Genomic DNA, 70269 nt, shown 5'->3' with positions numbered 1-70269 from the left:
GGCGTGCCATGTTTGGCATGTGTGCCAGGGGTTGCCCACCCCTGCCCTAGTTCATCAGACAAGCAGCAGAAGATGGAACCTCGACTTTATGTGTTGGCAATGGATCTTCCCACCGATTCTGCCCCTTCCCTGTCCAGCTGTGCTATGTATGAGAGCGTTTCCATCCCATGTCTGTGCTTGACGATCTCTGAGACTATTTCCCTGGAACTTAAGCTGTTACTCCAAGGAAGGGGGGAACTCTGAATATCGGAGTGTTTTTACCCCAAAGCATCAGAAATAGCTGAAGATCTAACTCATTGTTCGCCTGAGTTTACCGGATGAAACAGAATTCATGGCTCGTCCCTCCCTCCTCTTGGCCCCATCGATTATTCAGCCAAACAGAGGCTCATGGGGAAGACTTGGTCACAGGTAAAGAAGGTCTGTACACACGTGCACACGTGGGTGTGTGAATTGGCAGCTGGGCTCTGTCTGCTTTCACACGGTCTTAACCTACAGTGGCTGTGCGCCGAGGTGTGCTAGCAACGGGCCATGGGGCGGGGGGGGGGGGGGATGCCCTGTGTACAGTACGGCCGATGGCTGGTTTCAGGCCGCCTGTGTGAGGTTGCCAGCTGCTGGCTGGGAAGAGAGGCACCCGCTGGTGGGACGTCCTCCTGTCGGGCCTCCCCGGCCCTGCCCAGCTGTCCCACGGCAGTTAACCCTCCCGGCCTCGCTGAGCACCTGAGGGGTTCTGTGGCGGCAGGGCCGCGAGAGGCAAAAAGGAGAGACTGGATGAGTACATGCGCCTAGAAACCTCGCAGCGGCTGCAAGGAAAGGCCCGCCCTCCATCCCCTCTCCTCCTGGGCCTGCGCTCCAGGGGCCGTCAGGGTGGCTCCGGTCCTCTTGGAATAACCTGTCTGGTGCTGTAGGCACCGGGGGCAGCAATGAAACACTTGAGCGGCCCTGATGGTGTCTCCCGTCTCCCTCCGGGGGCCATGCTGGCTTCCGGATGGAGGCCCCAGGCACGTCGCCGGCTTCCCTCCAGGGACCGGGCTTGCTGAGCTGGTGTCGCCTGAGGCTTGTCTGTTTCCCAGCCGCTACTCCTTTCAGGGTCCCCGCGAAGGTCCTGGTGTCCTCCAAGGCCCCCCTACTTGAGGGTGCCGCATCCATTTAAATCATCGCTGGGCTTGCGGGAAGCTCTGCTCAGGCCCCCCTGCAGGGAAAATGCCCCCAAACGCCGGACTCACTTCTCTGCATTGGCCTCGGCCCCTAAAGTCCCGGACACCTCACACCCCCGGGCCCTCCCCCTCAGTCTCCTGGTCTCCGGCCTGGGAGGCTCTGACAGCTCTGCCGGCCTCCCACCTCCTGGTCCCACCTCCACGGCCCCGTCAGCCCAGCGTTTCCTCCTTCCTGCACCGGAGCTGCGTCCCCTGCTTCTCAGCATCGTTGTTTTAACCCCCGCGTTCCAGTCACTCGCAGCAGGAGGGTAGGGCCCGGACTCCCTAGCCCACTGGTTCTCAACCTTCTGGCCCTTTAAACACAGTTCCTCATGTTGTGACCCAACCATAAAATTATTTTCGTTGCTACTTCATAACTGTAATGTTGCTCCTGTTCTGAATCGTCATGTAAATATCTGATATGCAGGATGGTCTTAGGCGACCCCTGTGAAAGGGTCATTCGACCCCCAAAGGGGTCGCGACCCACAGGTTGAGAACCGCTGCCCTAACCCATCAGATGAGCAGCAGCAGATGGAACCCCAATTTTATGTGTTGGCAACGGATGTCAGTTTTTAAATCTATTATGTGATCCAACTCTTAAGAGCCAAACAAAATATACCTTTCAGCCAGTTTGGGCCCAGGCTGCCAGTCCGTGAGCCCTGGCGCACGGGGGCGCACCTAGCATACCGGGGTGCACCTGAGCCTGCCTGGACTCTGCACAAGTGGGGGCCCGCTCGGTCCTGACGTGGGTTTACAGAGCCCAGGAAGGGAAGGACAGGGACAGCCTGGGTCAGCAGCCGGGGACAGACATCTGAATCCACCTTTCCTTCTCCTTTCTTCTCCCCCAAATCGGTTTCCCATTCTCGGCTTCCCCGAAAGGCTTCCCCGAAAGGGTGACGTGGGCGTGTGAGGGCCATAGAGAGAGCGCGGGGCCTGGTCAGAGGGACTTGGGTTTGAGTCCCGACTCCGCCCCTTGTCTGCCGTGTGACTCTGTGTAAGTCGCTCCACCTGCTTCGAGCCTGTCTTTTTGGAAGTTATTAATGTCAATATTAATGTTAATATTAATGTGCCCCTCACAGGATTCAGATTGTGGGGTGAAATGTGAGAACGGCGTGACTGCGCCCGGATGTGGGACGCTTTCAATAGGGACCATTTCAGAGCCGGACCCCCTCCCCCCACCCCTGGGAACCTCTCCTCTTGGCCTCCCTCCTCTTCCCTGTTCAGACCTGCAGAGCCTTTGATCTGTGGCGTTTCCACCCTGGCCCTTTGGTCTTTCCCCAGGAGACAGAGAGGCAGCCGTCCCCTCCCCACACCTTCTCCCTGTAATCTACCTGCCACCGGAGCCAGCGAGCCCCGCCCTGCCCCATGAGGTTCGTCCTGGGAAGACTAGGCTTGGGGCGAGGGGAGGTTAGAGGATGAACCCCCCATAGAACTTTACGACAAAACGATTCAAGTCATCCAGCATCCTCCTAGGACTAGGTCAGTGATGGCGAACCTATGACACTCATTTTTTTTGTTGATTTTTCTTTGTTAAATGGCATTTAAATATATACAATAAATATCAAAAATATAAATCTTTGTTTTACTATGGTTGCAAATGTCAAAAAACTTCTATATGTGACACGGCACCAGAGGTAAGTTAGGGTTTTTCAAAATGCTGACACGCCGAGCTCAAAAGGTTCGCCATCGCTGGACTAGGTCGTCCGCCAGCCCGTTTCCGACTTCCCCCAACGTTGGGGGAGAGAGCGCACCCTGGTGGCTCATGAAGGAAGGGTTCGATGCCGTACCCGCGGGGGGCACAGGTCCGCTGCCCCTGGGGACTTGGCGCGGCCATGGATGCTGCTGTGGTAGTGACCTGTCCCGTGTGGCGCTAGCCCAGAGTTCTAGATGTTTCTTCCCGCTGGTGCCTAAAGGCAGGGGGACCACAGAATACAACAGAAAACACCATCAACAACAGATTCTGTTGGAAGATGGCCACTTGCCTTAACCCTGGAGGAGAGATCGTCCCTTTGGTGAACAGGGAACCCCCCCTCGGCCAGGTCCTGTCGAGGACTCAGTGAATGCTCCCCAAAGCCCCCGAAGTCGAGGCTGCTCCTCTCCCCTGGTGGCAGCGGGGCCAGAGTTCAAACCCAGCCCTTCCCCTCGCCCGCACCCGGCCCTGGCCCCGCTGGAGGCCAACGCTCCTTCCAGCAGCCGCCTCGCGCGTGTGCCTGCATCCCGGGCCCACACGGAGCCGTAGCCGTGTGTGCAGCTCCCCGGAGCTCTCGCCGGGAGAATTACATAATAATATCGTGCGATTGTGCAAGGAGTTCACCAGGGCTGTTGCAGGGGCCGCCAGCCAAGGCGCTGTTCAGACAGGGAGGCGTCAGGGCTGCCACTACAAAGTGGATGTTAATTACCTAAAACAATGTGTGTAATAGGCAGAGAAAAACACAGGACCTGCTCGCTCAGCCCAGCCACTCGGCGGTTACAGTGCCAACTGCACAGTTATTTCGCCCCGAGGAGTTGCAATTAGCCGGCTTGCAAATTAATAAAGTCTTTAAAAAAAAGAAAGGAAGAGGCCAAAAGGGGAAAAGAATGGTGGGAAACTTTGTATCTCAGATTCTCGAGGAATAGCTTTCGCCTGCAATGAATGACCTTCTTAAGTGTCCAAAATTCACTCGCTGTGTGCGGCCTGCTTTCTCTCGATGGGGGGAGTTGGGCACAGCCCAGAACCTGGGGGGCAGGCAGCCTGGGGGGCGGGGAGGAATCTGGGGGAGCAGGATATCAGCCTGTTTCTATCTACAACCCGAATGGGTTGTCTGGTTGGAGTTGGCCAATGCTAGTCACTATGGGTAATTACGCCCGAGAAATTAAAACATTCCCAGGTGAGCCGAGTGCTCTCCCAGGCCGGCTCTCGGAGAGCCGGGGAGCGGGCGTGACTCGTCCGGGCAACAGTGGTGCAGCCGAGCCCAGGACGCCGTAATTAGCTCCGTAATCCGATTGGTCTCTAATAACAAAATGGCCTTAATGAAGGGTTACTTTTGTTTGGTGGAGGATGCTTTTCCTCCCAATAATGAAAAACGAATTTCTTTCTGTTTTTGCTGTTGGCCAAGGACGTTTTGAGATGAAAGCAGGCCCAGCGGGGGGCCTTGTGTGGAGCCTGCCCGTGGGTCGGTTACTGAGCCGCTCCGCGCCTCCCAATTCCAGTGCCCGACTCCCGTGCGGCTGTGCTGTGACTGCTCCTGTGATAACCACTGCAGCGCCCAGGGATTCCGCACCCGTGTCAGCGCCTACACATGGTTCCCATTGTTTTTAAAATTTCAATCCTCACCCGGGATATCTTCATTGATTTTTAGAGAGAGTGGAAGAGCGAGGGGAAGACAGAGAGAAATACAGATGTGAGAGAAACACATGGATTGGTTGCCTCCTGCACACGCCTCGACCAGGACCGTACCCGGGGCCCTTCGATCCGCAGGCTGATGCTCTATCCACTGAGCCAAACCGGCCAGGGCTCCTTTCGATCTTTATGTCAGCTTTGCAGAGGGGGTGTTCGCAGTCAGAGATTACAGACGGTGACTTGGATGCTTACATGGGTTTAGGAGTTTGCTCAGGCTCACAGGCCAGAGAGGACTCGGATCTGGGTGACCTGTCCTCAGAGTCCTCTGCCCCCTGCTCCCTGGCCATGGGTTAGACGTAAGGTTAAGTCTACAAAAAGGCCAAAGAGTCAGGGTCAGACCCTAGCTGCTCTGGCTCAGTGGATAGAGTGTTGGCCTGCGGACTGAAGGGTCGCAGGCTTGAGTCTGGTCAAGGGCACATGCCTGGGTTGCAGGCTCGATCCCCGGTAGGGGGTGTGTAGGAGGCAGCCAATTAATGATTCTTTCTTATCATTAATGTTTCTCTCTCTCTCCCTCTCTCTTCCTCTCTGAAATCAATAAAAAAAATATATATATTTTAAAAAGTCAGGGTCAGGTTCTCTGAGCTTACTTTGCTGTGACCCGTTTGCCCGATGAGGGAGGGTGGATCTTGTCGATGGCAGCTATAGGTTATGACGTTGAACTTGGGTTCAAATCCCAATGAATGGACCGAGTGGAACATTGAGCCCCTGGTAAGAGCGGAGGACGGGTGGAAGAGGCAAAGTGGGCCGTGGGAACGGGGCACGAGTCAGGGAAGGAAGGGCGGGACCAGGATGGCGGGGGCTTCAGACCAACACTGCCCACTGGTAATTTTACGGGGGGTCAGCAAGGGAGGACCCACCGGCACCGAGGCCCCGGGGAGCATGCTGGGTGGGTGGGAATGGGGGCGACACGGCCATGCTCTTCAAACTCCATGCGGTGGGCACCTGTGGGCTCAGTGCTCTGACTCCCGCGCCTGGCACAGTGCCTGGTGACGCTCTAGGAGCCTCCTGTAAGCAGGCTGCCCAGTGCTTGTCCTTCTCGGCTGGCTTATTTCACGTGGCACGATGTCTCTGGGGTTCGTCCACGCTGTGGCATGCGTCAGCGCTTCCTTCCTTTCTGTGGCTGGATACTGTTGCCTGCGTGGCTGTGGCAGGTGTTCATCACTCACCTGGCGATGGACGTTTGGGGTGTGCCCACCTTTTGGTTCCTGTGAAAGCTGCTGCTGTGAGCATGGCTATGCAACATCTGTCTGAGGCCCTGCTCCCAAACCTCTGGCGTGGGCCCGGCCGTGGGCTTGCTGGCTCTCCGTCTCTCTCTTTCTAACCGTCCCTGCGCCCACCACTCGGCCTAGTTTGTTTACCCCAGTCATGCCTGCCTAACTGGAGCCGTCCCGAATCTACGGAGACTGGCTGAGGAGAGCGTGCCCAGAAGGAAGGGAGGCTGTTCAAGGTCATGGCCACGCGCAGAGCAAGCCTCAGCCACGGACCCGCAGGGCGCTGAGCCGTCCCCGCCTGTCATGAAGGCTTTTGCTGATGGAGCACAGGTGTGGCATCGCCGCCGCCGGCCGAGCTCACTCCAGACCAGACCTGACAGGAGGCGCTGGCTTCCGTGTGAGCTCATGGCTGGGACGGCCCCAGCCGCTGTCCCTGGAGCCCGCCCTCCCGCAGCGGGGAGGGTCTGACGGGACCGGCAGGAAATGCTCTGCCTGCGCTTCTCCGTGACGTAAGCAGCGGACGGAGGACTTTGCAGGGACCTCCCGGGACCCGCTCCCCCGCCTGACGACGCTTGGCTCTGCGACTCAGGGGGGCCTGTCTGCTCTGTTATGGGGGCCAAGGCCAGGGAGTGGCGGGCTCTGCATTCTGGGGGGTCATGCTGGGTGCTCCCCAGGCAGGCGATTCCCGGGGCACAGGAGGGAGCTGATTACCGCGCTGGGCAAGGATGCTCTGCAGATGCGGTAAAGGCGAGCCCGTGATACTGGGAGCCGGGGCTAGACTGACTCCGAACTTGCTGAGCCACAACTGGCCGGCCTTGAGATGCATGGGGCGGGGGTGAGGGTGAGCGGGGAAGGGGAACCAGCAGGGAGCTGCCTCTGCACCGTGGTTCCCGGGACTCTGGGCTTGTCTGCAAGAAACAGTCATGCCTGTCTCATGGGGCGGTGTCCTGAGCGCCAGCCACGGGCAGGCTCGGTCCCGGAGAAGGAGAGCGCTGAGCGTGACGTCCGGAGCACAGGCCAGACTTGGTAGCAGACACCTCCTTCCACAGAGTCCCGGTGGGTGACGGGGGACGGGGGGAGCATGGGCCAGTGCTGTCCCAGGCTGTGGGGCCCAGTGCTCGCTGCAGTGCTGTCTGTGCTCTGAGCCTGCCGACAACCACTGTGGCGGAGCAGCAGACTCCGGGGGGGAGGGGGGGTGACCTGCTCTGTCATCGCCCTGCTGCCCTGACACGCGACCGCACGTCAGTGGCAGAAATCAGTGCCCATTCCTCTCTCACGGTCCCACAGGCCAGGGGCCCAGGAGGGTTTCCCTCGGCCAAGGTCAAGGTCCCAGCCAGGCCTTGACTCTCAGATGGGTCTCGGGAAGTCGTCCCGTGCTTCCCGGCTCCCGGATGCTGTCCTCACTCCTGGCTCCTGCCCGCCTGGCCCCTCACCTTGACCTTCCTGCCCGTGTCCCTCGTCACATCAAGTTCCTCTGAGTCCAGCCCCCTCGGGCGCTGAGAGGCCCTGTGATTGCATGTAGGACCCACGCGGGTGACCCAGGAGAATCTCCCATCTCCAGACCCTGAATTTAGCTGCGTCTCTGAAGCCCCTTTCACCCGTTCACGGTCCCCAGAGGACATGGGCATTTGGGGCCGGGGGGCTGGTATTCAGCTGCCACAGCAGCCAGAGCTACACAGCGAGTGACAGAGCTGGGACTCCCACACCAGTGTGTCTCATCACAAGACCTCTGATTTTTCTCTTAAAAACATGTTCAATTGCATTAGAAGTGAAAATATTTCTCTTTCGAACTGTAAGCCCTGCAGGTAAAGCTCGCTCCTCCTCGGGCAGCCCCTGCCCCAGTGCAACCGTGGCCCCTTCCCACCGCCGGGGACGCAGCTGCTCCACTGGCGGGACGTTTGAGAGGCAGGCGCTCGAGCCTCCCCTTTCTTCGCATGCAGAGCTGCCGACTCGATGAGCCCGCGGCGTCTTCATGTGCACATCGTACGGAGCCGCCGTTCTGCTCTTTCCGCAGCTTGGCTCTCCGTCTGACGCATGTCCTGGGCAGTTTTCCACGTGGCTGCAGGGGCCGGCTGGCTGCCCTGTGCCCTTTTTAACAGCTGCACAGTATTCCAGTACAGTCACACCTTCATTTTCACACCCCTCCTCCCATGGTCCCGGTTCTCCCCTGTAGAGCGTTCTTTTATGCAAGGCCTCCGGGGCTGTGTCAGCAGGTTTGGCTGCTGTGGACAGTGACCCAGACACCACGCTCGATTAGGGCTTTCTCAGAAATGGGGCAGGAGCTACCCCTGAGGAGGCGGTCATTGGGGTCCTGCCCGCTCTCCAGGGGGTCAGGAGACACGGATCCCGGTGAGGCCGCGGTGCCACACAGAGCGCCATGCAGTGTCAGCCCCGTGGGCGGGCGGCGTGTGGGTAAACTGCCCTGCACGCTGTGCTGTTACGAGCTCACTGATGGATCCCTGTCTCCTCGTCGCCCCAACCCACGGCTCCCGTTTCTGGGGGCCTCATCGAACGCTCCGTGAGAATTTTAAAGCATCTTCCACTTTGAACCCAGGGCTGTGGGGTTGCCGGTGAGCGCAGAGCCAGCATCCCCGGCCGCACCCGGGAACGCGGTGTGTGACCACTGGTCTCCGGGCCAGGGGGGCCCTCAGAACCAGCCTGGCCTGCCCATGTCGGGGAGACCAGCTGGAATGGGAGCCTCTCAGGCTGCACTTGACAATGGAACCTGTCCGTGTCGGCTCAAACACCGCAGGGAAAAGCAGAGAAAAACCCCAGATGCCCGGCTGGAGAGAGAGAGAGAGAGAGAGAGAGAGAGAGAGAGAGAGAGAGAAAATGAAACACACACACACCCCCGACTCTACCCTCCTCTTTATTTGCATTTTATACATTTTATATATTTCATTTCATAAAAACAGTCCAGCCCCAACCACAAGATTTCACAGATAGGAGGGAAAGCCGCTGTGCTTAACTCAGTCTGTTTGAGAAACGCTCTCGGGGGCGCTGAGCGAGCACAGCGGCCAGACCCGCCTGCTGACGACCGTGGCCGCGACTCACACGGGGCCGCCCATCTCACAGCCGTGCAGCCGCTGGGGCTGCGAAATGTTTGCATTGAGGGACGTGGGTTCCGGAACACAGATGTTCCTCCCTGACGGTAATTGGACGTGACGCGGCTTTGGCCTGCTTTCTGACGGGGGGCTCCAGCCGCGGCGGGGCCTCTGCGGGCCCGGCTTCCCCTCGCCCCTACTGGGGGCTGGGCGGGGGGATTGCACATGAGCACTGCGGGGGCCGAGCTTGGCGAGAAATGCGGGGCACCCTTCGCAGGGGCTGACCCTGCCCTTTCACTCAGCTCCTTCTCCTTTTATTTAAAAGGACAGGTCCCTCCCTAGCCCCCTCTTCTCCCCCAGAAAGACCACGTGGAGGTGTGGTTGTTTCCACGTCTCTTCTGCCCGTGTCCAGGGTGCCGTCTCCAGGAAAACGGCACAGAGAACAAGCCGTCTCTGAGCTCGGGGCTCTCCCCACCAAGGTCGTCCCCCGGTGCAGAGGTCATCTCTCTAGAACAGCGGTTCTCAACCTGTGGGTCGCGACCCCTTTGGCGGTCGAACGACCCTTTCACAGGGGTCGCCTAAGACCATCCTGCATATCAGATATTTACATGACGATCATAACAGTAGTAACACGACAGTGATGAAGTAGCGACGAAAATAATTTTATGGTTGGGTCACATCCTGAGGAACTGTATTTAAAGGGCCAGAAGGTTGAGAACCACTTCCCTAGATCAGTGGTCGGCAAACTGCGGCTTGGCAAACCGTGGCTCTCGAGCCACATGCGGCTCTTTGGGCCCTTGAGTGTGGCTCTTCCACAAAATTCCGCCTTCTGCGCAGGGGCCACAAAGTTTCAATTGCATTGTACGTGCGGGCCCGCATGTGGTATTTTGTGGAAGAGCCACACTCAAGGGGCCAAAGAGCAGCGTGTGGCTCGAGAGCCACGGTTTGCCGACCACGGCTCTAGATGGTGGCAGTTTCCCGAGGATAGTTACGAAGGAGAGGGGTACCCACCCTCGCCTGCTGTATTCCCTCCTGGGGCACAGCTGGGGGAGGCCACGGGAGTGGGGGGTGTGTATGAGCGGAGGCCCGAGCCGTACAGCTCCCTTCGTGTCACTCTGTCCCCTGCCTTTCACGGTCTGCTGGCCTGTGCCGCACCCAGGAGGACCCTGGGAGCCGTCGGCCACAGGAGGCAGGGCTTTCGTAAGCCAGTTCCTGAATGGCCGAGCGTGTGAGCATGTCCGTCACCCAGCCGTGCTGTCCGTTAGATTTCACGGGATCGAGAAGTAAGTTTCCAGGGTTAAGCCATGGAGGTTTGGGGTACAACTGTTGAAGCGGCCAGCACTGCCTTAGTGCACACTCTGGACGGTGGCCCCGCAGTTAGGACAGCGTGGCGAGGTGGGCGTGTGCAGGGTTTTGTAGGATGTAGAGGAGTGGCCTCACCTCCTTAGGAGACCAGGAGATGGTCCGTTTCCCATCGAATTGGAGGGATCACGGGGGCTTGAGAGTGAAGGCGGGTGGAGAAGACGCCCCTGCCCCGAAGGAAAGATGATATTTGAAAGGTGCCTGGGGGAGGGAGTGGGGCCTTCCAGTGACGGCCAGGGAAGGGCACTGTGAGCGTCGGCAACAGCCTGTGCGCAGACTCTGGGTCTGGGAGGAAAGGTCAGGAAAACAGGCTGACACTCTGGCGTGCAGGGCGGCCAGGGCCTGGTGGGATCCGCCTGAAGATAAGAAGGAGGCGGTGAAAAGTTAAAGACAGCAAAGGGGGGATAGACGAGGTCGGCTCAGTGGCTCCAGGAGGTAAGCCAGCATCGGGGCAGCACGGTTCGAAGCAGGAAGCAACTGGAGACCAAGGGCCGTGGTCGCTGTGAGGTATTTGAGGAAATGGAATTGTCTGAATTCAGCACTTTCCTCTTCCCGTGTCTCCACGTCTACCCGACAGAAAATGATCTTGCAATTCAGTGAAATGGAGGAGTGGGGGGAATGGTCAGGCCAGTGTTCCAAACCAACGTCAAAAAAAGCCTTTGGCATGAAGCTAGCCGGCCGTTTGGATTGCAGGTGGTTACACTCAAGCCCCATGGAGCCGGTATGTTATTGACTCTTTGGCGCGAGTTCATTTTTTGAGGAAAAATAGGCCTCGCGATGCTCATGTGAAATCGGAGGGTTTGTGGGCCCTTCAACTGTCCTCGCTAACTCGGGTTTCAATACTTTTATGCAAAGGAATCGAAAACATTTAAATCAAATTTCCTTTCCAGGAGACATGGACTTGAAAATGACGGGGAAAGTAGATTGACAAAAAATGTGTTAAGGGGCTTGGAGGACTGAAATTATTTTGGAGGAAAAGAGATACTTTAAAAGGTGCACCGTAGGAGGAAAACATAACCATCACCTAAGTCCCAATCCAATTGCCGAGAAATCCAACCCCAAGACCAACACCTCTCCTTGAATTTCAACATCATTTGCATCCCAGAGGGAAGTATCATGCTTTTGTCCAGTTAGAACCGATTTTCTTACCCACTCCCCACTGTGGTGAGGTTAGCAGCTATGTGAATATATATATATATATATATATATCTCCTATATAATAAAAGGCTGATATGCAAATCGACCAAACGGCAGAACGACTGGTCACTATGACACGAACTGACTACCAGGGGGCAGATGCTCAATGCAGGAGCTGCCCCCTGGTGGTCAGTGTGCTCCCACAGGGGGACCGTCGCTCAGCCAGAAGCTGGGCTCACAGCTGGCAAAGGCAGTGGCGGTGGCAGGAGCCTCTCCCTCCTCCATGGCAGTGCTAAGGGTATCCAACTGCCAGCTTAGGCCCGCTCCCCACAGGCCTAAGCCATCAGTCGGACATCCCCCGAGGGCTCTCGGACTGCGAGAGGGCGCAGGCCGGGCTGAGGGACACCCCCTGCAAGTGCATGAATTTCGTGAACTTATATATACACACACAGAGAGAAGGGAGAGGGAGAGGGAGATAGAGAAACATCAATGATGAGAGAGAATCATTGATGGGCTGCCTCCTCCACAGCCCCCACTGGAGATTGAGCCTGCAACCCAGGCCTGTGCCCTGACTGGGAATCTAACTGTGACCTCCTGATTCATACGTCCACACTCAACCACTGAGCCACACCGGCCGGGTGAATATCCCATTTTAAAAACTCTCTCTGATAGGCAGCCTCCAAGATGATCCAGAACGGTCCATCTCGCCTGGTTCACACCTGGGGAGCCCCTCCTATTATTCCAAGGTTTGTCTGTGTGACCAAGGGCAGGGGGTAAGGGCGTGTCACTCAGAGGTCAGGTCTCGAGGGTGATGGCTTCCGCCTTGAGGACTCTGTTGTCACTCAGACTTCCTCTTGGGGAAGCAAAAGGGCTGTGCTGTAGGCATGGCCACGGAGAGACCCAATGGCAAGGAATGCACAGCTCGGGTGGCTCAGTGGATAGAGCACTGGCCGGCGCACCAAAGGGCCTCGGGTTCGATTACCAGTCAAGGGCACGTACCGGGGTTGTGGGTTCCATACCCTGTCCCTAGTCGGGCATGTTTTCCGGAAGCAACCAATGGATGGGATGTATTGCTCTCACATCGATGTTTTCCCCTCCCTCCCTCCCTCCCTCCTTCCCTCTCTCACTCTCTCCCTTCCACTCTCTCTAAAAATGAATGGAAAAATATCCTCAGGTGAGGACTTGAGGATTTACAACAACAACAACGAAAGAACTGCTAGGTTCTAGATACCAGTCACTTAAGTGTAGCAAGATTCTACATAATAATGATCACCTTTGAAGGTTTTGTTTTCCGGACACACGTTTGTTGATTGCGAAGGTTCTGTTTATTTCTGGGGGTCAGCGCCTTGCACCCTTGAGGCAGGGTGTTGCTGTCTATGGCTGTGTCCTGCGCCTGGAGCTCTGTGTGCTAAAGAGGCGGAACCGGGTCTACTAAAGATTTGAATGGCCCGGCCGTTGTGGCTCCGTGGTTGGGCATCGACCTATGAACCAGGTGATCATGGTTCAGTTCCCAGGCAGGGCACATGCCCGGGTTGCAGGCTCGACCCTTGGTGGGAGGTGTGCAGGAGGTGGCCTATTGATGATTCTCTCTCATCGTTGATTTTCTATCTCTCTCTCCCTCTCCCTTCCTCTCTGAACCAATAAAAATATATTTTAAAAAAGAAAGATTTGAACGAACGAAGGTTTCACCACTGTCTCACCTAGATGGCTTGCGTCAGACTCTAAAGCTGCTCCCCTGGCGGTCGCCTGGCAGCTCCGGGTAAGGACGGTGACCCTACGTGCATTTCCCAGCGTCACATGCCTCGGTGCGGCGTCCCCGAGTCAGCCCGGGGCTGGCAGGGCGGGGACAAGAGAAAACAGAAGAGGTTGTTTCAAGGAAAGAAAGTGAAGCTCTAATTATCTTGAAATAAGTCATCAAACAGAACCAATGGTGATTATCCCCAAATAAGCGGCCTCCTCTCCGGGCCTCTAATTTTCGGGACCCATAACATAATCTGCTTTCTTCGGGGCCTTGAAAAGAGGCTTTGTTCCCCTGGTGACATAACCCGGGGGAAGGGCTCAAGGAGTGAGCTCAGCCATTAGGAATCAAAGTGCCAGCAGAGGAGACAAACCCGACAGGAATCACCCACAGGAGCCGTTCTCCCGGGAGCACTGGGTCCTCAGAATCTGCCTGTCAGCCTTGGAGGATGGCCTCCTCTTCCCTGCAGCCCTCCGGGTGTGCAGGTTGGTGACCCAAGTTACCTGCCACGTGCCTGGCCTGGTGCTGGTTGCCCTATCTTTCTCTCCCTCTCCCTTCCTCTCTGAACCAATAAAAATATATTTAAAAAAAGAAAGATTTGAATGAACGAAGGTTTCACCACTGTCCCACCTAGATCGCTTGCGTCAGACTTTAAAGCTGCCTCGGGTGGTGTTTGGGGCCTGTCAGCAACTGCCGCCCCCTGGTCCCTTCCCCGGTGCCCGTGAGGGTTCACTGCTGTCTCTGCTCCCTGCTGAGCTTCCGCAGAGGCCTGTGAGGGGCCCCATCCCACCCCCGTCCTCGTCCCCCTGAAGTGGTGGTTTTACGGCCGGACGGGCTCTCCCTGCCTGGGCTCTGCTGGGTGCCGCTGGGTTCGGAGGGTGAACCTTCTGGTAACGAACCACCAGGAAGACACTCGGCGGAGGGCAGTGTGGGGTACTCACCCTCCTCTGCACCCCAGCCCCACACACCCCTCCCCACAGACCCGCAACAGCCAACCCCATGACCCGGCGCCCGAAGTCAGAACACACACGTGTCCGCTCCGGCCGCAGCACGCCCACTGACCACCACGCCCCACCGCACCCTGTGTGCGCTTCATCAGCAGTGCCAGCACGCTCGCTCTTCCTGCTGGTTTGGGTTTGAGAAAACCCGATGTGAACTTTGCCAAACTGTTGGTATTATTTGGTTCGTGTGTAATTGAAGGGAAATTCAACCCGCATGTGTCTGGTTTGGTCCCAATAGGTCCTCGCAGGGGCTGCGGGAAGCACTTCCCGCCTCCAGGCTGGTCCCACACGGACGCTGTCCGGGCACGTGGACCTGACGTGTTGGAGGTGACGGGAGGGCTGGGACCATCCTTGTGGGAACGGCACACGCGTGCCAAACTCTGGATCGAACTCCGGAAGGTCCGCGTGCGACCCCGAAGCCAGGGGAAGATCCCCAACTCTGGAAGCCAGACTTCGGGGAGCACCTCATCCTGCAGGCCTGGGGAACGTCCGGCCCTGAAATCATTCCGTCCGGCCCTGCGTTGGGGGCGAGTTAAAGAAATGTTTGAACAAAAACAGCAGGCTGAGTGTTAAGGTGATGACTGTGCATGGCCTGTAAGTGACGGTATAAATACCCGAATGGTCTGCAGCAGAAGAAAGGCTCCCGCCCCTGAATTCACACGCAGAGGCGGGTCTGGGCCCCAGGGTCGGGCTCGGCTGGACATGGACGATCTTTATGAAACTGGGACCCTATTCGGTCCCCGCCTGGTACCAAAGATTCTTCTACAACGTGACGTTTTCATTTACCACTTAGTAATATTACATCTAGTTCTCTCACCACAAGTTATGCAAGCAGTGCCATGTTGGGGAGCTGTTAGGGCTTTATTTCTGATGTTTATGAAACCCACTTCAAGATGTGCTCCTGTCTGCGTGTCACGCAGCCTCGCCTGCCCACTGCCCGCCAGCCCACTCCACGGCGGCCAGGCGGACCTGCCCCCAGGGCCGGCCTTCTCGACTTTCTCCTCGGCTCCTGCCAAGTCGTAAACTGAAAACCAGATATTTTCAAACTCTTGAAACAGAAAGTCTAACCTAAGGCGGAAAGCCGTGCCCTTCAAAGAATGATCAAGGTCAAGTCTGATAACAAGGCTTGGAACGCCCCTGGCTGGGCTCGCTGATGGCTCTGCTTGGCCAGGACCAGCCTCGAAACGGGACTTGAATCCTTCAGCCACACGCCCTCCAGTCCCCCATCGCCGCCCCGGGGTGTGCGGCCAGCCTTCCTTTATACTCCACCACCGGCCCCAGAGCCCCCCACCCACAGCTCCCAGTGGTGCTCGTCCTGCCCAGTTTGACTGCAGTTAATGAGGCGTCCATCAGGCGGCCAGGTGTTTATGGAGCGGCCTACGGCTGGCTTCCGTGTGGGGCCGGGAACCCCGCGTGCACTGCGGCTCGGGAGTTTACAGACACGCAGGAAAGACGGATGCTTAGCACAGACAGACAGGGGGCTCCGCAAGCAAGTCCCTGCAGAGGCTGCTACGAGAAGCCAGCAGGTGACACGCGGGGCGCGTGGAGGGGGTGTCCTCGGGATGGGGAGTGGGGGGCTCTCCGAGGGTGGGGCCTGGAAGCTGGGACCTAAGTGGCCAGAGGGACTCCCGTGCTGCTGTCTGAGTGTGGGCTGGTGGGCGTTTTCTCAGTCCCTTCACCTGTTTCGCCAGCACCTCCCTCTACAGCTGTCCGTCTCCTCCGTGTCCGTGAGTCTGTTTCTATTTTGTTAATTTATTTTGTTCATTAGGTTCCACATGTCAATGGAATCATATGCTGTGTGTCTTCCTCTGACTTGTACGTTTGAAACCTACGTAATTTTATGAGCCAATGTCACCCAGTACATTCAGTAAAAATGAATAAAGAAACAAACAAATGTTCCGCTCTGGTGGGGGCGCGTGTGGGGGGGTGTCCATGCCTGTGTGGGGTCTGGGGGAAATCTCGGTGCCTTCTGCTCTGTTTTGCTATGGACCTAAAACTCTCTACAAAATAAAGCCTATTAAAAAGCAACTAGCCGACCAGTGTGGCTCAGTGGTTGAGCGTCAACCCATGAACCAACAGGTCGCTGGTTCTGTTCCCAATCATGGCACACACCCCGGTTGCAGGCTCGATCCCCAGTAGGGGGCGTGCAGGAGGCAGCTGATTGATGATTCTCTCTCATCATTGATGTTTCTATCTCTCCCTCTCCCTTCCTCTCTGAAATCAACAAAAACATATTAAAAAAAGAAAAGAAAAAGAAAAAGAACTAAATGAACAGGAAGAGCCACTAGAGAAACCCTGCAGGGCGACGCTCCAACCTGGTGCGCGTCCCCTCCCCCGACTTGTGAACACAGGGTCCTCTGGGCCCCACCTTCCGCGTGTCCATCCGCAGGTCCCTCCCAGGCCCCCACGGGAGGCTGCGCCCATTCTGAGCCGGAATTTGATGTGACTGTCAAAAGTAAGCAAAAGGGATGGAAGCAAAGGTTTGTTCTGTGCCGTCCCCAGAACCCCACGTTCGCCGGGACCCCTGGTGCCTGCGATCAAACAGCCCTGGCGGGGCATCGAGGGGCCGCTCCGGTCTGACAAGCTCGCGTGGCCTTGCACAGGGCCCGCACTTTCTCTGGGTTTCCGTTTCTCCGCCGCCACCCTCATCAGTATGTCTTGGCTCCAAACTAGCAATTAAAACAAAGTTCTGGAAGGTTGACCAGGGCCCGTGGACTCGAGAACAGCTGAGAAGCAGGCGTGGCCCATGGCCAGCACCCGGGCTCTTCGCTCCAGAGACGCGGACCCTGAGCGAGGTCTGTGCCGAGAAGGTCTGCTCGGTCCCTTGTTCCTGTTTCAGATCCCACTTCCTGGGAGGGAGGGCCCCTGTGGCTGACTTGGGAGGTGTCCCGGCCCCTTAGCTGGGGCAGGAGGGGAACCGCAGGAGCCCCGAGCTGTATACAGTCGGGAAGACGCAATTTCTCAGAAGGAGAGCCAGGTGAAGGGACTAGACACCCGCCTTGGAGAAAACAGTGACTCCCCGCGGCTGCAAGGTGAGCAGATGGCACCAGCCCCTCCCGAGGCCCTGCCATACCTGCAACTTGTGATTCTGCAACTCCAGGCCGGGGGGTGGGGTGGGGGAGCAGGGGGAGCCCCTTTCTCACCCAGGAAAAGCCGGCCTGGAGCGGACAGCCTGCCACTTGCAGACCTGGCTGTCCTCAATGTCCTCTCTCTCGAAGGAGCAGGAGGCGCCATCCCCTCCGGGCACTGAAGGTGAGAGGTGCCATCATGCTTATGCTTCTCAGGACAACGCATTTCCAGCATCTGTGAGGTGTCAGGTGCTGGACTAGCAATGGCTAACCCTGTTTTTTTGTCAGATCGGCAAAATATATTTTTTTGGAATGCCGCAGAATTTTAGTCTTCAGTTGATGTGTGCTGTGAGATGAAACAGGGTGAAAATCGCTGCTCTGGCGCAACTAAAGCACCCTTTCCCCTTAAAGTTGGCTGGCACCCCACCCGACTGAGGGGGGGGGGAGGGGGAGAGAGAGAGAGAGAGAGAGAGAGAGAGAGAGAGAGAGAGAGAGGGAGAGAGGGAGAGATGTCCTATGGGCCCGGCTTTGCTAGTTAAAAATCAGGCGCATGATGGTTATTCATTCCCTTTGTTCTGCCCTCTCTTCCTCTTCCCACTCCCATAAACATGTTCAGAAACCATAAACTGTTAATGAAGAACCAATAAAGTCAGTAACTGCAGAATCAGCCTCCGAGGCCCCCCGGCCCCGCCCCGGGCCCCCAGCTAATCGGGTGCAGGTGGCTGCCCGGTGCTGGTGACAGCGCGGGAACCGGCCTTCTTCGCGCTCTGCGTTTCCTCACACCGCCCGTCCCGGAACGTGATTCGAAGAGGGACCGGAACACGGCCAGGCCCGGCCTGCACACGCAGGGCCCACGGAACGCGGCGGCCTCTGTCCCGCACGCCTGCCTCTGTTTAGCGACCACCAAGGCGCACAATGGGATCAGAGCGTTCCTCCAGCAAATTGCATTTTCACGACGCGAGATGCGCCCCCGATCAGACCAATCGGCGAGGTGTTGACAGACACAAGCTTCTGGAAACAACTACTTCAAAGCCAGCCCGTCCTCGTAAAATTGAAACCCCATTAAAGCACGGCTTTGGCCACTGCTTCCCTCCTGCGTCGGCCGCTCGGTGGACAGTGGAGTCTGCTCCGGCAAATGCACTGTCAGCTGCGTTTTAACTGCAAGGACTAATTTTCTCAGTAACAAATGTTATGGGGAAAACACTCACACAATTTATTTGCTCTGGTCACATTCTCATAGACTGAACCCCAGGCGGAGGCACCGACACCGAAGGCAGGCTCCTTAGAGATGGGCCCAGCAGTCTCCCGGGTGGCGGGGGCGGGGAGGAGGGGGGCGGTGGGGGGGGGCGGGGGGAGGGGGCGTTGCAGTCACACAGGGTCCATGGTATGTTTTTCTCTGATGGCGACATAATCCTTATCAATTCCTTCTTTCCCTAAAGACCCTTCATAGGCCTCATTTCTTAGAATGACCTTTTATTTATTGCTTTAAAGATGTTTGAAATTGATTTTTAGGGAGATAGGAAGGGCGAGGGAGAGAGAAACATCAATGAGAGAGAGAAACATCGATCGGCTGCCTCCTGCACATCCCCTACCAGGAATGGAGCCCAATCCTGGCCGACGGGGAATCGAACCTGCAACCTTTCGGTGCACAGGATGACGCCCAACCACCGGGCAACACAGGCCGGGGCCATAGAACGACCTTTTACACGAGAAGGAAGCTCTGAGAGCGTTCTTTCCCAAATGCTCCCCACCCCGCTCCTTCTTGCCGACTCCCTCTCACGTTTATAGTGTCCGCGTGTGCAAGGACCGGGCCACGGGCCCGTCTGAGGCTCCCTGCTGAATCGGGCATGTCCCCCTGGGAACGCTCCCCACCTCGCGGGGGAGACGAGAGCAGATAATTACCAGGTGGTGTGATGAGAGCTCTGAGGGAGCAGCACAGGGTGCCGGGGGCACAGGGAGGGGCACGGTGGCTCATGTCTGCTGGGCGTGCAGAGCGCGCCGGTCGGGGAAGGGGTGATGCTTAACCTGCAAGGCCAAGGAGGGGAGGGTGCAGCTGGAGCAAGTGCATGGAGGCACAGCATACGTGTTGGGGTTGTAGACATGTGAGTCTGGAGAGGAGGAGGAGGAGCAGAGGAGGGGGAGGGGGAGAGGTGGAAGAGGAGGAGGAGGGGGAGATGGAGGGGGAGGGAAGGGGGAAGTCGAGGAGGAAAGAAGGGCAAGGAGAAGGGAGAGTGAAGGCCTTGGGTGGGTGGGCTGATGGGCTTTGACTTCATCCTGAGCAGGGGTGATGGGTCGGAGGAGCACGCAGCAGGGGGGGGTGAGGGATTGGAGGGTGGGGGCGAGGGGGGGGTCAGGAGGGGGTGCTGATACAGAGCCAGCGGTGTCCCCCCATCCCAGCTCCCCGCCCCCGGGTCCAGGCAGGGTGGACCACCTGCAGCAGGGGGAGGTGAGGGATTGGAAGGTGGGGGGGGGGGCGGTCGGAGGGGGGTGCTGACACAGAGCCAGCGGTGTCCCCGCCATCCCAGCTCCCCGCCCCGGGTCCAGGAGCCAGGCTCCTTCCGCCCGCTTATCAGGAAAGGAGCGCCGAGCTGCTATCTCCTCCTCAAGGGCCTCTAGGATCAGAGAGGGGCGCCCGGCTTCAGAGGCGGCCTCCCCCTCCCTGGCGGCCGCTCCTCTCTCCGCCAGGGGCCCGGGAAGCTGGCGGCTCGGTGCCCGCCGTCAGGAAACATTTACAAGTAGAAGGGCTTCTCCCAGAACAGGACACGTCTCTAAACCCAAGAGCCCGTCCTTGGGGTCCCAGCCACCTCGAGGAGCGCCCGCTGCAGTGTAGAAGCTGAAGGCCAAGGTCAGGTGTCTGGCATTGACCTTGAGTCCACAGCATGAGTGGGGGCACGTGGTCACTGTCGGGGTGCCCCCGAGGTCAGGGCCCGGGAGCCCCGGGGCTCCCAGGGGCAGCATGCCCTGACCCCCTCAGAAACGACCCCTTCTCCTTGGACTCCATGAATATCGAGAGGCCGGAAAGCCACGGGATTCTACCGGAGGTGAATTCCTGATGCTCGGGGCTTGCCCATTCTGGAACCTTCTGTGCAGAGCCGCCCTGCCAGGCTCTTCCTGTCCGCGAGTGCTGGGATTTCTGCCCGGTGTTGTGCGTCCTTCCCGGGTCCCTGACTGCTTGGGGGTTAATGGACACTGAGTCCAGGCAGGAAGCAAGAGGCCTGACGCTGACCCCCGGAGCCCACCCCCAGCTCCGGCCCTGTGTCTTATCGGAGACAGAGGTTGCTGATGTCTGGGACATTAAAGTCGGTTTCACCTGCTGCTGGAAGGTGACTGCTAGAAAACTTAAAGTGACCTATATGGCCGTCATTATATTTCCATTGGCCTCTTATGTATCGATTAAATGAATGAGGTTTGTCTCTAATACAGTCAAGGATCAGCTCTGCTGTGAACGTGCCATTGAGTGAGGAAAGCAGGTTATACGGCCGAGCGCATCCCTTGATTGTTTTTTTAAAATGTATTTTTATTGATGTCAGAGAGGAAGGGAGAGGGAGGGAGAGAGAGAGAGAAACATCAATGATGAGAGAGAATCATTGATCGGCTGCCTCCTGCACGCCCCCTACTGGGGATCAAGCCCACAACCCGGGCATGTGCCCTGAGCAGGAATTGAACCATGACGCTCAACCACTGAACCACACTGGCTAGGCTAATTTTTTTTTTTTTTAACTACATCACATTACAAAGAGAAAGATGAGGGGAGTTACCTGGAGGGGCCCCAGGAGGGCGGGACCAGATGGTGTCCCCAAATGTGGAACTGAGCAGCGGTTAATGAGGCCCCAGAAGGTGTGAGCAGGGCCGGGGCGGCTGGTGGACTGGCGAGCCATTGGGGAGGGCTGTGGTCGGGGAGGCAGGGGTGTGGGAACCTGATCTCGCACTAGGCGATCTCTGTGGACGTCAAGCCCAGCGTGCACACATTCGGTAACCTCTTCCGCCGACCTGGACTGCAGGGCACACCCCATTGCTGACGGGCCCTGGACGCAGAGTGAGGACGTGGCTGGCCGCTCTCGCCGGCCCCAGCACTGTCTTTTCCAGAACCTCCGTGGAGGCGGCTTCGTGCCCCGTTTGGTGACTGCGCTGTCCAGAGCGCCATCCAGCGGGAGCAGCGGCGGCGGGAACTCCCTTCTGCCAAGAACCGAGGGCGGAGTGGCGGGCGCTGGCGCTGCAGCCGCAGCCAGGCAGGTTTCCTCATTAGAAGCCATTTGCCGAGTGTACGCGGCGCTTCCCCAGCACGCACTCGCCGGTCCTTACCGGTTTCTTTATTTTTCCTTCCCGGGCGCACGCCCTTCCCTGGGCCGGCTGCTATCGCGGGGCCCCCCTCTGCTGAGTCAGGGGAGTGGGAAGGAGAAAACCACTTTGGGCATCACTGTGGGGACGAGCAAATCCAGAATCATTTTCTAAACGTCTGGCGCTCGGGCCTCCCCAGCTGCCTCCACGGAGTCCTCAGCTCCGCCAGGCAGGACGTGGAATGTACACCAAACCCACCCGTGTCCACCCCAGTGAGGGGGCTTAAGGGATCGGGCGGCGTTGACGGGGAGGACCCACTCCCATGCCTGTACCTGGACGTCAGCCGCAAAGCCCGAGGCCCAGCGATGGGTGGGCGAACCCTACTGGGCACCTAGGGTCTCCCCAGCTCTGTGCCAGGCACCGTGCCCTTCTCCGCAGTGCAGCCCCCCCCCCCCCCCCCCCGGAGCCCAGCAGCCCTGGCGTAGGTGCCTCCGTATTCTGCTTATAGATGAGACCAGACCCAGGAGGCTAAGAAGTTTCCCCAGAGTCAGAGGCAACGTTAGGACGCAGCCGCCTCTGTCTGACACGCCTGTGCTCTTTCCACCAGGCCCGCTGCCCGCGCTCAGGGCCAGTCCGACTGGGGGAGGGGTGAGTTACAGCAGACAAGTCCCGGATAGAAAGGAAAAACTGATTAGTTATATCTCATCCACCTGTCCGTCCGTCCGTCCACTGTCTACCATCCACCTGTCCGTCCGTCCACTGTCTACCATCCACCTGTCCGTCCATCCACCACTGTCTACCATCCACCTGTCCGTCCGTCCACCCACTGTCTACCATCCACCTGTCCGTCTGTCCGTCCACTGTCTACCATCCACCTGTCCATCCGTCCACTGTCTACCATCCACCTGTCTGTCCGTCTGTCCACTGTCTACCATCCACCTGCCCGTCCGTCCACTGTCTACCATCCACCTGTCCGTCCGTCCACTGTCTACCATCCACCTGTCCGTCCACCCACTGTCTACCATCCACCTGTCCGTCCGTCCGTCCACTGTCTACCATCCACCTGTCCATCCGTCCACTGTCTACCATCCACCTGTCTGTCCGTCTGTCCACTGTCTACCATCCACCTGCCCGTCCGTCCACTGTCTACCATCCACCTGTCCGTCCGTCTGTCCACTGTTTACCATCCACCTGTCCATCCATCCGTCCACTACCATCCACCTGTCCGTCCATCCGTCCACTGTCTACCATCCACCTGTCCATCCATCCATCCATCCACTGTCTACCATCCACCTATCCGTCCATCCACCCACTGTCTACCATCCACCTATCCGTCCATCATGTATCTATCCATTCACCCACCGATCTCTTCATCATGCATCTATCCATTCATCCATCTATCCACCCATCATGCACCTATCCATTCATCCACCTATCTGTCCATCATGCATCTATCCATCCATCCACCCACTGTACCATCCACCTATTCATCCATCATGCATCTATCCATTCATCCATCCATCTGTCCATCATGCATCTATCCATTCATCCATCTATCCACCCATCATGCATCTATCCATTCATCCATCTATCTGTCCATCATGCATCTATCCATTCATCCATCTATCCACCCATCATGCATCTATCCATTCATCCATCTATCTGTCCATCATGCATCTATCCATTCATCCATCTATCCACCCATCATGCATCTATCCATTCATCCATCTATCCACCCATCATGCACCTATCCATTCATCCATCTATCTGTCCATCATGCATCTATCCATCCATCCACCCACTGTACCATCCACCTATTCATCCATCATGCATCTATCCATTCATCCATCTATCTGTCCATCATGCATCTATCCATTCATCCATCTATCCACCCATCATGCATCTATCCATTCATCCATCTATCTGTCCATCATGCATCTATCCATTCATCCATCTATCCACCCATCATGCATCTATCCATTCATCCATCTATCTGTCCATCATGCATCTATCCATTCATCCATCTATCCACCCATCATGCATCTATCCATTCATCCATCTATCTGTCCATCATGCATCTATCCATTCATCCATCTATCCACCCATCATGCATCTATCCATTCATCCATCTATCTGTCCATCATGCATGCATCCATCCATCTGTGCAGCCACCATCCACATTCACACATCCATCTCACGGTTCATCACATGCTCTATCTGAGGTAGAATAGGCAATAACTGAGGTAGTAGCTTCACAGGAAAACAGGTTGTGAGGGGATGATGGGATGGTAGGATTTTTTCTCAGTGATTTAAAAAAATCTGGCTGGAACCTCAAAGAACCTGAGGGTGGTGGGCAGCAAAAGCCTGGCCGGAGACACAGAAAGACCCGCACTGCACGCTCTCACCCAGACGCGGCTCTGAACAGTCGGACTCCCAGAAGCGGAGAGGACAGAGTGGTCGCCAGGGGCTGGGCAGGGGAATGGGCGGGGATGTTGGTCCTAAAGGCCCAAATGTCCCTTACAATAGACGCCTAAGTTCTGGAGACCTGCTGCACCGCGTGGGGACTGCAGTCAGTAACAACGCGCTGTGCGCCCACATCAGCATGTAGAGCAGATCTTAAATGTTCTCAGCACACACACGTGCACGCTCACACACACATACACACGCTCACACACGTACACACACACACATGCTCACACACATACACTCATACACACACACACTCACATACACACGTGCTCTCACACACATACACACTCACAGACACAGACACATGCTCACAGACGCTCACGCATGCACACATACATACACACATGTGCTCACACACATACACATGCTCACACAAACTCACAAACATACTCATACACACATACACACACACACACTCTTACACTCACACACACACACACATACACACACACACACGCACGGGTAACTGTGAGGGGAGGGAAAGGTTAATGAGCTGGAGTGGGGACTGCTTCACAGTGTATGCGGAATTAAACATCACATCCCACTCACAGAGGACAGTTTGTCAGTCACACCGCAGAAAGCTGGAGAGGGAGAGATACACGTCCCCTCGGGCTCTGCCCTCCACCGGGAGCCCTGGCTCTCCGCCTCTCTTCCTCTGCCCTGGGAGCGGGATGCCCGTCTCCGTGGGGCGGTGAGGGATGAAGGACGTTCCGGGACCAGAAAGCGCTTAGCCGGGCTCCCAGGAGGAGGATTTGGGAGGATTTAGCGGATGAAGGAGGAGGTGTCTGTGGGATGCTTCTGGGGCCTCTGGTCCCTGAACGATGGATCCCAATTGGTTCTGTAACCAAACGCCTCCCTTTTTCCTGATTAGATAACGAGGGGCTCTCCGCAGGATGGAGGCTGTTAGAAGCTGGCCGGCCTGGGGTGGGGGGTCCAACCCCTCGCCTTAAACCTCCTTATCAAACCCGCACATTCGCAGCCCGATTTGCCTTTGAAACTGAGCAAGTTCACTTGACCCCGGAGGTTAAGTGCTGCTGGGCCCTGGCTGAACACAGTCCCGAGGACGGAGAGCTGAAAGGCTGAGCATTCCTGCCCCGGCTTAATCGGCTTGCGAGATCGCCCACCCTGGGTGCTGCCGGAGGCCTGCGAGGGTGCCCAGGGCAGGGCAGGCGCCCAGGGCAGGGCGCCTCTCCAGGGTTTGCCTGAGCAAACCTGCTTTTAGTCACAAGACATTCCACTAGATGCCAGGAAGTGCCCATCTTAAGGCCCAGGAGACTCTTGGCAGAACCAAGTCAGCAGGTGATGAAAGTGGCCGGGCGGTGGGGGAGACGTCACCCGGGCATCGGCCCTTAGCTCTCCTGGATGGTACCTTCCGAACCTGTTAGACTCCCGCAGCCTCCAGGCAGCCAGCTGCGTCCCATCACCAGGCCTGGTTCCGCCGGTTGAGTGTGGCCCATGCACCGAGGTCACCAGCTCGATTCCTGGTCGGGCACATGCCCAATTGGGCGCGTGCGGGAGGCCAATGGATGCTTGTCTCTCAAATCAATAAGAACATATGAATCCAATGCAGGGGGAGAATTCCCGTAGGCCTGGGGGGTGGGGCAGGAACCGGGGGGTGGGGGAGGGTGGTGTTGGGCGGCCACCAGGGCACTGCAGGTGCATCCTGGTCACGGTGATGGGAGACAAGAGGGGATCGGGCCCCTTCCCCACCCACCCCACCCCCGCTCCCAGCTCCCAGGAGCGGAGGCCGAGGCGGGGGAGAACGAAGCCACGCAGGACGAGAAACTGCGGCAGCTCCAGGCGGTTCCGTCACCGGGAAGCGGTTCCCGCGGCCGGAGGTGAGAGGTCGGGCTGCGTGCGCTTCGGAGGCGCCTCCATGTGGGACTCGCGCCCGCGCTGTGCGCTCCCCGGCTTCCGGTCATGAGCCATCGCCCTGGCCTCCTTCCCTCAGGGGCGGGTTGTGCAGGAGCAAGGGGCCTGGACCAGTGTCCAAGGGGAACAGACATTCTCTGTAAGAAAAATGTACAAGACTCTAGTGTGGGGTCCACATTCAGGGACAGAGTTCTTGCCGTTAAATTGGAAAATATTTGAATGTGGCCTTTGGATGCTCTTCTCTCTCGCTCCTTAGCAAAAACCTACACATATGTCAAGCCCTGCCCTGCGACCACCCTGACATTGCTAAGGCTCGTGGACCCTCCTCAGTGCTTGGGCCACCCCGTGCAGATCTGTGTCCCAACCCAGGACACCCATGTAGATCTGTGTCCCAACCCAGGACACCCATGTAGATCTGTGTCCCAGTCCAGGACTCCCCGTGTAGATCTGTGTCCCAGCCCAGGACACCCATGCAGATCAGTGTCTCAGCCCAGGACTCCCCGTGTAGACTGTGTCCCAGCCCAGGACTCCGCGTGTAGATCTGTGTGCCAGCCCAGGGCACCCGTGTAGATCTGTGTCCAGCCCAGGACTCCCCGTGTAGATCTGTGTCCCAGCCCAGGACACCCATGCAGATCAGTGTCTCAGCCCAGGACTCCCCGTGTAGACTGTGTCCCAGCCCAGGACTCCGCGTGTAGATCTGTGTGCCAGCCCAGGGCACCCGTGTAGATCTGTGTCCAGCCCAGGACTCCCCGTGTAGACTGTGTCCCAGCCCAGGACTCCGCATGTAGATCTGTGTGCCAGCCCAGGACACCCATGTAGATCTGTGTCCAGCCCAGGACTCCCCGTGTAGATCTGTGTCCCAGCCCAGGACACCCATGCAGATCAGTGTCTCAGCCCAGGACTCCCCGTGTAGACTGTGTCCAGCCCAGGACTCCCCGTGTAGATCTGTGTCCCAGCCCAGGACACCCATGCAGATCAGTGTCTCAGCCCAGGACTCCCCGTGTAGACTGTGTCCCAGCCCAGGACTCCGCGTGTAGATCTGTGTGCCAGCCCAGGACTCCCTGTGTGTGTCCTTGTCTGTCTGTCCTCAGAGGTCCTGGCCTTGAGCACAGGAGCCTCTTCAGCCCCCGGAGGTGCCACGGGGCCAGCCCAGGGCCGCCCCGGCGCAGGCGCTGACAGTCACTGAGGGATGGGCTGCACTCGCAGCGCCAGGTGAACCAGGTTGTGGAGAGACTGCGCAGGGGGTTGCTGAGGGAGGGTCGATGGGCCTGGGGGTGGCTCCTAACCCTTCGTGAAAGGCCACCAGCAGCTGATCTTACTGGGCCAACAATATTAAGAAACAACCTACCCCACGCTCTGGAGGTGGATCTTACTGGGCGTGGGTCAGCAAGTGCGGCCAGAGTGGGAACAGGCCGCATGTGGAGAGGCTGGGTCGCCTCGCCCTCGCCCTCACCCCCGCCCTCACCCCCGCCCCCCCCCCCCCTTACAAAAGACAGCCCTCCCCCTGGGCTGGGAACACGGGTCGCCGTGCTCCAGCACAAAGAAAAGTCGCCTCATGTTTCCAGCAGGAATGCCCAGAGGAGGCCCCGGCTGCTGGGGCTCAGGTGAGAAGGGGGCGCTCGGGGCCTGGACAGACACGGTGTCAGCCACGGCAGCGTGTGCTCTGGTGGACGTCAGCCTGGAATCTGAACCTTTAATCATCCCACTCGCAATGGAAAGTCACGGGTCTGTGTGTATTAGACACGTTAGAGGGATGTATACAGTAGGATAGACGGTCAACAGAGGCTGCAGGAGGTGAGCTCATCTCCACACCGTCCCGGCTTGGGGTCCGCTCTGTGCTCGGTCTAAGGCCATGCAGACATGACACTTGGACCCGTAAGGGGCTGCTGTTTAGAGAGAGAGACAGACACAGAAAAAGGGACAACCGAGGGTGCCGTCTTGGTCTTGGAATAAACGAGGAGGTTTTCCCGGAGGGTGGGGGCACGGGAGTTGGGTCTTGAGGGGTGCGTAGGAGCTCACCACTGCGGTCAGGCCAAGGAGCTGGTGGCGGAGAGGCTGTGGGGCTCGGGAATGCGGCCCTGAGTCTGCCACTGTCACGTCCAGCTTCACGAGTTCAGATCCCATCTTCCCACTTAGCAGGCACCTGCTCATGTCTGCGCCTTCGCCTTCTCGTGTATAACATGGAGTTGGCCGCCGCGTGCTCATGGTGGTGAGGACAGCCTGCCAGCTGTGTAATAAGATCGGTTTGCACACCGGGGTTTTGAGTCACACATACCTCGGTGTGCATACCTGGGCCGGGGCTCGGTGGCTGGGGTCCTGGGCAAGTTTGTATTCTGATCTCTGTTTCCTTATGTTAAAACATGTGCGTACCTGGCCGGTGTGTGGCTCAGTTGGTTAGAGCGTCGGCCTGAGCACTGAGAGATGGCCGGTCCATCCCCGGGTGGGGCAACCAATCGCTGTCCTCTCACGTCAATGTCTCTCTCCCTCTCTCACTCTCTCCCCCTTCCTCTCTCTCTAAAATCAATAAGCATATCCTCAGTGACTGTTCTTTTTTAATGTGGATAATGGCAGTGCAGCTCGCAAGGGCGTTTCTAATGCAGGAGTGCGAAGTCCTGCGTGGAAATAGCCACCTCTGGGCCTGGTGTGTGTGAGCACGAAACCTGCCGCATATCCTGATGGAGTAACTCCGTGGCCCAGCACAGAGCAGGTGCTCAGCCTCCTCCTCCCAGTGAGGCCGGCTCGTAGTGAGGAGTCGTCCTTGAGTCTGAGCGAGATGCAGAAAGGGGATGGGAAGGTGGCCTGACTCACATGGGCAGGATTGCAGGCAGGGGGGCAGGGGGCAGGGTGGGGGCAGGGACAGGGGGACAGGGTTGCAGGCAGGGGCAGGGTTGCGGGCAGGGTTGTGGGCAGGGGACAGGGTTGTGGGCAGGGTTGTGGGCAGGGGACAGGGTTGCGGGCAGGGGGCAGGGGGCAGGGTTGCAGACAGGGGCAGGGTTGCGGGCAGGGGCAGGGTTGCAGGCAGGGTTGTGGGCAGGGGACAGGGTTGCAGGCAGGGGGCAGGGTTGCAGGGTTGCAGGCAGGGTTGTGGGCAGGGGACAGGGTTGCAGGCATGGGGCAGGGGGGCAGGGTTGCAGGCAGGGGTCAGGGTTGCAGGCAGGGTTGTGGGCAGGGGACAGGGTTGCAGGCAGGGGGCAGGGGGCAGGGGCAGGGGGACAGGGTTGCGGGCAGGGGGGCAGGGTTGCAGGCAGGGGCAGGGTTGCAGGCAGGGTTGTGGGCAGGGGACAGGGTTGCAGGCAGGGGGCAGGGGGCAGGGTTGCAGGCAGGGGGCAGGGTTGCGGCCGGCGGGAGGTCTCTCCATGGGCTGGCGGGCTTTCCGGCAGGGGCCCAGGCCTAATGAGCGGGAGCGGGCACGCGGGGCGTCCTTTCTGGAAGAGAATGAAGCCCACTCGCAGGAAGCCCTCAGGCTGCCCGTCCCAGGGAAGGAGGGCCTGGCCGTGTGTTGGAGCCGCGGAGCCAGGGGCACAGCCTCCCTCCCGGGGCTGCGGGGATCGGAGGGAAGCTCGGTGCCGTGTGACACTGAGCGGCCGGGCCGGCTGGGAGGGCCCGCATGGAGTCGGGGAGGGCGGCCGGGCGCCTCCAGCCCACAGGCCTCAGCCACCTCACGCCCCGGCCTCGACCCTCGCAGCCCCTCAAACCCAGGATGCTGAGATGAGCGGGAAGGTGACCGGCCCCGCCCGGGTCAGAGTCGGTCTCCAGCCAGGTCTGCGGCACCAGGCGGTCCTGTCGCAGCAGGTGGTCGGGAGCGGGCTGGGGTGACTGGTTTCAGTCATCGGTGTGGGCTGGCCTCACCGGCCGAGTGACCTTGGGAGCCCTGGCCGTTCCTGCTGGGATGGGGACAGTCATGACTCTCTCCAAGGACCACAGCGGGGAGACTTCTGGAAACTAAACGCCTGTCTCCTGTGGGGGGGTTTACTCGGAATTCCCAGAGGGACTGGGGGCAGGAGGGGGAGTGGGAACCCTCAGGTGGCGGCCGGGAGCCCCCAGGGCACAGGGCCTCTCGGGCACCTGGGGGCTTATGGGAACCTGGGCTCCGGTACGACAGGCGGTGAGACGGGGCTTCTGAGCTGCCTGTGGGCTCCCCACCAGTGGGCTCCCCACCGGGACTCTGCTCCCCAGGCCCCCCCGGCATGGGGTGCCTTCACGTGTCCGTGACCTTGTGAGTGAAAATGGGGCTCAGGCTTCCACCCGGGTGCGGGGGCCGGCGGGGCCGCGGAGACCTCCCGGCTCTGTGCCCCTTTGGCTCCTCTACGCGACGTGCAGCGTCGTCCCGCCTTTTCTTTTGCTAAATGCTCCTCGTGGACGTTGCCCCGGCTGCCGTCTGTCACCTCTCGCTCCTTCCCTCTCGGATGCAGTGGGGTGACGCCGGTTAGGGAGCTTACAGGGGTGGCCGTGCAGTCCTGCGTCACCGCTCACCTGGCAGTTGCTTTAATGAGTGACCCTTAAGGCTCATCAGCGCGGCCGTGTCCGCGTCCCCCGCGGGGCTGGGTCCCCTCTGAGCGCCTCTGTCCTCTCTCACCCACGGGAGACGTGTGCGGGCGGGCGGGTCTGTTCTACAGTGAAAGCCTGGGGCCCCGAGCAGAGAGCGTGGCGTCCGGGGCTGCCTTGTCCGTCCGGGGCCGCCTCTGTGCCCGGCTCCAGGAGGCGGAGGGGAGGGTGGGGGCCGCGGGGAGGGTGGGAACCGGCCAGGACAGGCCTCTGAGCCCAGGCTGGAGGGGGTTTAATCTTCCTCAGGAAATCCTCCGGGTGAAGAAAGTCCGGCCGTGTCATAACCACCGGGAGAGGTCTGATGGGGCGGACGCGTGGCGGGAGCGGTTTCTCGCCCCATTTTCTCATCATAAACGTGCCCCCCATCTGAGACGCGCCCAGCGCACTGACTGTCTCCTACGTGGCCGCCTCTCGGCCTCCGGAGGACAGGTATTCATTTTCATAAATTACTTTTTAACTATTTTTCTCGGGGGGCGGGGGTGGTGAAAGAAAGCAGAGACAAAACAGATGCCCGCGCCTTTGATCAGCCCGCGGCAGACAGGCCGGCCGCCGCTCGCGCCTCGGCGAGTCCACGCCAGGGAGTGAATGGTCGGAGCTCGGCAATTACAGTGCCCGCTGACGGCCTGTCAGCAGCCGGGACCATCCGACCGGCGGCCGCCCCAGAATTACGACCAGTGGGGCAGAGCTAACTCCCCCCTGTGGCCCAGGAGCCCCGGGCCTCCCCGGCCCCTGCCTGCGCCCTCCCGCCCGTCATTATAAATATAACAAACGAAGACCATATCCCCTGGCAGCGGGAGCCCATGAGCCCGTGGGCTTATCTCACGGCCAGGAGTCCGGAATGTGGCTGGGGCGGGGGGGGGGGGGGGGTGGGAAGGGGGGTGAGGGGGGCTGGAGGTCAGATTTCTGGATCATCCTGTGCCTCCTGGACTCCGGCCCCTCCCACCTCCTAACAGCACCAGGCCGGCTGCGGATGTTGGGATGTTAGCATCTGAGTACTGACTCTCCTCAAGGGGCCAAGAGAAGATGGGCTCTGGGCTCTAGCCCCATCCTCAGCTCTGCCCGGGGTACTCATGAGCTTTGTCCCATTATATGTGGCCAATCTCTACCCATGCCCAGCACCAGGCACGATGCCAGGCACATGGTAGAACCCTAAAAACACCGAATAGATAAATGAGGGACCTTTGCATTTTCAGAAGAGAAAAGTGAAATTCACAGTCACCCAGGGACCTGCCCAGGTCTTCAGGTTGGGCATTAGGGACGGGTAGGGATCAAGGTGGGCCTGCCCCAGGGCAGCTCTGCCCGTGGGTGTGCCGCCTGCCTGAGGAAGGTGTGTACCTCCCAAACGGGGCTGGGCGTAAGACTGTTCCCCGACTCTCGGACCGGTGCTGGGTGTGGCATTTGCCTCGGGAGCATGATTTAAAGGGGCATCAAGCCTGGCTGGTGTGGCTCAGTGGTTGAGCATCGACCTATGAACCAAGAAGTCCCTGGTTTGATTCCCGGTCAGAGCACATGCCTGGGTTGCGGGCTCGAGGCAGGAGGTACAGGAGGCAGCTGATAGATGTCTCTCTCTCATTGATGTTTCTCTCTCTCCCTCTCCCTTCCTCTCTCTCTAAAAAGTCAATAAGAACTTGTTAAAATTGTAAAAATATAAAAAGGGGGCATCAAAAAAACAGTAATCAAGAGTAATATTTTAATTCCATGTTTCCCAACATCTAAGTTAATGCAAAACATCCACGTTGAACAAAATACCAAATTTTACCATAGAAACAGGGTCAGTTTTACCAACCTGGCCTTTTGATCAAACCTGAGGTGTCATGTTGTGTTGGCTTTAAATTGCTGTGTGACCTGAGGCATCCGCTTTCCCTCTCTGGGCTGAAGGGAGAAGACCAGTTCCCGTGTGGGTGTGGGCCCTGCCAGGCAGCTTCGAGGCTGGGGAAGGTGTGGGAATGGGCGCCCCGCGCCCCCAGACGCCCCCCCTCCTATCCGTACACAGCATCTGGGTTGGGTGTCACAAGTGCCTCCCCAGAATGCACTGGGAGCCGAGGTCACGAGCAGACACGGTGTTGGTTCATTTCTGCCTGGGGCGTCGGGCCGGGGAGCGCGGCTGGCTTTTCCTGGCAACAGCGATGACAGCCCATCGGAAGTCACCAGTGGCTCCAGCCTGTGGTCAGGGGACGCCGGCCCTCGGGTCACTGCGCTTCATTCACGCGGCTTTTTCATTTACTCCCCCCCCCCCCCCCCCCGCCATTAGCAGGAAATCCTCTATTTTAAGGACATGAGAGGGACGCTGGGGAACCCTTGCAGTTATTTGCACGAATTCTTCTGACAGTTCCGCATTGTCTTGTCCCACGTTCCTGGTTCTGATTCTGTCTTCTCCCCGCGTCAGGGCAATGGATCGGCTCCAGCCACTCACAACAGTGACTAACCCCTCCCGGGGGCCTGGCCTCCACGGAGGGCCTTTTGGGCGCCACACACCACGCCAGGCAAATCCGCCGTAGATCCACCCCTGACCCACCCGGTCCCACCACGCGTCACGCACCCACTGCACGCCAGGCGCACAGAGCAAACCAGCCCCACCGCGGGCTGGCAGAGCTGAGCACAGGCGAGGGACACTGACAACCAACAGGAACAGGCCGACTGTAGCTGCCACCTCGGCGATCGCCCGCGGGGAGTGCCAGCCTGGCCGGACCCCGGGTGCCTGGATTTGGTTAACCGTCACTCCCAGGGGTGCCTGGGAAGTGGGATGAGATTGGCATCTGAATTGGTAGCCTGAGCAGAGCAGATGCCCCCACCCCCCCCAGCGTGGTGGGCCTCGCCCCATCGGCTGAGCCTGAAGGACATCCTCTCCTGCCCTCAGCTGGGGCTCACGCCACCCGGTCTCCTGGTCCTCAGGCCTCAGACTGAAACCAAACCACTGGCTCTGCTGGGTCTCAGGATGGCGGGTGGCGGGTGGCGGGTGGTGGGTGGTGGGGCTTGTCCATCATCACATGAGCCAATTCCTTACAGTAAACCTTTCTATGGATGTCTAAGTAGGATAGGTGTATGCATCCTGTTTCCATTGGCTCTACTTTCCAGAGAACCGTGGAAATACCGCCTCTGGGAAGAGCCAGGAGGAAATGCCACACAGAGTGAGGAACGCATATGGTGGGAGGGTCCCCCGGTGCGGGGCTGTGGGCGGCCTCCCCGGGAAGCGCTGGCACCTTAGGGATGGCCAGCAGTTAAGCAGGTGAAGAGAGAGGGAAGTGCATCTGCTACAGAGAATAGCACATGCAAAGGTCCGGTGGCAAGGAGACAGGTGAGTGTGCGATGCTGGAACAGGGCTCGGGGCCTGAGTGCAGAGAGCCACGGGGCGTGGTGGAAGGAGGCCGGAGGGGCCGTGGAGGCCAGGTCCCGGGGGCAGGACCTCACCGGCCGAGATGAGGAGTGGGGTCCTAACATGGTCATCGTGGCTGCACTGCTGGTTACCTTCCCGTTGTTACCACCTTTTCCAGAAGAAGCAGCCAAGGCTGGAGGGGTCTAGTCATTGCCCACGAATGCCCGCCTGACGCTGACGGTCCTGGGAGGGGCCTGGGCTGCACGGGCAAGGGCACATGGCCATCGGCACGAACAGAAGAACCACTCGGGGCAGGCGGGCTATTCCGAGCGGATGAAGGAAGGAGGGGAACGGGAGGAAAGGAACCAGGGCCGGAGGGAGGGGCGGGGGGTGGGGGGAGATGAAAGGAAGAAACGCCGCTCTCCGTGTGCTAGGCCGGCGCGTCACTGAGTAGCCAGGGACCTGTCGCAGGTGAGGGAAGCGGGCTCACACAGGTGGGAACACCTGGTTTGTGAAGTCGGGGGGAGGCTCTGAATCGGCGCCTGTGACTCCACATGGAGCATCCGCCGCTGCCACCACAGGGACAAGACCTTCACACGACTAGTGGCCAGGCCAGGGCCTCACCTCACCTTTCAGCATTTACTTCTGGGAAAGACGAACAAGCCAGCCCAGGCTACGGCCCTTAGCAGCCAACACAGACTTCCCCAGGCCTGGGCCCAATGAACCCCCTCCCAGATTCTCACTAAGGGGGCTACGCCTGGCGGGCTGCCTCTCGGTGGGACAACGGCGCCCTCTGCCGGCAGCTCCGCGCAACAACAGTCACAGTTACAAAGCCGGGCAGCTGGGAAGCGCCTTCATAGCGCTCAGAACTGGGGTCTCATCCCTGAGAATTGTTGGTTTTTGTCACTTTATTTGTCATTTGTTAGTTCTTGTTAATGTACAGTTTTAATGATCATTGTTGTTTAATGTGCGTTCAATGGATCGTTATTTCCTGGATTAGAAATGAAAATGGATACATTTATAAAATACGCATTCTAACTCATTTTTAAGCCCATTACACTTAGCATGGCGTAATTTCATGAAAGGTAATTGTATTTTTTGACACAACACATATGTGGTGGGGGGCGTGGCGTCGTTTGGTTTGGGCAGCTCTCCTGACGCCTGGCTTACCCGGAGCCTGGCTTACCCGGAGGAGCTGGGCTCGGAGCTGCCCTGCATCGTCTGCTGAGACGCTTTGGCTGAGGAATATAACGACCATCTGGCGTCTCACAAACCTGCAGGTGGGAGAGGGGGGAGTGTCTTCAGAGCCTTTTTTGGATCAGTGTGAATATTCTTCTTCGACGCGAGGCTCCGAATGGGCAAACGGTACTTTCTCAGGGGCTGGCTGCTCCCCGGCGTGGGGACACTCGCCGGAAATGCTCTCCCTTCTGTGGCGTTAGCACCCACTGCTCTTTCTCAGGGCCCTTCGCTCGGGCCTGTGTCGCGTCGCGCACTCGTCCTTGGAAAAATCAACCCGCCGAATTCGCGGATCTGTCAAATCTTGGCACAATTTCATCTAAAAAATGTCAAAAGGTCCCGTTTGCTAACATGACCAGATGTCTGGTAAGCAGGTTTAATGATCGGAAAACTGTCAGCCTCATGGTGGTGGCTACACATTCTCCCCCCCTCCTGATTTTCACGGGCAAGTTCAAATTTCAGCATCAGTAACAAATGCCTTCATTTTTCCTCCTTAAAGGACAAGCTCACACCGTTTACTTCCAAGAAGAGTTCTGCCGAACACAAGCCGGGCTTTCTAATGAGATGGTTGTGGATGCACAAGCGGCTGGTTGAGCTCAAAAAATCCTCGCACACGTGCTTTTCCTCTCGCCGCTGGGCGACCATGGCTTCCCCGTCACAGGACCAGAGAAGGTGCGTTTGCAGGGGGTGAGAGGGAACACAATCCATAGCCTCACAGCGCCACCCAGCGCGCTCTCGGGGAGCCTCTGCTGGTGGGTGCGTTACTCTGGGGAGGTTTTTGCCTTTTGCACGGTGGGCGCGTGCTGTGGCGAATTGGGTGACGAGGACAGCGGCGGGGGCCACTCCGGTTCCCTGGGGGCTCCAGCGTCGCAGTCTGCTCCTTCCCACCCCTGGGACCGAGGGCAACACGGCGAAACAGGCCGATGAGATCCTAGGGTGACCCTGCAAGGAGCTGGGGCGCGGGGCTGCACGCCACACCTTCCGAGCTGCTCGGAGGCACCAGCAGAAGGCCAGGAAGTGGGGCAGAGGGGAGGCTGGAGGTGTGCAAACGGAGACAGTGGAGAGCATATACCCTCCCTGCTCCCCCTCCCCGTCCCTGGCACCAGCTCCTAAAGCCCGTGTTTCCTGGGTGACAGGAGTGTCTGTTGTTCTCCGGAGGTGGCTCTGATGGCTCCTTGTTGGCGGAAAGGAGCCGTGATAACCTTGGGATCCCAGCCCGCCCCCCCTTTCTCTGGAGAAGGGGGTGGGGCTGAAAATGGAGTAAATGATGGATCGCTCATGACCATGTGAGGGAACCTCCATGAGACCCCTAAACACAGGGCGCAGAGAGCTTCCGGGGTGAACACAAGGAGGGGGGAGCGCCCCTTCCCACACCCTGCCCTGCCTCTCCCCTACCTCCCCCCACCCACCCTTGTGTTCTGTATGCCTACCTGCGGGGGCCATGCTGGTAGCATTAACACCAGCGACATTGGTGAATGGTGCACGTGAGGGTGTTGTTGTTAAACCTTTACCAGCGTCTCCCTGCCGCAGGGGTGAGGGGTGCAGCCCCTACGGTCTCCAGAAGCTCCCCTCAAACCCCTGCTCACTCCCGCACCGGAACTGCGTGGGCACTGCTCATTTTCTGCACCCGGGAGGCCTTTCCCTCCAGTTATCCGGGACCTCTGGCTCCGCCCACGACCTCCCCGCGGAGCCTCAGCGGGCGGCGCTATGCTGCACCGTGGCCGCTGGAGGGCAGTGTTGCCACAGCCAAGCGCTCCACCTGGAGGGAGCCGGGTTGGAGCTGCAGGCCCTGCATCTGCAACCCCAGGGCCCGGGACCCTCCCCCGGAAATGGAGGAGGGAGGAGGGAGGGGTGAGGACTCAGACGTCAGTGTCCTGACACCCGGAGAGTGACTTCACGGCTGGAAATCACAAGAGTCACTGGGCACGGTACCATCTGAGCCACTGGGTCCCCCTACCAGCCCTGTGACCGGCCATCGCACTGCGGAGAGCCCCAGTGTCCCCGTCTGTGAAGCCAGGAGGATGCGGGACTGAGGTCAGAGGGCCTTGCGATGACGATGACGGAATGACAGGGCATTAAAGAGCCGCCTGGCGCCTGGCACGCGCGAGCCCGCAGCGCGGTCAGCTACGGTCACTGTCCGAGTCCAGGCAGTGAGTGCCTCGGTGGCCTCGCCCCGCTGAGCTCAGCCTCTGCACTGTGTGCCATGATGTGCATTTTACGGGACGCGACACTGAGGGACAGAGACGGGCAGTGACTGGGCACAGCCGAGGCCACAAGGGGCTGCAGCCTGTCAACCCCCACCCCCCCTCCAGCCCTGCCTCCTGGGGTGGACTCCCTGGGGCGGGCCCAGCACCCCTGTCTGAGCCCCATTCCTTCCTTGGACAGTGAGGCTGGCCGTCACTGAGTCGGTGGCAGTGAGTGGGGATGCTCACAACAAAGGAGCCATCCGTCAGCTCTTCACGCAATTCAACCCAGCGCCCGTTCGTGCTGCTCCCAACGTGTGCCAGGCCCCGGGCAACAGCGTAGGGCGAGCCCGGCCGTGCCTGCGTGGCTCCTGGCCCGGGAAAGGAGGCTCATAGGCTCCAGTGGCCGCCTCCGGGCGCCAGCATCGCTCCCCGCCAGGCTCTGGCGCTTAAGGGGCAGCCAAGGCACCTTTAACACCCCCCTTCCGTCCTTCCTCTCACTTGCACACAGACACGCGCTTGCATACATGTGCACATGCGTGCACACATGCACACGCAACCATATGCACACACACACACGTGCACATGTGGTGGTGTCCTAGGCCTCAGCGCCTCAGAATGTGACTGTATTTGGAGACGGGCCTTTAAGGAGACAAGTTAAAACTAGGCCGTAAGGTGGGCCCTGCCCCCGCCCGGCCCCGCCGTGGTCCCATATGACGGGCCCCCTTATAACAAGAGGAAATTACGACGCAGACACACAGAAGGAGCACATGTGAGCACAGGGAGAGCACAGCCACCCGCAAGCCAAGGAGCGAGGCCTCCGAAGAGCCCAGCCCGGCGTCCGGGTGGGGAACCCGCAGCCAGCACAGCGCTCGGCGGGAACAAAGGGCCGCTGCTGTCCGCGCTGCGCCGGAGCCGCTGGCCACCAGGGGGCAGCCTCTCGCCACCAGGGCCGCCTGCGCTCGCGCACGCCCGCGCCTTTGTCCCGCGGGGTCCCCTGCGCGCCCCCTCGCAGGCCCTGCAGACCCTCCTCCGCACCCCGCCTTCCCGCCCGTCGCCGGCGAATAGGTTTGCTGTCCACCTCCGGGGCCTGGCCCGGCCTTCCCGCGGGTTCCCGGTCGCGGAGCCCCGGCGTGGGCTGCACGCGGGCGGGATGCGCCACAGCCCTGCCCGCCCATCAGCCCCCCCGCCCCCCACGCTGCCCTGACAGCCCCTTCCTGAGGCCGTGCTGTGCGGGGGGAGGTCCCAGCGCCCCCTTTCCGCCCACAGCGAGCCCAGAGGCCCTCCCTCTGCTGAGACATGGAGGCTGGGGGGCGGGGGGCGCTCCTGGACACCCCCTCTCCCCAGAGCAGCCAGGGCCTGCGGTCCCCGCGCTGACCACGTGGGCGGGGACGTCTGTTCAGGGACACGACCTCCTTGGCCCGGCCAACGGAGGCTCCCTGTGCCCCAGGCCCCGCCTGGTGCCTGGTGGTCCCACCTCGTGGGTTCCCCGGCGCCCTGCGCCTGGAGACTCCTGGGCTGTCCTCCTGCGGCTGGCATTTCCCCTCTGCAGGAGGGGTGCCCGTGGCTGGGAGTCCTTACAGGTCTCAGGTGAGCCCTCCCCGGGGAAGATGACCAGGCAGTCAACCCAACAGGCGTCTCAGCCCAGGCAGGCGGTCTCCAGTGGGTGCCCCAAGTCAGGGCCCATCCCCACCCGGAGCCCCATCCCCATCCCCACCCCCTTCCCCATCCCCATCCCCACCCCCACCCCCATCCCCATGGAATGGGTGAGGACTCCCAGGCTCAGAATGGGGGCCAGTCTGGAAAAGAAGGGACGTTGCTCATGTACGTGAATCAGGAAGTCCAGAGTGTATTTGCTTAGAGACTATAAATGTGAAATAACACATGTATGCATTGCAAAGACTTGCATGTTTTAATAACAGAAATAGAGAGTAAGAAATTAGGAGACTTAACAAAAAGCGCCTCGGTGCGAACCACATGAAGATGAGGACAGAGAAGGGAGCTCTGGGGTGTTTCTGAGCTGCTCCCGTGGGTGCGGGGTGAGCCACGCACGAGGCTGGACTATGACCGGGACCAGAGGGTGTGGCTGAGGCTGCCTGCTCAGGCCCCTCCTGCTAATGGGGCTGTGAGAGTCATAACACAGGCTCCAGGCAAATAAAGTGCTGGGGGGGCCGGCCAGCCTGGCCTTGCTAACTGCCCCCAGGGGGGAGGGGGACGGGAGGGCAGGGACTTGGGCTGCTAAGGGATGGCCGCTGACCAATGGGCTTGGAGCCCTGGGATGCTGTCTGTCCGGATGAGCGGGTCGCCGCTCCTGTCCAGCGGAGATGGGGTCCAGCCAGGGCCTGGGGCCTGGGTGCTGGACGCTGGCCTTGGCTTCCCCTTGGGGGCCACGGCCGGCTTGCAGGGGAGCTCAGAAGGGCTTTCGGGGGGAGGTCGGAGGAGAGTGACTGGGAGGGTGAGACTGGAGGCTGGAGGCTGCAGTGGGGAGACGCCAGGGCGGTGGGTGAGCCTGGCTGAGGACCTAAGAGCGCCCCCTGACACCACAGCCGTGTCTCCTACTGTCGTTACATAACGTGTGTCTGTGGTGACTCATGTTTTATTATATAAACGTAGCGCTATCTGAGGGCCATTACCCGGGAAACCAAGGCTTGGGTTAGCCCGTTGCTCTTTACACGCTCAGGAGAGCGTAGCTGCTGAGGTTAAAGCTCATCGGGGTGATGACAGCAGTGGTTCCAGCACCGGCGGGTGCCCTCAGGCTGGGCTGAGCCCAGGGGCGTCTCCCCAGCTTGGGTCCCTGCCATGGGGACTCGCAGGCGGGGGAGGAGGCCACGGTGAAGAGAGGAGTTGGGGGAGGTGGGAGCGCTCCTTCCGGGGCACGATGGACCCTGGGGTTTTTAGTGGGTTTTGTGGGCATTTGAGTAGTTCATTCGTGCCTCTGCCTGGAGTACGGCCTTCAGTCCCTTCGCTGTGATTCGATTCGAGGTGTGAGCTCAGCACGTGGCCTCTGCCGCACCCCACTCTCTGTAGGAGCAGGTTCCAGCTCTGGACTAGCATTCGCCCTGCACCCACCTCTGGCCACCCCACCCCCACCCCACCCTCCACCCTGGGCTGTCAGGGCGCTGCTGTCTGTCTGCGGGGTGGGGTGGGGGGCGGATGGGGGGGGCCTGCACGCCCCCTGGGCCCAGGGCTCTGGTAGGTGCCCTGAGAGCGGGCCTGCCACGCCCTCACCCTTGGCTGAGCGCCTGCCCTCACCGGACGTGACAGGTTAGTGGTGCCATCCGTTTCCTGGTGTTGTCGGGCCCAGGGGCTCAGCAGTGCCCTCGAACGCCCGTCCACGCAGAACCGGAGACCGCGCTGATCTGGAAACAGGGTGGGCGCAGGTGCGGTCAGTTACGCCTGGAGCTGCAGCCAGCCAGGTGCCCCCAGTGATTGGCCCCGACGCGAGGAGAGGACGCTGGGCGGCGGCTACCAGGGTGTGAGGCCTGAGCTGTCTGCACAGGGGGGATGGGGGTCCAGGGGGCCTGTGAAGGAGGTGGACCTGACAGGTGTGCTCCTGGTTGCAGGAGGAGAGACGCAGCGAGGCGTGGAGAGGAAGGGGGTAGGAAGATGGAGGAGGCACTGGGCTGACCTGTCCGTGAGCCGAGGGCTGCCCACAGCACGTACCCCGCAGCCACCGGACGCCGGAGGGGCTGGTGGTGCCTCCCTCGCTCTGGGAGAACCAACCTGCGGACGCTGATCCCTGGGTCCGGCCAGCGGATCTGGTGAGCTCCTTTCTGTTGTTCTAAGCCACCAGTTGGCGGTGATGGACAGCCGCTGCTCCCCTTCCCCGATGAAGGCGCTCTAGGGTCCCCCAGCTTAGACCCAGGGACAGGGAGGCAGGGAAAGGTCACCAGGTCCCCGCGCTGGCCCTCACAGGCCCGGCGGGCAGGAACTCGGGGTGAGGGCAAGATGGGGTGGCCTGGGAGTGGGGGACTGACTGGGAGGTGGGACAGGCGCTGCCACCGGGGGCGCTGGTGATCAGAGGCGCGGGAGCCCCCTGGGAAATGCTGGCGGGGGACCTCAAAGGAGCAACAGAATGTGCAGCAGACCCAGCTCAGCGCCCAGAGCTCAGCTGCGCAAAAGCAGGGCCGCCTGGGGCCAAAGCCGGCAAAACCCAGGCCCACGGAGGGCGTGGGCCGGCGGGAGCCTTTCCCATCTGTCCCCCAAATTTCCCTTATGCGACTTTATTTATTTCTGAGAGGGGGTCACACACAGGGACCCTCCCACTCCTCCTGAGCGACACAGGCTGGGAGACAGGAGCACCGACGCCCCGCCCACTGCTCCCGGAGCTCGGAGGGTCCTGCTGCCCAAACCCATCTTCCTGGAGGCTCTGCTCTGCAGGAGCCCAGCCTGCAGCCCGCAGGCCCAGCGCAGCCCCGGCTGGTCAGGGGGAGGACAAAAGGAAGAGCCTTGTGCCCCCTGCTGGACCGCTGAGGCACAGCCCCGCAGCCCGACCCTGTGCAGGAGGGGTGGGTGGGAGAGGCATTGCAGGGGGAGAGGCATTGCAGGGGGAGAGGCATTGCAGGGGGAGAGGCATTGCAGGGGGTGAGGCGAGGGGAGCAGAGATGCCCTGGGGTCCCTAGTGAGACGCTGTGTTTGCAGCGCGCCTGTCACTCATTATTATTCCCTCACTTGCCAGGGGAGCTCCTGGGCCAGCTGAGGCATCAGCCATCTCCTGGAGTGTGTGTGGGGGTGCGATTCTTTGGGGTCTGAGGCCCCAGCTGGGTGATGGGGTCTTCAAGGCCATGCTGATTGTTTTCAGAGGGCCAAGGGCGGATGCGTTCATTTCTCCATCCTTCGTCCCGCTGTATTGATAACTACATATGGAGCCCCCACCGTGGGCCCCACACTGTTCTGGGCAGGCTCAGAGATCAAAAGGTGAACAAGATGTGTGAGACCTCTGCTCTTGAGTGACAGCTGTCATTATTATCCCACACGCGACGTTTACGTACAAGTGGCAAGACGTGGGGGAGACCTGAGAAGTAGCTCTGAGCCCTGGAAGGCCCGCCTCTCCCTGAAAGGGAAGTTTGAGCTGAGAGAGGAGAGGTGAGGGCGTTAGGTGAAGAGTGGAAGAAGGAGGTGCTGTTCCCAGGCAGAGGGAATAGCATGTGCAAAGGCCCTGGGGCAGGAGGGAAGACAGCACTTTCAAGGGAAAGAAAGCAGTGCTGCTGGGAGATGGCTCCCGGGAGAGGACTAGCCCGCAGGCCTGGAAGGACCTGGGTTTGGGTCCCTGGCCTAAGACAATGGGAAACACTGAGCAAGTTTAAACAGCCAAGCTTAAACCTGGTCAGATTTTACCCAGACTGAGGACCCACCTGCTGGGCTGGAATCCCAGAAGTCTTTGCGTTGCTCCAAGGTGGTTTCTTCCTAAGGTGGGTGTTGACAGAACCACCTCACTGGGCCACGATTTACCTTTTCGCTGGGTGTCTGCCTAATGCCAAGTGGGTACAATCTTCCTTGCTATGGATGAGGAAACCAAGGCACAGAGAGGTTAAGTGACTTGCCCAGGGACACACAGTAGGAAGGTGACAGGCTGGTATGACCCTAACAGGTCTGTCACTATCTAAACTCTAGGATCCCGTGGCCCTGGAATGGGGCGGGTTAAGTGAGGGACAGATGTGAGCAGTACAGGTGGGAGCTGGCCCTCTCTGAGCCCATCCTTTCTCCTTCACGTCCGGCCTCAACAGATGCTCTGAGGAAAGACCAGGGAGCCTGTGTGTGAGTGTGTGTGTGTATGAGTGTTTGTGTGTCTGAATGTGTGTGCATGTGAGTGTGTGTGAGTGTGTGTGTGTGTGAGTGTGTGTGTGTGTGTGTGAGAGTGTGTGTGAGTGTGTGTGTGTGTGAGTGTGTCTGTGAGTGTGTGTGAGTGTGTGTGAGTGTGAGAGTGTGAGTGAGTGTGTGAGTGTGTGTGTGCATGTGAGTGTGTGTGTGAGTGTGAGTGTGTGAGTGTGAGTGTGTGTGAGTGTGTGTGTGAGTGTGTGTGTGAGTGTGTGTGTGAGTGTGAGTGAGTGAGTCTGAGTGTGTGAGTGTGGGAGTGTGAGTGAGTGTGAGTGTGTGAGTGTGTGTGAGTGTGAGTGTGTGTGAGTGTGTGAGTGTGAGTGAGTGCGTGTGAGTGTGCGAGTGTGAATGAGTGTGTGTGAGTGTGCAGGTCTAGTTATCTGGCAGCAAGGGGACTCGGTTAATGATCCAGTTCCCAGCTCCCCTGGGGAGTCAGCAGCGAGGGTGCAGGCTGGAGGCAGGCTGCAAGGTCAGGGCGGAGGGCAGACGGTGACACAGCAGGAGGCCGCGGAGCCTGGAGCCTTCCGTGGATGAGGGCGCGGGCGGGCACGCTGCTATTTTGGGCCGGTCCCGGGTCACCAGCCCGGCGTGCTCATGCCGGGCCTTCATGGTAGAATTCCTTCGGGGCCGGAGCTGGGGCAGAGACCATGTCATTGAAGGAGGGTGGCGAGCAGGGACACGCCTGGAAAGACGCCGGGGCCGGAGCCCCTCCCCAGTCCGCTCTCCACCTGCCCCCTCCCCTCCGGCCTTTCCTGGCTCCTGAAGTGGGGGGGCGCACGGTCCTCCCCGGGGTTTTCGGGTTCCTGGGGCGGCGAGTCCAGCTGGAGACGGGCCTGTGTGGCCTGTGCTGCGTTTCAAACACGACCTGACACTCTGAAAACACAGATCTGAGCGGAGGGTGGGGCTGGGAGGCACAACCAGGACGGACGACGAAAAGGAAAGAGCTTCCGGAGCCTCTTCTCTCTGTCATTCCAGAGGCCCGAGGGCTCGGGTCCGAGGGCATGCGGTGTCCCGCCTCCAGGGGAGGTCCTTTCCCACAGCTGCCCTGGCCGCCTCGCCTCCGGGGTGGCTGAGGACGCTGCCAGGGGCGGCTTAGCCATGAAGTGACCTCGGTGATTCTTGCCTCGGTGACAGGCTGGGGCCACGGAAGGGCAGGGGCAGCTGTGGCAGGAGCACCAGGCACAGCGCGGCCTCGCAGCCACTCCGCCCCGCGGGCCCCGTCTCACGTGGGTGCGTCGGTGGGTAATTCCTGCCCTGGCGGTGGGCACAAGGCTCCCACGAGGGAAGTGAAGGTCAGTTCCTGCGTCTGAACTGCTCTGCGCTCTGGGGCGAGCGCGAAGCCGGGCCTGTCTCCTGCCGGCTTCCCCCGAGTGCCGGCAGCACTGGCTTCTCCGCGCTCTGTCCACAGCTCGGCGGCCACGGAGCCTCACGGGCCCTTTCCCGGGACCCAGCCCAGCTTGTCGCCCTTCGGTTTCTCCTCCTTGGAAAGCCACGGAGTGTCCTCGGTCACTCATCCAACAGCAGCACCTGCATCGCCCGTGCCCGTCGCACGGATATGGAGGGGCAGGCGCACTGCCACCTCTGCGCTCGGGTCCGGAGGCCAGCTCACAAGGTCAGCGACCCCAGAGCAGGCTGCACTCTCTCTCTCACTCCGAGACCCCCACACTCCAGCCGGGCCGGTGACAGGAAGATGAAGGAGAAGAGGAGGGGCTGGGACTTAACTCGGAGAAGAGATTGTCACTGTCGACAGCTGGCGCTGGACTTCTAAGGACCTGCAGCGTCAGCCGAGCGCCTTCGAGATGGTGTGGGACTCACACCTCACAGACGTACGTGGGAGGCAGGACCCACTGGGTGCTGGTTGAGGAAAGCTGACCTGAACGACATTCAACAGAAAAAGGGGTTGGTGCTCGCGTAGTTGCGGGGAAAGAATGGGTTAGCACTTGACGGGGCTTTGATGGCCTCTGTGTGGAAGGTCCTGGAACGCCTCTCACATGTGGGTCCTGGGAGGAGGGAGGGATGAAGCCTTGAGATGTCTAGAGCCCTGGACGATACCCTGACTGCCGCCTGCGAGAGACCCTGAGGCAGAGGCCCCACTGAGCCATGCCCAGATTCCTGACCCACAGACATTGAGACGACAGACTGTGTTGTGTTACGTTGTCATGTTGTGAAGCAATTTGTTACGCAGCACTGGCTGACCGATACATCATTTCTTAGCACGGTGCTTGGCACATACCAGACTTATAAAATGGACGCTATTTTTGTTGTAGCTGATTCCAAAACCACTTCCCCAGCTGCGTGTCAAGATCTGCCGAGAGACACCGCTAATGTTGGAGATGGTTCCCATGTGTCTTCCGTGCTGTGGGTCTCAGCAGTCCCCGATCTCAGAAGTGAGGAGCAGAGGGTGGATAAAAGCTCTCTTTCCTTGAGCTTGGGAGGCACCAAGAGACCGGCGAAGTGAGCAGGCTGTTCCCCCGCACGGGGGTGTGCCCAGCCTCATGTCCTCCTCACCCCATCAGTGTCGTTGCGGCTCAGGTTCCACCCTCGCTGAATAGCGCTAAAGTGGTGCCGGATAAAAACAGCGCGGCCCCCATAGAAACAAGCCTCCCGCTCTCATGGTTGCCATAGCGATAAGGGAAAAGGTGACTAATACAAAAGCTTTGCCTGGAACCTGCTAAACGGACTCAGGGAGGCGGCTGCCACGCAAAATCCTCTGGACCTGCAATTAAATGAACAGCTTCAAGGAGGCCGGCTCCACGGGAGCCCCCAGGAATGTCACACGTGACCTCGTACGGCAGACCAGGCTCTAACGGAATCCAGGGTTTCTCTCCTAGGCCTGCCCGTAGTTTTCCTCGGGGTGCCGCCCCTGCCTCCTGAGGCTGCACCGGCGATGGCTCCCAGATGGGCACGCGCCCCAAGCCGGCCAGCGAGGCCTCCTTCTGGGGTCCTGCCGGACCTGGGCCAAGGAGACGCTTTCTAAAGTAGCTGCGATCGCCTGGAATGACGGGACTGCTGGGGGCCATCATCGCAAGACAACCTCCCTATGAAAGGGGGTGGACACCGAGGAAAACAGGCTAGAAAGCGAGGGAGGGAGAGGGAAGCCAAGTTCTCATAATGTTTGGGGCAGAAATGGAGTGGGGGGCGGGGTAGCCGCCGTTAGAAAGGAGGTGCACCGTGCTCTGTGGACTGTGACGGTTCTTTCCGATGAGATAAGGCTCACTCTGACCTGGCCGAAGGTGTCCGGCCCAGGACCTGGGAGTCAGCCTCGGAATGCGGTCTGTCCTCCTTTTCCGAGAACTGGTCCCGGAGGTACCCGCCCTCTGTGACTGCCCCCCCCACCCCCCACCCCCCACCCCCATGCACTCACATTGCCCGTAGCCTGTAACCATCACACCTTACCTATCCCCAGTAATTCCTACTGCCCCGCGCCATCTTTGTCCCACCCAGTACCTGCAGCTGGCTTATGAGGGTGGGGGAGGGGGTGGGGAGAGCAGGCTTTGTGGGTGACCCGCGCTCTCCCACGCTGCCGGCAGGATTGGGGTAAACGCTCAGACATGGTTCAACCCTGCCTCTGCTTGCTTGGCTCAAGTAGTGACAGGCACGCAGACCCATTGGCTGTCGGATTTCAGTGCTCCCAGGTGAGCATGTGGCTTCATGCATTTCTCACCAGAGTTCAACACTAGACCTGCCGGTCCCGTGAGCCAGCCAACGTCATTTTCACTTGGGTCTCGGGGCGGGCTTTCCGTCCCTTGCGCAGGACAGACAGCTGGTGAATGATGGCCCCAAAGAGATGTGGACGCCCTAACCCAGCACCTCCCACTGCGGCCGTCCTTGTGGTAGAGTCATGGCGGATGCTGTTGGGCGAGAGGAGGCGAGACTGGGGAAGGTGGGCCCATAGCCCTCAGGGCCCCGTGTGCAGGAAGCGGGGGAATTCGATTGATTACTGATGGGTCCCAGCCCTGCCGCAGCCGCCGCTGCTGAGTTTTGGGAACCAGCGCCCTGCCCCACCAGCGCCCTGCCCCACCAGCCACCCAGCACCCAGGGGCTCAGGCAGAACCGTGCACGGGCATCGCGTCCTCCCCAGAGACCGTGTGAAGGGCTTGCACGCCTCCATGCCTCTGCGCACTCTGCTCCTTCTGCCTCAGGTCCCTCTGCCTATGTCTCCGCCTGGAAACACCCTGTGCAGCCTCAGTCCTCCATGCCAGTCCCTCCCCGGAGCTCCTCCGCCCCCTTCCCCAGGGGTACCAGGTACCGGTGTCCTGTCCGGCCGAGGTGCCTCCCCGTGGCCTCCCCGCCCCAGGGGCTGGCAGTGCCCGTGCCAGGACCTGCCTTGGTCCTTCTCTCTCCTGAACCCGGGGGCCCAGGGCAGGGGATGAGGCCAGTTTGTCTTCGTGCCTGAGAACCCGGCCCCGTGCTGGGCACAGAGCAGCTGCTCCCGAGCCCTCATTGGATGAGTGAGGACGGACATGAGCCGTGGATGCCAGGCTGGTGTCTGAGGCAGCTCCCTGGTGCAGAGAACGTTCTGGAAACGCACCCCTCACCTTCTCCAAGGCGCAGCTGACACCGCAGCCTGGGCCCGGCATGGGGAGCGCTGGGCTCTTCCATTCCGCTTCATTTTTTTTTTTTTAAAGAAAACAGTGTGATACTTCCTTCATGATCCCCAAAGCACACCGATCTGCATGCTAATCACCCCTCAGTGTCATCGGAATCTGCCGATTTCACGCATTTGCATACTTCCCCATCAGCTCCCGTCCCCTCCCCCCTCGTCAGCTATTCTTGGCGGGGCTGCGCCTCCCCCACGGTTCTCACACCGGCTTGATTTTATTTCACTTTGTAAAGACAGATTTGGGAGATGATGAATTAGTCATTGCCAATTTCATGCGTTTACGCTCCGCGCCTTTACACCTTATATTTATGCAGCCACCCCCCCTCCTGGCTCCAGATGGCGTGGCTTGCAGCCTCGGGTGGGGAGGGGGTGAGGAGGGGTGTGGGGAAGGGAGAGAGCTGCCCCCTCCCTCCCTCCCCTCCCTCCTCCCCAGCCTCGGGCTCAGGGCTCAGCTCCGTAGGGCTGGTTTGAATGGCGCATCACCCTCTGGCAAACCCGGCTCCTTCTGCAGATCTCACCGCCTCTCAGGACCCGGGAAATGTGAGCGAGACAACGGGAACCGTTACACACAGACCCTTCTCGCTCTGTCTGTGGCCCAAATGGAGCCGCGATGCTCTGAAAGATTCGCAGATGTTTTTTCTAAGGGTTTCATCTGGCCCCACTCCCACTGGGGGTCACAGGGGCTCAAGAGCGAGGGGCCCCGTGCAACTACAGAACAAAGAGAAACGCAGGTTTTCAAAGTCAGACGACCTGGTGACAGATGAAAAGATTGGGAAGCACGTGAGATGAAACGGGGCGGGGGGGGGGGGGCGGATCTTACCCAGCAGCACTTGTAGCTTCTTATGCCTGAAAAGGGGCCTGGATGGATATGTGACACAGGACCCAGCGTGGGGGGGGGGGGGGAAGGCTGAGAGAAAGGTGCTGGTGGGCCTTGCAGAAGCACCCCACCTGCCCATCACCCAAGGCTGAGCCCAGGGCGGGGGGAGCGGGGGCACAGACCACGGGCACAGGCATCCCAAGTGAATATCGGGGTCACCTGAGAGTGGCCAGGCCTGTGCCTTGCCTTCCAGTGGGGCCCAGGGAGGTGGCATGTTTACTTCCTGTCCCCTGGGCTCAGCAGAGTAGAAAAGGTGATGTGTTGCCCGGCCGGCGTGGCTCCGTGGTTGAGCATCGACCTATGAACCAGGAGGTTACGGTTCAATTCTCAGTCAGGGCACATGCCCGGATTGTGGGCTCGATCCCCTGTGTGGGCGTGCAGGAGGCAGCTGATCAATGATTCTCTCTCATCATTGATGTTTCTCTCTCTCTCTCCCTCCCTCTCCCTTCCTCTCTGAAGTCAATATATATATTCTCCTATATAATAAAGAGCTAATATGCTAATTAGACCAGATGGCAGAACGACCTTCCAGGACGACCTTCCTAAATGACCAGTGGGCAGAGGGCAGGGCAGAGGGCAGCCAGGCCACGAAGGCCTATGCACGAATTTCATGCACTGGGCCTCTAGTGTATATGTGTGTGTGTGTGTGTGTGTGTGTGTGTGTGTGTATATATATATAATTCATGCATGGGGGAGGGTCCCCTCAGCCTGGCCTGTACCCTCTCGCAATCCGGGATCACTGGCTCCTAACCACTCACCTGCCTGCCTGCCTGATCGCCCCTAACCTCTCTGCCAGCCTAATTGCCCCTAACTGCCTCTGCCTGCCAGCCTGGTCGCCCCTAACCACCTCTGTCTCAGCCCCCACCACCGTGGCTTTGTCTGGAAGGATGTCCAGATGGATGTCCGGAAGACATCCGGTCTAATTAGCATATTACCCTTTATTAGTATAGATGTGTGTGTGTTCGTTCTTAAAGAAAAAAAGGTGACATGTTGATCACGTCTACATAAAGCAGGATGGAGATGGAGACAGGCTCTTGGCATCTCTTGTGATAAGACATTTTTCAACCCAAGACAGGGAGGCAGGATGGGCAGGGCCTGGAGAGCATGAGGAGTCGGGAATGAGTGAGGCCACCGTTCAGGGAGGACAACCACGTGCTCAGACACAGGACCCCCAGGAGCAGCTGGCTGCTGCCCAGGAGGCCACGGCCTTGCCTGCACCTCTGAGAGCTCAGACACAAAAGGGGGAGGGGAGTGAGAAAGTCCCTGACATGGTGATGAGACCCTGACTCGATGGGGAGCATCTGGAACCTGCTGGGCTGCCCCACGATGGGCTGGAGGAGGACGGGGGCCGGAGACGGACACGGAGGCTGGTCGAGGGCGAGTGGGAGAGATGCGTGTCTGGTGCACGTCTGGGCCTGGGATTTATCAGCACCAGTGCCCATGAGCAGAGGGACCCGAATGGCGCCTGAGTGTCTGTGAGTCGTAGACTCCGAGGGCAATGTGGGGACCGTCAGGCTTCATGGATCTGGACATGCGATGCCCTGAGCTGGCCGGGGTCCCCAGACCGAGCAGGAGAGGGGGGTCTTCTTGGCCCGCAAGCTTTCCAGCTCCTCCCAATGCCGCGGGCAGAACAGAGAGCTGACTATACTCGCAGCACAGGTGCCGCCCAGAAACATTGTACGGGGCTATTTTTAAACATCCGTGATGTGCGTGTGTGCGTGTGTGTGTGTGTGTGTGCGCGAGTGTGTGTGAGTTCGTGCACAAAGTGAAAGGAATGGATGGCAAAAGGCTTCTGGAGCAGAGGGTCTTAACTGTGTTTAGATGTTGGGGTCCCTGCAGGGCACGGGCCCCTCGCAGAGCGCGTGAACAAGGGGACATCCGAGCTGGGAATGGTAACCGTTGGGGAACTGTGGCCAGTCTTTACCGCGGCTGTAAAGCTTAAACGCAGTGAATTTGCAGGCGATGAAATACCATGAATTATAGAGAATGGCCAAATGAGGCCCAGTCGGTTTCCCCAAGTTTCCTCATTCACGGTGATTCTCGGTGTTTGCGTCCCGTCTGCCGCGTGAGCACAGTCGGTAGACACGGGGCGAAGGGTGGAAGGACGTCTGTGGCCGCCACGTCGTCCTGGCCCACGCGGCTGGCTTCCTTCATCCGCCCTTAGCAGCAGCCCTGCCCTCCCCTGACTGTGAGCAATGCCCACCAGCCCTCGCCCCAGGCTGGGCTCAGCGTGGGCCCCCCACCAGCGGGGTCTCGGGGTAATAGCAGTGGTGGTGCCATTCTCCCTGGCTTCTCTCCCTTGGGGTCCCTGCCTCGGCCCCAACCGCTCTGAATGCCGTGCTGTTCTCCTGAGCAGCCGATGTCCCCTCGGGTTTGACACGAGCATCGCAGACACGAGTACAATGTCTGAGAGGCCCCCGGCTTGGGTGACGGAGCCCTCAGGGTCTGGCCCTCGAGTTGCCACAAGGGCAGAGGCTGTGGGGACAGCTTCATTGTGAAACTATGGGCACAGGTCCCATGGGGGAGGTCACCGAGAGGGACCAGGGAAGCAGCAAAGCCCCACCCTTCCCGTTGCCATGGGCACTGCGCCAGCCTGGCGGGCATCCGGTTCATAGCCGCGTGGCTCCTGGCTTGGTCCCTTCTCTCCAGGCACCTGCTTTGCTCCACCTTCTGCTGCTAATCAGTGTCCCTGGGGAGGGTCCAGCCACCATGACTCCACCACCACACGGGGGCTCGTACCCCCTCACCCAGCTCTTTCCCTCCATCTGGGCTCATGCCTGTCCACCGAGCTCTCCCAACAGCTGCTTCACGGCTTTTACGACGTGCCGCTCCCTGAGGGATGCTGCTGGCAGCGTGCGGAGTGATTAGAGAGGGCGTGTGGTGAGCATTTGTAGACTCGAACTTGTTTAGTGTGGGTTATGGACCTCCCTGTCCTCCCAGATTCCCCTGTGGCAGCGGAACCCTCAGCATAACTGCGCTGGGAAGTAGGGCCTTTAAGGAGCTGATTAAGCTTCGTCAGGTCACAAGGGTGGGGCCCTCATCCCATAGGACTGGTGTCCTGATAGAAAGAGGGAGAGATGCCAGGGATGTGGCCACACGGAGGGAAGGCCATGGGAAGACCCAGGGAGAAGGCAGCGTCTGCAACCCTGAGTCCTCACCAGAAACCAACCCCGCCGACACCTGCTCGCAGCCCTCCAGCCACCAGCACCGTGAGAAAACGAGTTTTGCTGTTTATGTCTCCGGGTCTGGCATTGCCTCACGGCAGCCCCGGCCGACCGATGTGATGTGTGCGGGACAGAGGAGGGGGACACAGGCACATCGGAACGCAGTCTCAAGGTGAGATTGCTCGAGGCGAGGCCTAAGTGTTCGAGGTGAAGAAAAATGTTAATAGAACAAGAAATGGTAAGAAATGGTGAGGGTGTTATCCAACCAATGGGAGATTAGGGGACACTGGCTGGGGCAGGTGGCTTTGGAATAAGGTAGCCCGGGTGTGAATGTCAGGTTTGCCCTTCTTTCCTGTGTGCGTTTGGGGAAGCAAACCTCTTGGACGTCAGGTCCCCACAGGTCAAAGCCGGGAAGGGACTTGGCGTTTGCATTTTCTTTCAGGGTGTCTGTGAGGTCCCGGGGCTGTGAGCCCCTGAGGGACCCGCCCTGGTCTGTGTCACGTCCATGTCCCTGGAGCCCAGCCCAGGACCTGCCACCAACGGGATGGCAGGTGGGGAGGAAGGTTGTGCTGTGTGCCCTTGGGAGAATCACTCAGCCTCTCTGAGACGCGGTCTTCACCTCTGAGACGCGGTCTTCACCTCTGAGATGGAGATGCTAATAGCGTCTACCTCAGGATCTTGTTTTGAGGATTCAATGAAGCAACCCCTGTAAAGTACTTAGTACAGTGCCTGACATAGTCTGTTTTTTCAATATTAGTGCATGGTGGTTGAATAATAGACTAAAGGTTTAGTTAGATGGATGAATGAGTAATTAGTGGATGGATGGTGGATGATGGTGGATGGATGGATGGATGGATTGTTCAATCAATGAGTGTATGTATTTATAAGTGAATGAGTTGGCTGATAGCTGAGTAGGTGGATGGATAGATGGATGAATAGATGGATGGATGGATGGATGGGTGGGTGGATGGGTGGATGGATGGGTGGGTGGGTGGGTGGGTGGATGGATGGATGGATGGATGGATGGGTGGATGGATGGGTGGATGGATGGATGGACTCTCGCGAGAGGCCTCCACAGCAGTGATCCCTCCTGATTAAAAACAAGCCACATGTGGGTATCGCGCCAGCCCGTTCTGCGCCTCCCCCCCCCCCCCAGTCGCGATGTACTTCCTTCTTTACTTCTGTAGCTGTAGACTTCTGTTCAGCCAGATTCCAGGCGGTTCTGAATGATGGTTGTTCTGTACTTCAGTTGTCATGTTGATGTGGTTGTGGGAAGCTGCAAGCACAGTGCTATCACCTGTGTTATCATCTTGGTTCTCTCCATAGCCTTCTTCTTAAAGGCCCAGCAGTGAGAGAGTGGTTTAATGTCCAAGCTTTGTCACTCCAGTGTGCCCAGGCCTTTCACGTCCCCTCTTAAAGCACTTTTGCTCCTAATCTGATAAGCAACAGCTCTGAGCCCATCAGACCTGGCCTCCAGGTACCGTTATTTGCAGACAGGCTCTGAGTGATCTATCAAGGGCCTTGGGAGATTATGAGCCCTTCTGTGGAGGCCGGGAGGGTGAGGAGGCCGGGAGGGTGAGGAGGCTGGGAGGGTGAGGAGGCCGGGAGGGTGAGGAGGCCGGGCGGGTGTGGAGGCTGGGTGGTTGCGGAGGCTGGGTGGGTGCGGAGGCCGGGCGGGTGTAGAATCAGGCTGGAGTTTCAGCAGAGGCTCTGGTTTCTGTAAAATGACCCAGCGACTGCCTCAGAGTTGCCAGGTTCCCCGGCGGCCAGATGTGCGTGGCTTCATCCAAACTGCCTCGCTGCAGTGTCAGGGTGTCCAACGGACACAGCGCTGCAGACCAGGAGCCCCTGGACTGAAACAGGATGTGGTCCCTGACACACACCTGCTCTCCCCCCTCTTTCCCCTTTTCGTCCCCCCTGAGCTTTCTGTGACTCCCAGTTCTCAGTCCTCTGGTTTCCTAAGTCGGAGGTTACAGGGCGAGGGGGTGGGCCCACCGGGTTGTAGTTCTTGGAGAGTAAAACCAGCCCCCGGCCCCTGCGTAGCGCTCGCGCGGGCATCGGACAAGCCGTGGTGCAGCACGGACCGGGCATGAGTGCAGTCTGTCACGTCGGGCCCAGCAGCCGATAAGGAGAACCGGGACCTCCTCGTGCTGGCGGAGAACGGCACAGGTGAGACGGGCAGTCAGCCTGGACCTGGCTTCAGCGATGTTGGTACTTGCGTTCTGGCTGAGAAAGAACGCAGAGCCAAGACTCAGACTGTAAGAGAACGTTTATCCAGAAAGTCACAGAGGTCGCAGAAGTGCGCCGGGGACGAAACGGGCTCAGGAAACTAGTTCTGTTGTGGCAAATGGCCCAAGAGAAGACGGCGGCACCAGGGAACCAGGAAAGGCCCCTTATTGTGAGCGCTGCTCGTCCAGGGGACTCTGACCCAAAGCCTGAACTGCCGGTGTGGGGGTTTGATATACATTATCCTCGTGTGGAGGCCCCTGGGGTGGGCTTGGCAGCTCCGCCCGAGTCAGGACGGGGAAGTCAGGTTACTGTTTAACCTGATACTGAACCAGGCTGGAGGTCCCCAAGGTTACCCCCTATCTTCCTCCGGTTACGGAGTCCAAAGAGGCCCTTGGAGCGTAGGAGAGAGAGGCCAGGAAAGCCCGCGGGGAAGCACGGTGTGCTCCACACACAGAGAGAGGCACAGGCCCTGGGCCTCCGCCTCAGGCTCTTGGAGGGAGACCTGAGGGGCGGATCTCGACAGAATGTCCACCAGCTTTCAGGCCTCCAGTGATGGGCTGGCACCAGGGCAGGAGTTATGCGTCACCATCAGCGCAGCTGGTCCCGAGGGCAGCCTGGCGATCCTATTAGTGCCCCCCCTTGGATGGGAGTGGGGGGAAGTGGGAAGAAGGCTTGGGGTGTCCAGTCGATCCCCGGACACTCCCAGCCAGCATCCCACGACCTACTGGGACGTGTGACTGAGCGGGCGTTTCCGCACTTGGAGGGAGCCAGGCTGACCCCCCCCCCCCCCGCAATCTATTCCTTCCGCTCTTCATTGTGTCACGGGTTGTGTTGTGGGCATTCGCCCCCTCCCGCCCTCCTCCGGGCACGGGGCGAACGGGTCCATGGGCATGGCCCCCGAGAGGGTTAGGAGCCAAGAAACGGAAACAGACAAAAACGGCAGCTCCATTTCGCTGTAAAGCAGCTAGAATTAATTGTTCATTCACTCTGGGCCTTGTCGGTGAGGAGTGAGGTGCTGGCAGGAGCAGGGCAGGGAGCGTGCCAAACCCGGACGCGGATCCCGGAGGAGGCGGACCAGGCTCCTGGGTCTGCGATGGACGAGCCCTGGGAGGGACGTTTCAGCATCCTTTGGTGTCATTGTCTCCGCTGACACCAGGACTGCTAGTGGAGGCGTGGGGTCCTCTGCTGATGGCGCCGCTGAAATAAAAGCGACCACATGGCCTGCAGGGCAGAGCGGACCCCCGCTCCTAGGAAGTCAGCTGCTAAGGGAGACAAGAATAGGATGATAGACTGTAACCAGTCCTTACTGAGTGCTAGGCCCTATGACTTTGCATTTATACATATTTAAATGGCGGTAAAATCAACCTGACATACAATCTACCGCCTCAACCGTTTTTCCGTGTAGAGCCCAGCAGTGTCACGTGCATTCACACTGTTGTGCAGACACGTGCCGGACTCTTCTCTTCTTGCACACTGAGACCCTGTCCCCATGAAGCGCGGACTCTCCCCCCACCCACCTCCCTCAGCCCCCGGCGCCCACCCTTCTGCCTTCGGCCTCTATGAACTGACGACCAGTGGGTGGACTCACACAGCATCTGCCGTGAGGAGACCGGCTTATTTCACTTCGCATAGTGGCCTCAAAGGGTCCCCAGGTGGCAGCATTTGCTGGAATTCCCTTCCCCTTCAAGGCTGAATAATATTCCGCTTTACCCTCTCGTCTGGAAGCAGGACATTTTCAGTCCTCTTTTATTCTTGTTTAGTTTTATTTACTTTTATATACACTTTACCAGGCAGAAAAAGTTACCTTTCACTTCCAGAACAGCTTTGTTCTGTACTGAAGCCTGAATGGTGGCTAAAGGCTGTCGAATCTCTCTCTTGCATCTAATATGATGATCAGAGTTTTTTCTCCTTTAATGTGTTAATTTCCATAAATAGCGTTTCTACTATTAAATCAACCTTGCTTTCTTGAAATGAGACCAGCCGAATTATGGTAGATTATTTTTTATCCACTGTTGAATTCAGTTTTCTAATGTTTGGCTTAGGAATTTTCCAGTGATATTCTTGAATAACATTGGTCTTGTTTTTGCTTTCCAACATCACCCTTGTCCGGTTTAGATGCCAAGTTCGTACTAACTTCAGAAAGCATCTCTGGCAATGTTTCCTCTTCTCCAAATTTGTATGAAGTTTGAAATGATCTATCCCTTCAATGTTAAATAGAACTTGGTGTTGTTGTTTTTTTAAAAAATATATATATTTTATTGATTTTTTACAGAGAGGAAGGGAGAGGGATAGAGAGCCAGAAACATTGATGAGAGAGAAACATTGATCAGCTACCTCCTGCATACCCCCTACCGGGCATGTGCCCGCAACCAAGGTACATGCCCTTGACCAGAATTGAACCTGAGACCCCCCCCTCCTCCCCCCCAGTCCACAGGCCGAAGCTCTCCCCACTGAGCCAAACCGATTAGGGCTGCTTTTATTTTTATATGCCATTCTTTCTAATTGCTTTGAGTTTATCGACTCGTGCCTTTCCTAACTCTTTTAAGTTGGATGCTTAACTCATTTCTCCCCCATCTCATCTACTTCTTTCCTCATATAATCACTTAAGGCTATAACATTCCTTCTAAAAAGCAATTGAATTGCCTCCCGCATTTTGTTACATAGCTGTTTTATTATCACTCAGTTCTAAGTATTTTTTAAATTGTCTTTATGAATTCGTCTTTAACTCATGAGTTATTCTGAAGTTTATTTTAAACTAGAGGCCTGGGACATGGATTCGTGCACTGGTGGGGTCCCTCTGCCTGGCCTGCGCCCTCTCGCAATCCAGGACCCCTCGGGGGATGTCAGACTTCCAGTTTTGGCCCCATCCCCACAGGCCAGGCCGAGGGACCCCACCGGTGCACAAATCCATGCACCAGGCCTCTAGTATGCATGTAAGATCTTTGGTTGCTCTCTTCCTGCCCTCCCCCTTCTCCTTGTCCCTCTGAGATTCATCAGTCTGTTTCATGTTTCCATGCCTGTGTGTTGAGCGTCTGCCCCCTGGTGGTCAGTGCGCATCATAGCTAATGGTCGAATGGTTGCTTAGGCTTTTATAAATATAGATTCTCAGTGTTCGTGGGTTTTATTCCATAGACGGGGGACATCAAATTCTGCTGCCCATGGAGGTGTCCACTTTCCCCTGCCTCAGCCACACCTGGCTTGACCATGGACCTTGCCTCTCCCCCTAAGCCCGCAGCCTTCCCCACACAGCACCCCGGCAGCCACGGCCAGTCACGTGGAGAGGAAACCTGGAGACGGGAACCCCTGTGGGGAGGAGGCCCAGGGAACTGCCAGGCTCACACTCCTGCTGAACGAAAATTACCTTGATCTCGAGACAGTAACAGCACCAGCGTCCCCCAGCCCGGGGCCAACTTATCTCAACCACAAGGACACGGTGACTCGGAGGCATTTACTGAGCCCTGACTGTGTGTAAGGCAGTGATAACGACCGGACTGGGCTGTCCTCCGGCCGTGGGCAGTCAGCCGGGCCACCCCGAGCCTTTCACTGCACAGCCTGGGCTGCTGCCCCTGAGCGGCCATTTCCCAGCCGCGGGGCCCGCGCTGTTATCTCCGCTCCGCAGATAACGGACCGGGACTCAGAGAAATTAGGTAGCTTGTCCACGTTTGCCCGGGCACATCAGCGCTGAAATCCCAAGCCACGTGGGTGCTGCCTCCGTGGGAGCGTGCAGGCCTCCTCTCCGCCGCCGTGCTCTCCGCGGGCTCACATTGGAGGGGGAGCGCCGATGCACGCGCCTATCGGTCTCCATGGCCAGCCCCGCCGCCCGGGTCCAGGGGGCTCTCGGCCTCCGAGAAGCAGCATCTTGCTTCGGCCGCGTCTGTTTCCTTATCTCTCCAGGACGCTGGCCAGCCGAGCAGAATGCTTATCTCACGGCTTCAGGGCTTTGAGAAAATTTGTTCTGGGTGCGGAGTGTCCTTCTGGGGGCCCGTGCGCACACAGTAAACTTCTGGCCGTTTCTCATCCGTCCCCACCGGGAGCGGCGGCCACGTCTGGTCCCTGCTCCGGGGATGGCTTCGGGCCTGGACAACCACGGCCCTGCGGTCACCCGGCCCTCACGGGCACGGCTGGGATTTCCCCGGAGGCCTGTCGCCGGCTCCTTGTGGAGCAGGGCCGCGTGCTCACCCAGCTCCGCTGCTCCGGTGTCTGGATGTGGGGGGAGCAGAGCCGGAGAGGACGCACCCACAGGCGGGTCCTCGTGCCCGGACAGGCTTGTCACGGTGACCACGAGGGTGCGAGAGTGCGATGGTCCCCAGGCCTGCACACCTGGCCCACAGACAGGAGCTCCGTTACCTGGGAGCGCCTTACAAACACAAATTCTCCTCCGCATCCTGCCGCATTTCAACCCCGGTGGCGGGAAGCCGCTCAATGCTAAGGTCTCTACGAGACACCGGGAAGCCCATCCAACTCCTCTTCTCGCCCTTCCACCAGCTCTTTCCCCGTGTCCACAGGGCCTGTGGGTCTGAGCATGGCGTTGGGGGACCCAGGTCTACAACTCAAAACCCTGGCCTGTCCCCTGGGAACAAAAATCCCATCAAGACCCAGGTCCTTCTGATTAGCTGGCTAGACTCTGGTTTTATTTCCTCTTCCCCTCTCTCCCTTTCTCATCATGTTAATGAGAGGAAGGGGGGAGGAGGAGGAAGGAAGGCAGAGAAGAGCAGAACCAGCTGCCGGTGCAGCCCCCTGTCTGTGAGCTCCATGAGGAGCCCTTTCCGGGGCATCTAGTCCCGGACAAACCCGGCAGATGTGCCAGGCGGAGCCCAGAGAGCTGCACCCTTTGGAGACATCCCAGCACCCTGAGCTGTTTGTCCAGAGGAGCAGGGAGAGGCTTCCACGCATAGTGGAGTGACCGAGGGGACACTCAGACATCCCCAAGTGGAAATATTTGACGGGAGAGCCTCCTCTAGGGAGGGGGTGAGCAATCCCAGGTGCGGAGTTTCTGGGGTGGATTGAGCTGGCAAATGCTGGAGGCCGAGGTGGAGGCCGGCGCTGATGGGGGCCCCAGAGGCCCTCGGGGGATCCTGGTGGCTCCTGCTGACCTTGGAGCTGGGGCTCGGAGCCCCAGGGACCTGACCCGACAGGGGAAGCCATGTGTGGGCGGGGTTTGGGGAGAGCCCTGGCCCCCAAGCCGGCTGCATAGACAGGAGACGCGGCTGTCACCTTCCACCCTTGGCCAGGGCAGGATTCTGCCGATCTATCCTGTACATCTTCCTTCCCGCCGGCCCAGACTCCAACTCAAATCCCCCCTCAGAGCCCAGCAGCCGCCACTGCCCGAGACCCGTCAGCACCCAGCGAGGACACCAGGTTGTCAAGCCCGGGCTGGGTCTCCCATTGGGCAGCGCCCTCCACAGGACCACTGGGGTGCGGGCCCTGTTCTGTGGTGCGCTCCGTCCCACAGGGGCCACGGGGGCTGCGGGCATGAGGGGCAGCTGGTGTGACTGATGGCGTGACTGGTTTTGTTTCATTTAAATCCATGAAAGTTAAATTGTCACTCTTCGGCGGGAGTGGGGGGCTATGGATGTCCAGCATCTGTTTGGTGAGAAGCTCTCCTGTCCTCACGCGCCCTGACCCCTCTGTGGTCCCTGCTGGGGGATGCCACCATGTCGGCGGCAGCTGACTGTCCGAGTCTGAGCCGGTTTTGGGCGTTCCAGACCGGCCACCAGCCTGGAGCCCGCCTGACCTCTCCTCACCTGACCCCCGGGGGCTGCTCCCCCAGTTTGCAGGTGAGGGATCACGTAGGGGACATGAGTCACCAAGATCAGAGGGCGCGTGCCGGCCAGGCCCTGAGGACACTCAGCCCCTGCGCTTCCCCTGCACACGTCCCATCGCCACAGCTGCGCGGCCCGTTGGCCGCAGGACCCCGGACCAACGGCCGGCCGTGGACTCGGGAACCACCCCCTCGTCTGGCCAGTCTTCGGGGCCGAAGCAGAGGGGCCGCCGTGGCTCAGCCCCAGCACCTATGTGCCAGCCGGAACGGCCTCTTTATGCCCCGCCTGCGAAGCCGCGTTGCTTTCGGGAGAGGCAGGGCGGCCGATGGAGCGGTTTCACGGCCATCCAGTCAGAAGGAGCTGCATTTCCTGGGGGCCGGCGAGGCGGGCTGCCTTCCCGCCAGTCTTCAAAACAGGGGGACGCGCTTAGGTGCTGGGGCCAAGTCAGCAAGCTTCCGGAGGCTTCTCTTTATCAGTCACTCAGCACACGTTCCCCCCTTACCGATGGCCACCTATTGCAACAAAACTCCGCGCAGGCTCCGCGCGAGGCGGAGACACGGAGAGCGGGAGGGAGGGGGTGGCGCCTCCCATTCCAGGTCAGAGACGGGAGCGTCACAGCGGAAAGAGGGCGACCGGACGTCCATGGTGAAAAACGAACGTCGACACTCAGCTCGCACCACAGACGCAGATCAACTGAAAACCGATCGCAGGCCCTGGCCGGGCCGCTCGGTGGTTAGTGCGTCCGCCTGCCACACCAAGGTTGTAGGTTCGAACCCGGTCAGGGCACAAGCATCAACCCCTGAGCGCATAAGTGGAACAGCAAGTCCATGTCTCTCTCTCTCTCTCTCCCTTCCCGTCTCCCGAGGAGCAGGGAGCGGCTGCCACTCGGATGGAAGCCTCTCTCTCAAAAAATTGATTGTAGATTTAAGTATAAAGCAGCCTAAGCCAATAAAACATCTAGAAGGAGCTGGTGAAAATGTCTGTGACCTTGGTTTACGCAGAGGTTTTTGTAGCAAGGACACAACAAGCAAAAGCCATAAATGAAAAAAAAAATGAGAAAGTGGACTTGGGTAAAACGCAAAACTTCCGCTCCTTGGAAAACGCTGTTAAGAAAACGAAAAGCCGCAGACGGGAGGAGGCATCTGTAAAACACGTCTGATAAAGAACTTGGGTCCAGAATAAAGAACTCATAACTCAGGATGAGAAAACAAACACCACTCAAAAATGGTAAAAAGAAAAAAAAGATTTGAATAGACACTTATTCAAAGTAAGACTACAGAGGGCCAATAAGCACGTGAGAAAATGCTCGCGGCATCGGGCACGTGGTAACCACAGATCAAAGCCACAACGTGCCTGGCGCACCCATCGGAACGGCGAAAGCCAACAAAGGAAAACCATCATGACTCTGGTCTAAGCGTCTGTGTCCCCCAGATTCATAAGCTGGGATTCTAAGCCCCAAGGCGATAGCATTGGGAGGTGGAGCCTGCGGGTGGTGGGTCATGAGGGTGGAGACCTCCTGCGTGGGGTGAGTGGCCTTGGAGAGGGGCCCAGGGCTCCCTAACCAGGTGCGGACCCACCCAGAAGCCTGCTCCCCACGAGGGCCCCGCCCGCTCTGCTGGCTCCTGGTCACAGAGGGATGGCCAAGGCAGAGTGGCCATGGCTCCTGGCCACCGCCTCCCGGCTGCGCCTCCATGTCCCTGGTTTCTGTGCCGCCCGGTGTGCGGTGCTGCATCAAAGCACCTGAACAGACTACGCCAGATCCACCTCAGGAGGCGCAGGGCCGGTGCCTCACGCCAGGCTGGCCCGGAGCCCGACGGCCCATCCCGCCACCGCGAAGGACGGTTTGGTGACGCCCCACACCGCCCTGTCACACCCACTCTGCGCTCAGCAGCCCTCCTCTAGATCTTCACCCATGCCAACCAAAGACCCGTATGCAGGCGGCAGCTTTGGTCAGAACCAACCAAAACAGAACCATCCACATACCTTCCCACCGCTGGACCGACCGTGCGCCCCACGGGGACATGTTCCTGAGCGATAGGGAGGGATCGGCTCCTGAAAAGGCAGCAGCATGGATCATTCTGGAAAAGGTGACGCTCCTTGAAAGAAGCCACGCACAAAAGCGACCAGCTGTGATGTCATTTGCATGCTAATCTGGGAGCGGGGGCGGAGGGGAGGGAGGGAGCGTCCGGGGTGACGGGAACCTTCAGTCTGGACAGGCCGTGCTGCCGTGACTGAACCCTCGTCAAGATGCACACCTGCAAGGGTGCACACCCCTCCCCGTGCAGTGCATCGCAATAAACCCGGCTCTGAACAAAAAGTGTGAGATCCTACCTGCCCCCCAATAATGGCATCCGAAAGGGGGGGCAGCATGGCACTACAGCTCCGGTCCTGGGAACTTAGGCTGTAGCCCGTGCGTTTACCAGCAAACATCACAGTCCTGTGTTCTCCGGAGCGCAAAGCCCGTGAAATTGGATAATCTTTCCATTATCTTCTGTTTTCAGCTCAAAAAAAAAAGGACTTTTCATCTTCCAAAATGTTATCTTTCCAGAAAAAGGTAATATTTCATTTCTTTATACCCTGCTTCACCCTCGGAGAAATGGAGGCTGCTTACAAGGGTGCTTTCTATAAAGTACAGGCCAGAGATAGGGGTCAGGGTCGCAGGAAAGAATAGGGACCGCGTTGGGGCATGGTGGGGGGTGGCGGGGGGAGGTGCCCGCCCAGCCCCTACACGGACTTGTTTAGCCCCGAGCTCCTGGTGCCAAAGGAGATGGGGGCGGGGAGATGGAAGAATTAACCAGTCAGATAACCTACATAGCACAGAATAGGAAACGCTCTAGCTCCTCAGCGACAGAAAATGATAGCCAGGCGACAGCCCGCCTCCTGGATGCCAGGAGACACAGCCCCTATGCCGAACACCCAAGGAAAACCTGGAGGCTTTCTTGCTGAAGGGAGGGGAGAGAACGGATATTAGGGTGACCATCCGTGATCTCTGCCATGGCCATCCCTGCGGTTGCCCAAAGTGGACACTCGCCCTTGTCAGCTGCGCATCCTCCAGTTGTATGAATTTTACCTCCTGAACAGAACAGCTCGCTACTCGTCAGCCAGGGCTTTGGAGTCAAAACACCTGAATTGAAATCCCTGATTTGCCCCTTAGTAGCCATGTGACCTTACACTACCACTCTGATCCTTTCCATAAGCTTCCCCCAGGCAGGCAGTGCCCCATAGCCTCCCTCTTCCTGAGCGCACTCCTACTCATGCCTCAACACCCAACCCAAATAGCCCCGCTTTGGGAAAGCTTTCCTTGACTTTGCCAGAGTCCTATGTACCCACCTTTCTCACTGACCTTTCTTCCCTCAGTACGTATGAGGTCGAATCCATTTCTGTGTGCCCAGCGCACAATCAACATTCAGAAAATGTTTCTTGTATTTCAACTGTTTCCAAATATTTAAATGTTTGCATGGAGAAAGAATTAAATGGTAGCTATTATTATCATTGTGCTTATTATTACAATTATTTTGCTGTCGCATGCACAAAATGTATGTGATTGCTTGGGTCTTAGTCCACATTTGCAAAGCAAGTTAAGAGAGTGAAAATTCACCGAAGAAAATTCCAACAGAGAAAGGCCTTTGGAAAGCGGCTACAATAGGAAGAGGTGTTTCTATGGGGCTGGCTGCCCCGTGACAGCTCAATGTGCCCTGAGCCCGGGGCATAATCCAGGCACATTGGATAAAACTTCTGTCTTCTTTCCAAAGCCTTAAATCAAAGAGAAATTTGCTTGCAGCATCAACTCTGCGTCTTAAAATAGCAGCGTATTAGCATCAACAATGGGATTAATTAGGCTTCCCTGGAAACGTTCAAACAAAGGCCCCGCAGCTCTTGGGGAAGGTCAGGCTTTCATTCTTTTCTGCTTCAGTCCCACAGTTATCACCTCTGTGCAGGCCCAGCTCTGCAGCAGGCGGGGCGGGCGCCTCCAGTCCACGCCGAGGCTCTGAGGCTCCCAGGTCACGGGTTCCCAGGGGAGGTCTGCGGGCCAGGCTTTCTCCCGGGGTAGCCGGCGGGGGTCCTGCGTCCTAGGACTGGGGGCTGACGGACGGACCCGGGGCTTGGCAGTTCAGCATGTGCTCTGCCCTCCCCTCTCCGGCCTTCACTGTCCTCCTCTGTGAAATGGGAGTGGCGTTTTCCACCGAAGAGCAGGCTGTCCTGTGGGTTCAAACCTCAGTCCCTGGCACGTGCCTCTCCCGTTTCAGCAACACGCTGCCCCCTGTGGCTCTTCGTTACTTAATATTTTCTTCAATCAACACATTTTAGGAGGAAAGGCTATAGCATTACTTTCGTAGATGAAAAACAAGATCATCTCATTCACAACCAAGGACTATCAAAATACATATTAACCAGCGAGTTATCATGTGAGCCAAGCTTTGGGGAAGACGGTGCTTTTACCTGTTTAAGAGGAAAACTCTCTGGGACCTGAGGAGTTTTGACCTTCATGGTTTGACCTTTCTTCTCGCTGACACCTCCCCCCCCCCTGCCCTACTTGCCCCATCCCAGAGTCTCCCCACTGTCTCTGGGCATAGCGGTCTCCTCTCCCTCCGCAGAGCTCTGTGCTGCCTGGTAGGCTGATGTGCATGGACAAGGAAAGGGGGGAGGGAAGGGAGACACATCCCCTCGGCCTGGGTCCCAATGCATCATGGAACGTGCTGGAACCCACGCCACAGCTGTGGTCCAGACGTGCACAGCTCTGTCCCAGACTCAGGTGCCCGGGAGGAAGTCAGGCGGGTCCCTGTTCTCAGTGTCATTCCTCATGTACCAGTACTCCCTCCCTGGGCATTTCTACACTTAGCCGACAGGACACTAACTGTGTTGTTTTTAAACCAGTGTATCATCAGTTGGAGCCTTTTTTGATGCAAGTGACAGAAAAAATCCTTCTGGATGCACTGAAGTAAATAATAGAAAGTTATCGGCTCACAGAACTAAATAGTCCTTCAGCTTCAGGCAAGGCGTGATCCAGGGCTAAAGTCATGAGACAAGGATGGGCCTCTCTGTCCACGATTAGCCCCGTTTTCTTCCTGTGGCTGCTTCTTTCGCCAGCTCTTCCCCTGTGGTCATATATGACTAATCTGAGCTGCCAGGGACCAGGTGTCTAGATGCCAAGCCAACGGGAACAGGTAGGCCTTGCCCAGGCAACCTTCTCAGCAAATGCTGGCGTCCATGGGGAGTGGGAATTCTAGGGCCACACACTCTATCCCCAATCAGTCGGTCATCGCCACCAGGAGTCGTGGCACTTGGATGACTCGGCCCTGGGTCAGCCGCCTCCTCCAGAAGCCCCCGGGAGGGAAGTGGAGGAGGAGGTGGCCCCACAGAGGAAAAAGGGGGTGATTACTAAGAGATAGAACGGATGCTGGGGGCAGAGGCCACACAGGTCCAGGCTATTGGCATTATGTTCAGCTGCTTGTAACAGGAAAGCAAAAAAAAAAAAAAAAAAAAAAAAGGATTTAAAAGCTAGAAATACAGTTCTCTCTCTTACAAAAGAAATATGGGACTGAGTACAGTGGGGCCTTGACTTACGAGTTTAATTCTTTCCGATACCGAGCTCGTTAAGGAGCTCGTTAACTCAAATTACTCTGTCAACTCAATGCAAAAAATTAGCCTAGAGACAGCTGGCATCTCAAAAAACTCGTTAGTCGGGACACTCGTAAGTCAAGGCCCCACTGTATTATAAAGCTAGTGGGATGCCATTAAGGACTTGCTCATAGCTTCCATTCTCAGAGTTACATGCTGGCCTCGGGTGGTCTAGCCTGGCCTCAGATGGTCTAACCTGGCCTCAGATGGTCTAACCTGGCCTCGGGTGGTCTAACCTGGCCTCGGGTGGTCTAACCTGGCCTCAGATGGTCTAACCTGGCCTCGGGTGGTCTAGCCTGGCCTCAGATGGTCTAGCCTGGCCTCGGGTGGTCTAACCTGGCCTCGGGTGGTCTAGCCTGGCCTCAGATGGTCTAGCCTGGCCTCAGATGGTCTAACCTGGCCTCGGGTGGTCTAACCTGGCCTCGGGTGGTCTAACCTGGCCTCGGGTGGTCTAACCTGGCCTCGGATGGTCTAGCCTGGCCTCGGATGGTCTAACCTGGCCTCGGGTGGTCTAACCTGGCCTCGGGTGGTCTAGCCTGGCCTCGGATGGTCTAGCCTGGCCTCGGGTGGTCTAGCCTGGCCTCGGGTGGTCTAGCCTGGCCTCGGATGGTCTAGCCTGGCCTCGGGTGGTCTAACCTGGCCTCGGGTGGTCTAACCTGGCCTCGGGTGGTCTAGCCTGGCCTCGGGTGGTCTAGCCTGGCCTCGGGTGGTCTAACCTGGCCTCGGGTGGTCTAGCCTGGCCTCGGGTGGTCTAACCTGGCCTCGGGTGGTCTAACCTGGCCTCGGGTGGTCTAACCTGGCCTCGGGTGGTCTAGCCTGGCCTCGGATGGTCTAACCTGGCCTCGGATGGTCTAGCCTGGCCTCGGGTGGTCTAGCCTGGCCTCGGATGGTCTAACCTGGCCTCGGATGGTCTAGCCTGGCCTCGGGTGGTCTAACCTGGCCTCAGATGGTCTAGCCTGACCTCGGGTGGTCTAGCCTGGCCTCAGATGGTCTAGCCTGACCTCGGGTGGTCTAGCCTGGCCTCAGATGCTCTAACCTGGCCTCGGATGGTCTAACCTGGCCTCCGGTGGTCTAACCTGGCCTCGGATGGTCTAACCTGGCCTCGGATGGTCTAACCTGGCCTCCGGTGGTCTAACCTGGCCTCAGGTGGTCTAACCTGGCCTCAGGTGGTCTAACCTGGCCTCAGATGGTCTAACCTGGCCTCCGGTGGTCTAACCTGGCCTCGGGTGGTCTAACCTGGCCTCAGGTGGTCTAACCTGGCCTCGGGTGGTCTAACCTGGCCTCAGATGGTCTAACCTGGCCTCCGGTGGTCTAACCTGGCTTCGGATGGTCTAGCCTGGCCTCAGATGGTCTAACCTGGCCTCAGATGGTCTAACCTGGCCTCAGATGGTCTAACCTGGCCTCGGGTGGTCTAACCTGGCCTCGGATGGTCTAACCTGGCCTCGGATGGTCTAACCTGGCCTCGGGTGGTCTAGCCTGGCCTCGGATGGTCTAGCCTGGCCTCGGTGGATTTGCAGGTGCAGCCTGTTATCCTGAGTTGGCAGGAGGAGGCAGCAGTTGTGTGGGGGGAAAGGGAGGCAAATGGGCCCCCTCCCGGCTGAGTGAACAGCCATTTACACTGTAAGAAAGGCTGGAAAAACGTCATCTTTTCCCACACAAATGAGGATCAGGATCCTGTTGCTCACGGATAGCATTTTGAATGTGCGACCTCTGGCTCCAGCTTAGCATCCGAGACACCTTTCAGTCTCATTTCCTTTGCCTTTTTGTTGAAATCATAGCCATGGCCTTCCGCACGCACCCCTGCCCTTCCCCTAGGTGACCCCTAGGAGCCCGCGGGCAGGCGTTCCTGCTCCCACGCACACAGGTGAGAGAACCAGGTTCACCGAGCTAACAGAACACGCCCCCCCCCCCCCCGCCCCACTGAGGGCGAGTCCCAGATCTGGGGTTTAAACTCTGATCTCATCCCGCTAGTCCGCTAGTCCTCATCCCATCACGGCAGCCGCCCCCTCTGAGAACCGCAAAGCATTAGACCCACCTGCCCCTGGCGACCGCCCTGAGCGCCTGCTGGCTGCTGGGGCGACGGCAGGTCGGATGGGATCGGTCAGGTGCCGAGGTTGTGAGTTGACTGAAGGAAGGCAGGCACACACCCAGGGTTCTCCTGGCGTGGATTCTGAAATCAGAAGCTGTTATCGGAACCGCCGCCTGCTTATGGCCGCGCTCAGCAGGCGGGCAGCCGGTCGCACTGAATCGCACCGCGGAGCCGGCAGCTCTGCCCCCCCCCCCCGCCCTCCCCCTCACCCCCCCACCCCCAGCTCCTCGTGGTGCCCGCTCACCCGCGTTTCCCCTCCACGTGTTTATCTGCGCGGCTCCCTGTTTTCAGTAGCTTTCCTTCCGGTGCCTTTAGACAATGCGGGGCCTGGACGTGCCCCTGGCTGTCAGGCCGTCAGCTCTGCACAGCCCGCCCGCCTGCCCGTCTGAAGGCCCCTGCTTTCACCAGATTGCAATCTTGATGCGGCTTTTCAAGCCTGGCTGTGGGTTTCATCACTTTTCCTTTCATTTTTCCAGGACTGCAGACAGCGGGGTGAGTGTGCACCCGTGCACAGACCACCCTCGGAAGCCTGTTTCTCCAGACCCGGCGCCTTCACAGCGCGCAAAAGAGGACCTGCCTTTGACCTTTGCTGCTCCCGCCGACCTTGACAAGGCGTTCAAGAACCGGACCTTCACCTTTAGCACCTGCTCCGCCGTCCAATCCTGCGTTCTGATCCACTCGACCCTTTGTAGCAGAACCCAGCCAGCTGCCTGCTCTGGTTCCGGGCTCTCTCCAAGCTCGCCCTCCTTGACCTTGAATCTCCTTTCTCTCTCCCCGCCACCTCCTGCCCTGTGGCCTGGCCTCACATCCCCATCTCCGCCTGGCGCCCCTGACACTGCCCACCCCCGGGCCTGCTTCCCTTGGGTGCAGGAGAGCGGGAAATCCGTTTCTTTTGAAAAATTTTCTCTGGTTGGTGCAGGAAGGAGGGCTGCCTAAGACTCTGACCGGGTACAAATAAAAGACAGCCATGCCTTCAAAATGGCTCCCAGGCCCCGTGCTTCACAGGGCAAACGCCGGCGTAGATGACTTATTTAATACAGTTTATTCTGAGCCCTTTGAAGTTTAAGGCCACAGCCCGGGTGGAGGAGGACGCTGCATAACTGCGTCCCAGGCCTGAGGAGCTCTCCCCAGCAGCTGGGGGGGGGGGGGGGGGAGGGGGCGGGAGGGCAGGGAGGAGGCTGGGAGAGAGAAGGTTCCTTCCCGCCACCCGGGGGCAGGCGGGTTTCAGGAAGAAACCGCAGGGGAGGGAATAATTCCCTCCGACCCCTTTAAGTTTTCCTGGTTGGACAATCAAGTTAACATGAGACAGAGGAACAGGCGAAAATGATGACGTGTATTATGCACGTATATACGGGGGTTCCCTAGGAATACGAGACAGGTTGGGGCCTCAGGGGTGGGATCTGCCTGGGCTGGTGAGCACAGCCCATCTCCCAGGCCCAGGGTCCGGCTCAAGGAGGCCCTGGCTCACGTCGGTTGTCTTGACCCCAGGCTCGTTCCCCAGAAACTCATGGCGGCAGAACGGGTCCCAGTGTTAGAATCGGGGTTGTTACTGAAAACGGGGCGCCTGGGCATCAGACAGGTGTGGCACGCCATTATTCCACAGGATTAGAGTCGGACAAGCGGCCCAGCAGGACGAGGCCTCCGGAGCCGCAGCCCTGTGGCCCCCACGTCTAAGAAGGTCCTCTGAGACCTGGCCTCACTATGGGGGTGTAGGCCTTCGCCCTGTGCCTCAGTCCCTGGCAGTCTTCACCCCCAGTTAGAAACCAAGCCCCCGTCATGCCCTGGCCTCGCACCTAATGCGACAGGAGGAAACCCGCTGTCTTTCATGGAACCAGCGCCGTTCCCGGGAGAGGCGGACCCAGCTTGTCTTTGTAACGACGGAAATCCAATCATCCTCGCCCCTGAACGTGCGCACGTGGGAACCACTTTCTCTAATTAATCGGTGCTACTGCCTGTGCTGGGCCGTTCTGTCTGGGAGGCTGATCAGGGACGTGGGGCCAAGGCCACCGGAAGCCTCCCGTTCACTGAGCTCAGCCAAGCACCCACCCAGGTCAGCTTTGCCGCAGGCGGCCTCCTGCGCTCCCAGTAAAGCTCCCAGTAAAACACGCGTGGCCAGCACTGGGTGGGGCGGGGGGGGGGGCGGGGGGGCGTTGAGGGAAGGCTGCCTTCCCCTTTCCCCTCACCTCATCGGAAGACCTGGGAAGAGGGCTCCCCTTGGAGCTGAGGGCAACCTAAACACCCGGCAAAGCCTCCCCCATGGACGGCAACACGCCCAGGTTCTGGACCTGGCGTGTGCACATCTCCAGGGGCCACTGGGCCGACCAGAAGCAAACTGACTGTTCGTCTGGGTCAGGAAGTGCTTTCCTGTCTTCCTCCTGCATTCGCTGGGGAGGAAGGGGCCCGGCCGGCCCAAAGCTGGGGTCCCCACACTACAGTCCTCACTTGGGCCCTTGGGGATTGCTGGGGTCCAACCCCAGCAGGTCCAGGGGTCCCCAAAGGTGTGGACGGAGTCGGTGAAGAAGGAATGACAGAGGCAGCGTTCAGGTGATCATCATAGCCGGGTTCTCTTGTCAGGGTCTCCAACCAGGTTCTGTAGCCAGGTTCCCTTGCTAGGTTCTCCAGCCAGGTTCTCTTGCTAGGTTCTCCAGCCAGGTTCTCTCCAGGTTCTCCAGCCAGGTTCAGTAGCCATGTTCCCTCACTAGGTTCTGTCCAGGTTCTGTCCAGGTTCTCCAGCCAGGTTCAGTCACCAGGTTCTAGTCAGGTTCTCTTGCCATGTTCTATCCAAGTTCTTCAGCCAGGTTCTGTCTCTAGGTTCTGTCTCTAGGTTCTGTAGCCAGTTTCTGTCCAGGATCTTTTGCCATGTTCTCTCCAGCGAAGTTCTTCTGTGTCTAGGTTCTGTGTCTAGGTTCTGTGTCCTGTCTTGTTACATCTGTATTTATACCAGTTGATTCCAATCCTGTCAATCTCTATTCCAAAGGTTAGGGCATTTCTTATCTCCATTCCAGGGAGTAAAGATTATGTAGCTTAAGCATGATTGTTCGTAGTTAAAGTGATTAATTACACGCCTGGCACTTAGTTAA

The 70269-nt window shown here is 58.8% G+C and overlaps 1 long non-coding RNA gene across 2 annotated transcripts; it reads left to right on the top strand.

The window, feature by feature from the left end:
- Nucleotides 1-34636: 34636 nt before the first annotated feature.
- Nucleotides 34637-69265, top strand: LOC308518917. Of its 2 annotated transcripts, none has more exons than XR_013995964.1 (3): nt 34637-35518; nt 40593-40790; nt 67666-69265. It is a non-coding gene; the product is annotated as an uncharacterized lncRNA (long non-coding RNA). The 2 variants fall into 2 exon arrangements; XR_013995965.1 differs by lacking the exon at nt 34637-35518 and adding an exon at nt 38926-40011.
- The last annotated feature ends 1004 nt before the right edge of the window (nt 69266-70269 follow it).

This window comes from Myotis nattereri (genome assembly GCF_964212035.1).
Source record: "Myotis nattereri genome assembly, chromosome: 5".
Taxonomy (NCBI): Eukaryota; Metazoa; Chordata; class Mammalia; order Chiroptera; family Vespertilionidae; genus Myotis; species Myotis nattereri.
The sequence above is the reverse complement of the archived record's forward strand: the minus strand, read 5'-3'. Positions and strand labels throughout refer to the sequence as shown.